The sequence below is a fragment of the Cajanus cajan genome, chromosome 3, assembly GCF_000230855.2.
Source record: "Cajanus cajan strain Asha chromosome 3, NIPB_CcT2T_4, whole genome shotgun sequence".
Taxonomy (NCBI): domain Eukaryota; kingdom Viridiplantae; phylum Streptophyta; class Magnoliopsida; order Fabales; family Fabaceae; genus Cajanus; species Cajanus cajan.
Window position 1 is genome coordinate 54299152 of NC_138519.1, and position 72089 is coordinate 54371240.

At 35.9% G+C, this 72089-nt stretch overlaps 2 protein-coding genes across 8 annotated transcripts in view; one reads left to right on the top strand and one right to left on the bottom strand.

Annotated features, from left to right (window-relative positions):
* The first annotated feature begins 8329 nt into the window (after positions 1-8329).
* Positions 8330-59774, top strand: SGT (UDP-Glycosyltransferase superfamily protein). Of its 7 annotated transcripts, none has more exons than XM_083070958.1 (14): positions 8331-8711; positions 10381-10562; positions 18017-18253; positions 19082-19193; positions 22927-23097; positions 23633-23696; positions 23803-23860; positions 23941-24118; positions 24516-24646; positions 41559-41661; positions 41748-41824; positions 47479-47524; positions 50688-50735; positions 50816-50957. In XM_083070958.1, the coding sequence occupies exons 1-13, from the start codon at positions 8585-8587 to the stop codon at positions 50726-50728; spliced, it is 1527 nt and encodes a 508-aa protein (XP_082927084.1). In that variant the 5' UTR covers positions 8331-8584; the 3' UTR covers positions 50729-50735; positions 50816-50957. The 7 variants fall into 7 exon arrangements, with proteins under 7 accessions (XP_082927082.1, XP_082927084.1, XP_082927083.1 ...); XM_020373940.3 differs by lacking the exon at positions 47479-47524 and adding an exon at positions 59378-59774 and having other exon boundaries at positions 8334-8711; positions 50816-50965; XM_020373941.3 differs by lacking the exons at positions 18017-18253; positions 47479-47524 and adding an exon at positions 59378-59774 and having other exon boundaries at positions 8333-8711; positions 50816-50965.
* Positions 59775-71187: 11413 nt separating this feature from the next.
* The window catches only part of LOC109810483 (uncharacterized), a 3988-nt gene continuing 3086 nt past the window's right edge, over positions 71188-72089 (bottom strand). Inside the window, exon 3 of the mRNA XM_020373958.3 lies at positions 71188-71527. Coding sequence (XP_020229547.1) covers positions 71288-71527 — 240 coding nt within the window. The 3' untranslated portion in view covers positions 71188-71287. The remainder of the gene's footprint in view (positions 71528-72089) is intronic.

Genomic DNA, 72089 nt, shown 5'->3' on the forward strand with positions numbered 1-72089 from the left:
CCTAACGTTGTTCTATACCTGACCTGGTTGAGATAGGTCAAATGCTGGATTTGGTAGGGTTTATGCCACCTAGACTTCTCAACCTCAGTTGTTAGAGAACTCCCAGTTGTATATGCGTGATGACGCATTAAATATTAAGTTGTATATTGTTGTTGTTGTGGTATTAAAGTTGCTTCTAAGTTGTATGAATGAGTTGAGTTTTTATGTTGAACTGTATGGTTGTTTGTGATGATGATTGAATGAATGAGTAGTATAATATTTTCCCTATACTTGTATGGTTGCTTATTAAACTCTAGCTTACCCTTCTGTTTCCATGTGGATGGACTGCTACGATTATACTATGTATGGGAGCAGATCAGGGCTAGGTGGGAGCTGTTGGCTGAGTCCGCTGCTAGAAGTGGAATTTTTTTGGTTCCTAGTGTCAGAGTTACCACCTTGGGTAACAGTTTTGTGCTTGACCGGCACTAGGAGATAGTAGTTTTGGATAACTGTATAAATACCTAATACTTAAAAACTTAATTATTCTTATATATTTTTTTTCATGTTTTTGTATTTATGAGTTATCCAATTTTATTATTTATCTTAGTTTACTATTTTTAGTGCGATTCCACTAAGTGTAGGGACCACGGTAGGTCGTTACACCCTTAGGGGCCATACATACTACTTTTTTCCAGATGTAGTGTGAGGCTTCTAGAGAACTAGTTAACCATTAGATCATGCTGGAATTTTGATAATATATTTTCAACACATTGATCTTTAATCTCAAAGGTTGGATTGTCAAAAGTCATTTTGTAATGAGAGATGTTATCATAACAAAACTGCTACCCAACGCGTTGGTCCCCTCGAGGGTTGTTTGTCTCGCTCTAGTAGACCTTTATCCTTGGTTTGGGTACCCCAAACGAAATTGGGTCTTTACAATAACTAGTGGTGCCTGACCTGTCGCCATAGTCCTAAATGTGGTGAAGGAAGAAGGCTCTGGGATTACAGCGAATCCCATGAGTCATGTAGTATAGAGGGAAAAGGTCCCTCTGTGTGACAGAACCTAGACTCTGATGGCATCCATGAATAGTCCTTATCATGAGCTTATGGACCACGCGGAGGAGGTCCTTAAGCCCCGAGGCCTTGGAAATCCTAGGCATGACCGCTTCGCTAGTGAGCTCCTACCACATGGCGTCTATCATGGTGTCGAATGTGGGGATCAACAGGCTGGTCTCATACTCTAATGTAATCAATTGCTCCTTTGTGACGAACCCAACTATCCGATTGAATTCTACTAATGTGATGGTGCGAAGGGCCCTACCCATCTAGAATAAGACCATCGGCACGTGTAGGTCCTCAAGTGTTGGGACTGTGTACTGTTTGGATGACGCCAAGAAGTCAATTGCCACCTCCCTGTAGGCTTGGCCTTAGGGCTGCAATAGGAACTCCTACCCTATAGCTATGAGGAGGTCCTGTTCTCTCGTCAATAATCCCACCTGCTCGAGGATGGAGAAATCCAAATACCGTGCAAACCTAAACTTGAAGTTACGTAGATGGCATCTCCACCTATGTACCTTGTCGCTCATGGCGGTCATCGGTCATTATGGGGGTGGCACTTGCTGGGCTGCTGATGATGGTTGTATAATTGGTGATGGTCATGGTAATGAGGATGGGACACGAAGCCTTTTGCCTCGGCCATGGGATGAGCTCCCTCCATGCATAGTGAGAAATGTGATTAAAGGATGCCTAAAAATGCTCTAGAATGAATGTGGGGGTTTTAGGAAATGGATAAGGATTATGAGGGGAACACCCCATTTTATAGCCAAAATATGCACGGAACGACCCATTTTAGGTCCAGAACGACCTACTCTGCATGTAGAACACCCCATTCTACAAGTGGAACAGGGCGTTCTAGCAGACTGTAATGGCCCATTTTGCTTCCAAAATGGGGGGTTCAAACTTTAAGGTAACCAGAACAGGGCGTTCCAATTTTGGAACTGCTCGCCCTAGACTTTTTTTTACCCTATTGATGCATGTCATGCAAAGATGTTGAATTGGTTACTTATGTAGAATGGTAGTTTTATTATACTCTAAATAATTCCCTTAGGATAAAGAAAAATACTATAAGTGTGTAAAATGTTTTCGACTGCATGCAATGCATATTTTGACTTGGTTTTCAATAGGTGGTTTCCCTTTGCTCTTTTTTTTTAGAGAGATGATTTGGTATGTTGATGTGCGACATTACTTATATCGGTCGTTAATGCATTAAGCAGTTTTATGGGTTCTCTTTTTTTGCTTTTCGTTTTGGAAACCCTGACTTTTGCCTAAGACGTATCTTAGCGAGAGCTTCTTGTTCTTTCTTTTTCCCTAAATTGTGCCTAGTATACCCATTACAGGTTTTCATCCCAGCGGGTCATTTTCTTCTTTTTTTTTCACCTTTCTTAGACTTTAAGTTTTGACAAACACCCACAAGACTCGTCATTTGCAATTGGTCAAGGGAGGAGAAAAGAAGGGCTATTTTATTGATTTCAAAACTTTATACATTAAAGGATATATGAGGTGTCTAGGAAGAACGGGTGGCTGAGGTAGGCCAGTGTTTAAGCTTTATGCAAACATTTCTTCGGATAACAAGCATAACCAGTTCCCTAATTATCCTGGATTAGGTATCTAAGTCTTTGGTGAACTTTCATAGAGTCTTGACCATTTGAGGAAGTATCCAAGCTGCTTTCGACTTTTGACTTTGATAGTAATCGTTTGTTGCTCATATACCTAATTTATGCCTAAGATGTATCCTAACGGGAACTCTCTCTTTTTATCCTAACTTTTGCCTAGGATGCCCTTTGCGAGTTTTCATCCTAGCGAGCTTTTGCAAGTGATGCTTTTAGGCATAATCCCCTTTCATTGAATTAGAATTTTTTAGCCATCCATGTTTGTAAGGATCAATACCTATCTAAAAAACCACCTGTTCGACTATATGTGGACCCTTATAATTGGGTGTCTTTTTATTTTTATTTTTTATTTTTTTATTGAGCAACCAAGAGCTTCTTAACCATGGGATATCTTCTAGAAAGCTTTAAGGACGAGTTTCATAACTTGTGATAAGTCCGATTTTGGCGTGTAACATCTAGTTCTTTTTGTTCAGTTGGTTAGACACTCTTTGAACTCATTTTGATTTAGAAAACTTGACTTTCATGAGTAGTTTGAGGGAAGGGATTTTTATTTTGATTGGTGACATTATCCTATCCCATATACCAAGGAGAAAGACGCTGCCCCCAATTAATGCATGAATAACATCATATCACCATGTGGAACATCTGTTGTGACAATCATTTTCCAGGATGATCTTCTCGATTTTCTCAGTTGTCTTATTCTTTTTGGATTTATAGGGAAGGGAGTTATTATCCCCTTTTTATAATGAGGCTATATCGTTTCGATTTCTTCTCCAAATAATTTTTGCGTGTCTAAAAATTTCTCTTTATTTAGACTTAGTTACACATCCTGGATGTTTGGAATTTGATTAATTTTGTTATCCTCGGTCATGTTTGTTTGTCCTTTATTTTGTGTTGTATTTAGAATTGAATGCATGGAAGAGGGAGAAAAAGAATAATCTGGGAGTTAAAGAAATGACGTGTATTATTGGCGATGTAAAACTTATACAAGCCCTTATTTTGTATGAACTTGTGATCGTGGGCACAGATCACAAGTTGAAACTAAGAAAAAGAAAAAAGTTTTTTTTTTTTGTTTTCCTAGAGGACCCCTTTGATAGCTTTCCAATGAACCGCCAAGATTGCTAACTATCTCGGTCATTCGGCGATGTTAGGTGCATTGACTCCAAACTTGAGCCATCTAGTGTCGATAAGCTCCTATACGTGACGCTTCAAGGCCTTGCAATTTTCAATGAGTGCCCTACTGTTCCAGAATGATTATCGTAAGTTTCTTCAGGTTTATACCATTATGGATAAGGAGGCTCTAACTTCTTCAATGGTACAATCTTCACCAACATTGAGGCCTCTAGCAACTAAGGGAACAACTCTGCATAGCTTGTAGGAATCATGTCAAAATTCCTTTCCCCCTTGGTGTTGTTCTTGTATTCTGAGGAATAACGGGAGAGGTTGTAGCGTTGGTTCCATCCCTTTTCTTCTTTTCATAGATCTTTTTCGGCTAGCGCATGTTCAACAATAGGGGTCTTATGGATTTGTGCGCGGACGGGATGTCTTGCATTAAACACCTCTTGGTAGCTTCCTTTTTATCAAGGAAGTGCTCCTTAACAACCCTGAGCCTCTCTTCTAGAGCCCTCAAATAACCTCTAGTGTGATCGTTATCGTGCTGCATCATAACCATGGACTCGAATATACAGGCCATTTGCTGTTTAAGCTGCGTGAGCTCCTTAGCAAGCACGTGATTTCTCTCTTCTAGAGCTTCCATAATCCCTCCTTTGTGGGTCCTCATATTCTCGGAGCGTCGGAAAGCCACCTTCTAGGGGAATTTTTTTTTATTAGGTGAGTGAATGAAGATGCATGAAGGAGGTCTCTAGCAAAGACTTGATGACCACTCCTTTGGTGTCCCTTTTCATAATGTTTTACGATATGACAAAGGTTACACTAACTAGAGATCTCTCAGTGATCCTAGATGATTCTCCTTCTTTTTTTTTAATTCTGTGATGCATGTTTCCTAAGATTTTATTTTCATACTGGGTTTTCCCTCATGATGATGCATTTTTTTAATCATTTTTTTAGTGTTTCCTTTGCACTAGGGGAACTTTCTAAACATAACAATAGTTTAACAAACAATGCAACAAACAAATCCTCAAACGATGCATATCCATGATCGGTTCGAATCCATGGTCCGTGGTCCTTGTCAAAGAAAGTGTTGGTCTAAGAAGGTTCTAGTAATCGTCACTAATCTTTAAAGGCTCCTAAGGTGCCTCCATTATAGGGACCCAGTACCTCTATCGTCGTCACTTGGCAAACTCTAAGGTTTGATGTAGTATTTCAGGCTAGAGTAACTGGTTATCACTTTGAGTGTGATTTTTGACAAGGCTCACAAGCTCTAAGGCCATACTTGGGTCGGTCATACGTCAACCACTCCCTATTGTAGACACCTAATTTCATCCGAACCCGCAAACAAAGAAATGTGCTTCTATTATGAAGAAAATGAGCACCCAAAAACCCAACAACGACTTTAGAGCCAAAGGGACATGACACTAGAGGGCCCAAGGCCCAATAAAAACAAGTTATAAGGTCCGGAATGAGTCGTTATCAATCTAGAATGGGTCGTTTCAACATGATTTGTTAGGAGCAAAATTCAAATTTGAAATGGGCCATTCCCATTATAGAAGGGGTTGTTCCATATTCAAATTTTGGCCTTAACAAACTGACCCACAACGGGCTGTTCCAAAACCGAAACGGGTCATTCTAGTCAGTCTTGACGTCCATAAGTAGCAGCATCAGGCACTACTCCGGGACTGTAAAGTTTCGTGGAGAAAGACCTAAATAACTCGACAATTCTCTCTCTCTCTCTCCTTATATTTCTTGAGATTTGTGAGGCATACTGTAGTGTGAAAGGTAGCCAAAAAGCACCTAAGAGATCTCCTCATTTGAAGGTCCAATAACTCTCGATTAAGAGGTATTTCAATCAATAATCTTCTCTCTCCTCTATTTCCTCATTTTAATAAATATCGTTCTAAATAAAAGGAATAACCATGTAGACGTCTTAGGGTAATTCGTGTAATTTAAGTTTCATGTATATAAATAAACATCAATAAAGGTGATCTGATAGTTAAACTATTAATTCTTATGCCATTAATTTCGTCATAGGGTACCGATTTAGGACACTGTAGGGGTGATTAATATCTTCCTTACACGTAACTGACCCACAAACCCAATACTGGCTATGAAGGCCTTTATTGGATTTTCAAAAATCTTTTCTTTTTCCAATGTTTTGAGTAAACCATTGGTGGCGACTCCATGAACCTACATTCAAAACCATTAATTAGGGCTTAGTCTGGTCTCCGGGAATTCCTTAATTAATTAGATTTTTCAAAAAGGTAGTCCAAACCACTGGTCGTAAGATCATAATTTTTCAGGTTACGACACCTATGTTTACGCACTCATGCCTCGGGTATAAAAGGGATTGTTGTGTGTAAGGGTTTGTGTATAATTGTTTATTTCAAACAAGCAGATATAAAGCCATTAAAGTAAATATATGAAAAACAAGCAAAGTAAAGGGAACCAGATATTGGAATTATTGTTTTTGTTTCACTAGCTACATCATATATTTGGGCTTAAACCTTTTTAAGCATCCCTAATGGAGTCGCCATATGTCGGAACCTAAAAAATTTCTATCTTACTCATAGATGGTTTGGACTTCCCTTTTTGAAAATCTCAATTAAGGAATGCCCGGATACCAAACTAATCCCTAACCGAAGGTCTTGAAATGAGTTCATGGAGTCACCATCGATATTTTATTCAAAACATCAAAAAAAGAAGGAAAGAGTTTTAAAATTCCAAAACAACCTTTATAACCAGAATTGGATTCGGGGGTCAATTACGTGTATGGAAGGTGTTAGGCACCCTACTATGTCCTAAATCAGTACCCTATGATGAAATTAACGCGATTGTGAACAATAATTTAAATATTAGGTTCCCTTTTATTTATAACTATTTACATATTTGCACGATTTGCCCTAAATGTCTACATGATTGTTTTTGTTGATAACAGAAAAATAGATAATAGAAAATGTACCTCTTAAAACGAGCTTTTATAGATTCTTCTTAATGTAGCAGATTTAAGGTGCTTTTTGGCTACCTTTTCACACTTCACAATGCCTTACCAAATCTTAAGAAATATAATAAGAGAGAGATGCTAGATTTTAAGGAGACTAATCAGATCTCAAAATTTTCGATCCCTAGCAGTATGCACAAGTCTACCATTTATAGACACGAAAATCCACTAGAACGGGCCATTCCAATTCCGAAATAGGCCATTCTAAACTTTTCTGTTATGTGTAAAATTTGAATTTGGAATAGCCTGTTCTCAAGGTGAAATGACCCATTTCGAATTTGAATTTTATCTATAACAGACTAGGTCATAATGGGGCATTCTAACCTAGGGTTACAAGCCATATTGTAAGTTTGGAACGACCCATTTCAGTTTTGGAACGGCCTGTTCTAGGCTACTAATCTTGGTACTTGCTTTTTTGGATCTCTGGATGTCTTGTTGGTCTTCTCTAGTGTTGTTTCAGGCCTTTGAGAGCTCCTTCGTCATGTTGGAAGTCCATTTCCTTATTTGCATGCCCCCGAAAAAAATTAGGTGTCTACAAGTAAGCTATTAATAGTTACCTAAAGTTTAATAAGAGTTTGGTCCTTCTTTCTTCAAACTTAAACCCACTCATCTTGAATCCTTTAGGACTTGTCCCTTGACATGATGTCATCAATTGCATTATTATATGAAAATCCAAAGCATCATATCATCTTTCTCTAGTTTCATCTTTAGTCACAACAATTACTTTCTCAAGCCATGTGAATTTTAAAGGTGATATAATATTGACCCGTCTATGATAGAAGTTGTTCTTAGCTGAGAAGTTATAACTTTTGCAAGTGGGATCAAAAGTTTTCTATTTAGTAGGATGATGTAAGAGGTTTATAAATGATTTTTCCAAGATAACCTTATCTTTGACCAAGTTGACTCATTACTTTCAAACTTTTTTACATTAAAATGTGAGACATGTATTCTCACCCATTTATCATTTTGTGTTGTTAGCTTTGTTTTTGGATTTACAAGTGATATTGACTAATGTTGGTGAATATGTGGGAGATGAAACTTATACTTCTTAATTTTATTTTATTTATAGATTTTGCTATCATAGTATAACATCAAGAATTGAGAATAAAGAGTAAACTCTAATTTAATTTTTTTTTAATCATTTGTTATTTGAACCTTTTAGTTTCGGACAATTTTTGTAAAGATCTCAAATCACCATTTTTATTTATTTATATTCATTAGTTATTTTTATTTTACCGATTTATTCTGTAAAATTTATTGTTAAACTTTGATTTTATTAAAAATTGTAGTCCTCTCAATTATTTCCGCGATTTAATTAACTAATAATTAAGTAAAACATTTTGAAAATAAAATATGCCACCCGAATAACTTCTGATGAGTCTCGTTAACAATAATAAACAAAAAAAATAACAGAATCTAAATTAAAAAATAATCAAATATACGAATATTAATAATTAATAATTAAAATAAATAATAATGAATTTTTTTTATTCAAAGTCAAAGTATTTCCAACGCTGCCGACTTGTTTCCCTTTTTCTCGTAATTTGTCCCAAAAAAATATCCAAAATGGAATCGATGCCGCAGCCTGTAAAGTCGGGAACTTAAAAAAATGAAAAATATTCGTTGCGTTGTACCCATCCATCTATCCCACACCGTGTCGTGCACACGTGTCCTCTCCTCTCCTCTCCCCCTATCGCAAGTTCGGTTCGAATTTTGCGACAGCTCAGGCAGCATTTGCAGTTAGCACCATTTGCTCTCTTATTTCTTTTCAATTCTTCAATTCCTCTGAAACCGTGCTTGCGGCGGATCTAGGTCACCGGCAATGGCGGATTTGCCGGAAGATCGCCGGAACTATTCTTCCAGTTCGAGGGATCCCGGAAACGGCAAGGACATGGAGGAGGATAGTGCTTGCACTGTTGCCAATGGTACAAGTAGCTCTTCGGCTTCAGGTTACTACATTTCTCTCTCTCTCTCTCTCTCACTCTCTCGATCCTTTTGTTCTTCCATTCAGCTTCTGTTTTGCTTGGATAAACAGTAGTTAATCGAATTGAGAAAGAGAAGTTGTAACGATCAGCAGAAAATTAAGTCATGGGGTTCAATTTTTTTTTTTTTTTTTGGTGAAGGTGGGAGCGAGTGATTCTGTTTTTTCTTTGAAAGTTGAGCTGTTTGCTGTTCTGAGTTATTTGTTTGGGAAATAGAGTGATCCGAAAATATGGGACCAGATTTCATCGGGCGCGGAGATAATAATATTGTATTTGAATTTTGAACCCACAATGTCGCGTAATTTGTCATGGCTACGGGGTGTGGTGATCTGATTCTAACATGATGTGGCTAATAATCGGAATTTAGTTTAGGGAAGTTGGAGGATAAGCAAAATTTGGCTGTTAGAGGTATCGATTAATGGAAGAATATGTAGTTCCGTTCTGGTTAGTGGTTAAGGCATGCATAAGGTGATCTCTGCAAGGCCTTCTGAATAACCTAAACAATGTTTTCCCTGAACTAGGGCTTGCAGAATGCCAGAATGTGGTCTCTATTTGACCATAAACAAAGTAAGAAAGTTGATTTTATGATGAGATAGTAATTATTTCAACTATGGGGTGAAATATGTGACTTGGGCCACAAAGTTCTCCAAAGTTTTGACTATTCCGTCAATCCCTCCATTCTGGGTGCCTACATGATGAACCCTCCTCGTTTCTTGCACAGCACAAAAATTTCCTCATAGCTCCAAGAATTGGAGCTCCTCAGCATGCATACTGGTGCTTGAACTGGTTCCAGATTTCATGATAAACATAACAGAGTATTATTGCTCAAGAACTCTATGGAAATATGGATGAATTTTGGAGATCTTTCTTTATTGCTTCCTTTGTAAAAAAAACATGGATTTCAACGAGCTTGTGTGGCTTCCAAATATCCAACATAAGGGTTCATTCCTAAGATGGGCAAGGAAAGGAGATAAACGAAATATTGCATGGCCATTAAAATGCTAAAGACACAACCATGATGCTGTATCAAAAACAAATTGTTGAAACTGATAGCAGCTCATTCCATTCTCATTATTTAATATTTGTACAATATCCTTTATATGTAAAGAGATATTTTAATGATTGCATTATATGCATACTTTTTCTTTTTGTGTGTGATGGTGTCATAGGATTTTGAACGTATTTGATAGAGATACCTTAATTGGCATAATTCTAAAATTTTCTCTCCTCTTATGTTGACATTTCTTCTGCAAGAAAACTTGATAATTGTTGCTACTCTCATTCATATTATTCTGTTCTCTCTCAGTATATCCTAGAGAGAAAACTTCTTTTGATAAGAAAAAGAAAGACATAAAGAAGAGGGAGGTTATCCTCCTAGAAAAACCTACGAGAAGCTGAAACGAGAGATATGAAGAAAACACATTAGTTGATCCAAGATTGTCAACATCTTTATATATTCAACAAAGAAATCCTCTTGACTTCTTAAAGTTTACTGTACCAAGGATTTATTAGCATTTTGATTTCGTGCACAATACATCTCCTTTCCTTGTATCTTTTATTTCATAACTATTTGTTAAATTTTATTGCTCAGCTTATAAGTATGTGCATAATGCTCCTATTTTTGGAACTTCTTTAGGCATTCCTAGCAAGGGGTTGTCTAAAGTGACCACATTGCCTACTGACATATTACATGGAGATAAATCGGAGCCAAGTTCAAGTAAGTTTAAGATGGAAAGGTCAAAAACAGAGAGGCAGAGACACCTAAGTCCTGAAGATGCAGCACAAATTTTTGATGACAAAATTCCTATCCAGGAGAAGGTATATTAATATGGTCTATTGTGATTTTTTGCCTTTCCTGTTTCCTCTTACTCTGGGGACATTTATTTTTGTGGCAGCATTGTTACCCAGTAATTGATAAATATTTTAATATATTTTGGTAAGAAAAGAAACTTTTGAGCCACCCAAAAGAAACAAGAAACTTATGCATTGTTTGAATGGGGGATTGGTGTGAAAGATGACGCAAACCGGGATTTGCTTCAATGTCCATTAGGGTAGCAGACGCAAATCACCCCGAAACTCACGATTGAGGCCACCCCAAGCTGCCGATTCACATTCACCCCAGTTGCAATGATGTCACTGTGCTCCATGCCGCTTTGACTGCTATTGACAACCTAGGTTAGGAGGCATTGATTTTGATGACTCGGAAGGAGAAGTTGAATGATATACCTCTCATTATTTTTGTTGCTTACCAGACAAGCATAGAAGCCAAAAGGAAAACTGTCGGAGAGTCGGCTAATAGGTGGAGATGCAAAAAATATGGAGGGGCATCAAAGAGCTTTACCCCCTTATCCATAGGCAAAGACATTCCCCACTTAGACATGAGAATGATGATTACATTGGGGTCTGGTGAAGGCAAGGAAGAAAATGAATAGATGTTCTTCTTGATGTTTCAAGCTTTTTTTAATTATATTCTGTATTGAACAATTTAACTTGAGTTAATATTATGTCAATGTTTGTCTAACTTTTATTTGCATATAACTTAACACACACACTCACACACACACTTACTAATTTTAGCCGCTCTTTGTGGCTTTTGCTTTTTGCCCACAATGCTATTTGTTATAGCTGATTTTCTGCTTCCCACGATCCAAGTTTGACAACATTGCTTCAACTTAATATATGATGATTTCATTTTTTATATCTTAGAATATTTTAGAGTATTAGGGTTTGACAAAATTAGAAAGAGAGAGAGATAACAAAAGATAGATTCTTGAAGAATGAATATTGTATTAATAACCTAATTACATTACAATTACAATCAGATTATAGAGATAAAAATAAAAGTCATAATATCTTCTCACGAAGCTTCAAAATAAAACTAAGTTGACATCTATCGATTACAAGAGTTTAAAAAACAGAAAACAAAGCCTGTACTGTTGTTGTACATATTAGAAAAGAAATAAACTTGAGTAAATATATACTCTGATATCCCCTGCAAGCTCAATTAGGGTGATGAAAATATTACTTTGATCTTGGATCTAAGAATACAAAACCTTGACGAATTAGTGAGGACATCTGCACATGGATGAATAGAAGAAACATGAATCACTTAAGGAAGTTTAGCAACCACTTTTCCCTGAACAAAAAATAAATCTAGCTCCATATGTTTAGTTCGAGCATGGAGAATAGGTTGTGCAAGAGCAATTGTACTCATGTTACCACAAAAGATGACAAGAGTAGAGTGAAGAACTTTGAGCACAGAAAGTAGAGTTTGAATCCAAGTGACTTCTGTAGTGACAAGAGCTAAGCTTTGATACTACGCTTCTGTGCTTGATCTTGCAACAATAGTTTGCTTTTTGACCACTATGAAACCAAATTCGGTCCAAGGAAAATAGAGGCCTTTGAAGTGGGTCTTCTATCATCTAAATTTGATGTCCAATCAGCATCGCAGTAGGCTTGAATGTTAAAGGAAGAGTTTGAAGGAGCAGGTTGGAGATGTAAATCCCATGTAATTGTACCCTTGAGATAGCGTTTTCTAAAGGTCAAGACATGAATTAGTAGACCTTGTTTCTTGAAAGACTTATTTTTTGTCTAGTCATAGCACATTATAATGCACAACCCACCACTAACCTATAGAGAGTAGCATCAAGAAATACCTCAGAACCTGTTTTTGACAATTTGCAACCACGGATCATAGGACAATTAATGGGTTTAGACCCTTCCATACCTATTCGATTCAAAAGATCCGGGATATATTTGCTTTTTAAGTCATAACAATGGAGCCATCATATTGAGGTTTGACTTCTATTCCCAGAAAATAGACAAGGTCTCCAAGATCTTTCAGAGAAAACATAGAGTTAACTTGTGATATTACGCTATGAAGAATAGTAGAATTGTTTCCAGTGATGATGATGCCATCTACATAGACCAAAATATAGATGACACTACTGTCATAAGAATACACAAACAAAGATGGGTCACACTTGTTGGGTTGAACTGAAATCATATCAAAGTAGCCTTTAGCTTGTCAAACCAAGCGTGTGGGGCATGTTTGCACCATAGATGACCTAAAGAAGTTTACACACAAGACGCCTATCTGAGGATTCAAAGCCTTGCGATTGAGTCATATAGACTTTTTCAAGATTGCCATCAAAAAGGGATTGTTTATCCAAACAATCATAGGTTTAATAATCGGAGATAAGGTTTCATTGCAATCATAAGCCATATCGTTGATGGAATCCTTTTTCAACAAGTCTGGCTTTATATTTTTGGGCAGTAATGTCAGGATTTTCTTTAATTCTAAACACCCATTTACACCCTATGGCAATGCGATTAGGTGGTAGAGTAACCAGAGACCAAGTTCCATTGTGTAAGAGAGCATTATATTCTTCTTTCATTGCAGTGAACCACGTGGAATTGGATAAGGCTTGTTTGGTAGCTTTTGGCTCGAGATGGGTTTGGAGAAGAGTTGGGTGAAGTCTAGGTTTAATGATGCTTGTATTTGCTCATGTCTGCATCGGATGAGTGTTGAGTAGGGATGGAAAATGTACTTGGACCCTATGGGTACCCGCAGAAAGTACCCTCAATGGTGAGGGTAAAAACCTGCATAAATGGGGATGGTGATGGGGTGGGGATTTACTCGCAAAATTCAGGATGGGGTAGGGATGGGGGTGAGTGGGACGAGTACTATAGTACCCACATTGCCACCTCGCACTTTTATTTATAAATCATAGATAATTAATTACATAAAAACATCTAATATTATAATGTAAATTCTTAACTTAAAATGTTAAATTGCAATAGTTTATGTATTCAATTAGAGTTGTTGTATCTTTTTATTTGTATTTTTAATTTTTAATTATTATTTTAGTTAGTTTAATCCTTAGTCTCATCATGTTTTTTAGTTTCTTTAGATATTATACCAAAGTACTATTTAAACTAGAGAGATAAATGTTTGCACAATATCTTATGATAATGAGATTAATATATAATGTGTAATATATGCATGTGTGTGTGATATTTATATTTAATATATATAATTACTAATAATAAGATTTTAAATAAAAGTTTAATTCTGAATTTTAAAAGTTTTACTATTATTATAAGACAATAAGGCTACTGCCGCAAATATTCTCTAACTTTTTACATTTATATATTTATTTTGTCTTGCACTATGTATTTTTCAGTTATAGGAAATCGATCATTTTAACTAGTGACTGTGAATTTCTAAAATTTCTCTATATTTGCAGCATCTACTCTGTCAGTAAATTTAAAATTTTGAATTTATAGAGAAGACCATTTTTTTTTTATAAATTTTTTTAATACAATAACTTGTGGGAGCATCTTTATTAGTCTTTATGAGAACCATTATGTTGTCTTAGTGGGAGTAGTTGGGGTAGTATATCAAAGGTCTTTTTTTTTGGTAAATTATATACCAGAGGTCCCAAGTTTGAACCTCAGTGCAAAAAAAAAAAAGATGAATAAGTTTGGTGATGAACAAGGTTTGTTGGTCTACTTGGGCCTATAAGTCTATATGTCTTGTATAAAACAAGTTATGTAAATAGGCATTTAGGCTAAGTAGAATGTTAAACAGGTCAAGTCAGACCTTAAGAAAAAAGGTTTATAATGTGTAAAAATGACAAATTAAAGTCTAGCCTAGTTGACTTATTTTGACTCTTATTATTGATAATTTTTAAATGATTAGAATTTATATTTGGATCTTTATGTTTCTAATGTTGTTTGATTATGAGTTATGACTTATGTTTGAATGATTTAATGTTGTGTTTGGATAATTTAAGAGAGAATTTTCAATTTAGTTGTAACAATTTTTTAATTAATATTTTTCATTGATTTATTAATTTTATACATAACCAAAGTAAAGGTACGGGTTTGTGTATATAACTATCCAATAGGTATAGGGATGGTGATTAAAGATTTACTCGCACGAGTATGGGGACAGGAAATATAGTACCCTATTCATTGCCATCCCTAGTTTTGAGGGGGAGGGGGAGGATAGTTTTGAACATTAGTTAGTGGGTCATTGATAGATTGGTCAGATGTAGAGACAACAATAGATGTGGTAATTTTGTTTGGTGTAGTTGTTGTCAATGAGTGACTGTGTGAGAAATTATATTTGGTGGTGTAGGGTTTATAGTTAGTGGTATGGTAATGGATTCTTGTGAGGCTATGGATTTAGATTGAGAAAACAGTTCACTGTAGGGAAAGTTTGATTCATTGAATATAACCTCCTTGGAAATGTAGATTCTTCCATCTGCTACAAGGCATTTGTAGCCTGCTACAAGGCATTTGTAGCCTGCTACAAGGCATTTGTAGCCTTTGTGACTTGTAGAGTATCCTAGAAAAACACATTCTTTGGACCGAAATGGAAGCTTGCTTCTATTATAAGGTCTCAATATAGGAAAGCAGGAGCAGACAAATATTCTGAGAAAATTATAATCTGGAGATTGTTGAAATAATTTCTGATAAGGTACTTCATTGGAAATTTAAGATGATGGAAGTTTATTAATGAAATAAACCCTGGTAATAAAGGCATGATCCCAAAACTTTGTTGGCCTATGTGCTTGAGCTATCAAAGTAAGCCCCAATTCAACTACATGTCAATGCTTGCGTTCTATGACATCATTCTGATAATGTGTGTGAGGACAAATAAGACAATGCTGGATTCCATTTAGATAGGCGGAGAAAGGTCTGTATTCTCCTCCCCAGTTTGCCTGAACAACTATTAAAGGTAATTGAAATTGATTTTGAACCATAGCATGAAATTGTATAAAGACATCAAGTGTATCTGCTTTGCTTTTTAGCAAGTATAACCAAGTGAAACAAGTATAAGCGTCAACAAATGTAACATAGTAATGGTAACCACAAGTAGATAGAATTGGTGCAGGGCCCCATAAATCGCTAAATATCAATTTAAAAGGTGCATAGATGTGAGTGATGAGCTTTTCCAAGACAACAATGAGAACAGAAAGTAGAATCACTTCTGTTGATACTTGATAGTGGGAAAATTACAATTTCAAAATATCAGTTTCATTACAGCAATATTAGGATGACCTAATCTAGAATGTCGTGGCAAAAGAAACTAAGTTGCGAGTGGCTGTATTGACAAGAGGATTATGAAGTGTTGAAGGCTGAAGATTCTGTTTAGTCATAGCTTTAGATGACGGCAAATCAGGAAATTGGTAGAGGCCATTTGAACCGACAAGTCCTTTGAGGTGCACCTTTTGGAAGCCTGGGATTTAACCAAGCCAAGAGAAGAATGAAATTCAAAGAAAACTAAATTATCCTTACAGAATTTACTCATACTTATTAAGTTCTTGGTGATGGAGGGAACATAAAGAAGATTATTAAGTGTGAAACAAAAAATTGAGAATTTATAGGTGAGGAAAAAACAAACACACTTGTTGAATTGATATTGAGGCCCCGACCATATCCAATAGTGATTTTTTCAACTCATTCAAATGGTGTAAGCTGTTGATTATTCTGTGAAGCATTAGTGACATGATTAAAAGCTCTTGAATCAAGATACCAAGCAATTGGTCTTGACGGGGTAAAAGAAGTGATCATAGCCTGAGGACAGAACTGTTATAATTAGAAAAATATGCCTGAGTAGCAGATTGAGGTTGATCCTAAGATTCTAGGTTGTTGAGGATGAAAAAATGGTTGAGAAGAGGATGGACTATATGATGTTGATGTAGGTGCAACAAGTGGAGAAGAAGAGACATAATTATCATCAAAACAAGTGGAAGCAATATGACCTTAGTGATGATAGATCTGACATTGGAAACCAGCATAACTTCCATGTCCTCTTCCACCTCTTTTATTGTAACAACCAACACAACCATTGTGTTAGTCACCATGATTTGGAGTATAGGTTTAGAGTTCTGTTTGGCAATATGTGATTGTGGTTGAGGAATAGAAGATGAAAAACTTGAAAAGACTTATGCGATATTGATTGAGGCAACATCTCTCTTGAATTTCTCAAGACAGGCTTCGTGAGCAAGTAAGACCGTTTCAACAACAATAGACAATTCATCAAACCGGCTACTAATAAGAGATACAATGGATTTATACTCCTCTAGCAAAGCTTCAAGAATAATATCAAGATGCTTCTTGGATGATGTAGAGTCTTCAATGACTGTAAGTGCATCCACAAGACTTTGAATGCAGAGAAGAAAGTCAGAAACAATGCAACTTTCTAGATCTGTATTACAAAGTTTGTTGCAGAGTTGTCTTGCCTTTGCATTAGTATACACATGAAAATAGGAATGGATTTTATCCCATAGATTCCAAGTTGTCTTGCAACCAATGACGCGAGTAAGCATGTCTCGTGACAAGGATGATTGCAACCAAGAAAGGAGAAGCTGATCTTGCTGTACCCATGCGAGATATGAAACGGAGATAGTGATGAATTTGTGGATTTACTAAATAGTGATGAAGCTTGTGTCCTTTGATGATAGGTTCAACCTATTGACATCAAAGAAGGTAATTTTGCTGTCATGTTTCTCTGAGATGGAATGAGAAATGGTAATTTGACAGTGTTGTCAAAGGTTTCGAAGAGGAAGATGAAGCTGTATTGAATGGATCAACATGTAATGGTGGAGGAGGATTGAAATCAGCCATGCGCGTTGAATAAGAGAAAGAAAAAAAAATGAAGGATCTAACTTGCTGTTAACAAAATCAGAAAGAGAGAGAGAACAGAAGATAGATTCTTGAAGAATGAAAATGATATTGATAACCTAATTACAAATGATTATACAAAGATAGAGTTATAATAGCTTATCCGGAAGCTTGAAAATAAAACTAACTAAACTGACAGCTGTCAGTTACAAGAGTTTAAAAACAGAAAATGAAACCTATACTACTGCTTTACATTTTAGAAAATAAATAAACCAGAGTAAAAATATACTCCTATATAGAATATCCTACAGGACCTCTTAGGATTTATTGTACATTTTTAGTTTATGATTTGTATCCTTATTTAAGAAGGATCTTTGTAATTATAGGCATATCTAATTTGAATCAAATTTTTAGGCATAGCATATCATGTATATAGAAAGAAATTCTTCTATAATTATTTGTACTTATTGCATTCCGCCTATGTAAAACAGACTCTATTGTGTAGTCAAGACACATGGTTTTCGCCTCACTTGCATCTGCTCTTCTCTCTTTCAACAATTATCATCAGTACAGTCTCTGTTTTTGTTTTTAATCATGTGTGGCTGGTACTTCAGTTGGTTTTTACAACTGTGCAGCTTAAATTGTTGAACAGAATAGCTACTGTAAAAGATGATGGCACTGTAGAATTTGAAGTTCCTGTGGATGTTGAACCTGAGGCTCTTGTTGCTCGATCCAAACAAGTAAACCATGTCATTGATGATTCACTTGATGCAACAGACTTTCATTACATCCCACCATTGAATATAGTTATGCTTATTGTTGGTACACGAGGAGATGTGCAACCATTTATTGCAATAGGAAAACGCTTGCAGGTAGAGGCATTTTCTTATGTCCTAATTTTATCTCCGCCTGCTTCAATAAACACAGACAGGCACGTGTGGAGCTTTGTGGCATTTCGTTAAGGGGGTGCATGATTGTATCTGAAGAGACACTTTATTATGTCTATATTTTCCATTTCTATGTGTTAGAATAATAGGATATATATTGTACTTATATAACTGAACCATGTGTATCTTTTCATATAAATACCTGACCCATTGTATTCAGAATCATAATGGAAATGAGTTTCTTTTCAAACTCTCTCTCTGAGGTAGAATTCTAATATTATGTATCTGTTAGAATTAGAACCATTCATGAACAATTGTCCATGCGTAAGATAAGGTGGTTCAGTGCATGTTTAGCAAGGTAGTGGGCCAATGCACGCATCAAGTGCAGAGTACTTGTTTGAGGGGACCTCTTAGATCTATAACTATTCATGATTATCTTCAACTAAGTAGTTTAAACTTTAGTGAAGGTTGATTCTTGACAGTATGCATACATGAGTTTTTTTTCTTCTTAAAAATGTTATAATAAGAACATTCATGCAAATGAAGAGAAAGGAAGGAAATATTACAAATACGTGATCCCATGTTTTTTTGCTGCTCTTTCACTTGGCTATGATATTTGTGGCTGCTATATATTTAGTAATTTTGTGGCTTCCTATTTCATTGTCATTTTCTAATGGAATTATTTTATTTATCCAATTAATACATTTTTTACTTTATTTTTTGTAGGAGGAAAAGATATGAACTGAATAATTTGTGTATAAGTTATTTTTGCATTTAAAATTGATTTTCTAAAAGAATTTTCTTTATGTGCAGGACTATGGCCATCGAGTTAGATTAGCAACCCATTCAAATTTTAAGGAGTTTGTTATGACAGCTGGGTTGGAGTTTTATCCATTAGGCGGTGATCCAAAAGTTCTTGCTGGTTGTATGTATACCAATGTACAAGTTTCTTTTTTCTCTCTGAGTGGCTTTGTGCTCGATAATCTTAATTTCTTCTGTCCCACATTCCCTTCCAATGTGTTTTTTGTTTGGGAAAGTGATGGAAGGATTTTTAGTAAAAATATGTTTTTGCTAAGATTTAATTAATACTCAAGTAGTTAACCAAGTCAATAACTTTTTCTCTTAAACCAGTCATTTATCATTCTGAATAATCATGTGATTGAAAACAGTTGGATATTCTTCATTGCCAAAAAGCTTGACTCTTTGAACTATTTTGACCTGTTAATGCATTCGGGTCCTAGAAACCTTGTGGTTTGCTATGTTGGTTTTGGTGTATTTTGATACACATGCTTGTCTGGACTTTTCAGCATTTTTTTTTGGAGCGTGGTGTTGCATTTGTGTGTGCTTGAGCACAGATTTATATGTATGACTTGAAGATTGATTCTTCTTGTTGAATAACATCTTTTACATAGTTTACACATGTTAATATTTGTGGATGTTAGTCATTTTGAATTAGGGATTTGATTGTTTCCCTTTGTATTTATGCTTGCACCTTAAATTACTCATTATAAATAACATACATGTATGTACCTCCAATCTAATATTCAATATTCAAATATCTTTTGTTTCTATTTGATATTAGTACTCCAGGTTCTGATTCCCTTTTGTTAGGACTGAGTCCAAACAACAACCTATAGGGGGAAAGGGTCTGTAGGTTTATTATAGGAAAAAGAAAGGGTCAAAGTTGTAACAAACTATTAGATAGATAATCAAGTCTTTTGGCTTAGTAGTTGTAAGACTTGTCTTGGAACACTGAGTCAACCTGGTGTTCTCAAGATTGATTTCTCTCAACGTTAAAATAATGTTTGGCAAGTAGAAGTCATGCCCTGCTAACACAAATTAGTCATTAGTTGTTAGCTTTGGGACATCATATGGACCATGTCCATGGACTAAGAAAAAAATCTATTAGATAGATAGGTGACTTAGTTGGTTTTATTATTGTAACTCCTATAAGCAAGCTTTTTGTGAGTGAAAGTGGTAGGATATATGTTAGTTTTTAAATTGAGCATTAGCTCTTTGTGAAAGTGAAAACCCTTTATGAAAGGGAAACCTTTGGAGGACAGTTAGCTCTCCTATTCTTTGTTCTTTTCGCAATGGAGAATCAGGTTGGATCATTGGAGAAAACTATCGGTAGCTAGGTCTACAACAGGTGGAATTAAAGACTGATATGAACTACATCAAAGAATTGTTGTTATAGATGAAAAAAAAGAAGCCATCACAATTGAGGGGTACAATTAAAATTAGTAGAGTAGGAAAAGAAAACATAAAAGGGAAGTTAGGTTGAAATAAAGAAACTGTATAGTAATGGAGTATTTTGTGCATTCCTTAATCTCCCTATTTAAAGAGTGAATGACTATGCTTAAAAAAGGAAATAACAATAATAAAGAGGTAAACAAAATACTAAAGAAATGGGGAAACAAATATCTAAAGATATTTAGAGATATTTTAGATCTTCTAAGTATATGTGATATTGACATAACTCCCCCTCAAGTTGGTAAATAAATATCAATCATTCCCAACTTGCCAATAAGATCTTGGAATCTATCAATCTATTATGTGTTTCGTTCTATCATGCTGAACTAGGTTATGAGCAATGTTGATAGCCAAATTGTTATCTTAAAGCAACTTCATAGAATAGTAGTCAATCCCGGATAGTGGAACGGAGCAGTCGACCCTAAAAGTGGGATAGCGGAATGACGCGGAGCAGGATAACCGCTATTTTAATATTAATTTATATATATATATATATTAAATAATTAATATATTATATAAAAATAGAAACATAATTTATACATTAAATATTTTTAATAATAAAAATTTATAATAGTTAAAAAAAATAAAAAAAATTAAGAAAACAAAATATTAAAGGTCTTATATTAAATTTTTTATTACTTAAAATATTATCTGAATTATAATAATAATTAATAATAAAGAAAAGTTACTTTCTAAAAAAAAATAGTGAAGTAAAAGGCCCATTTGGCCCAACTTTTCCAACCCTAATTATTTTTCCACCTTTCTAATCCTGAGAGTCAAGCTGTCACCGTTAAGACAGAGCCACCATCGGAGAAGACAAAGTCGCTGTTAGAGAAGATAGATCGACGGAGATTCGTCGGAGAAGAAGACAGATCGGCAGAGATCCGCCGGAAAAAGAAGAGAAGATCCGTCGCCCGCCCGCGATCATGCCGCCACGCTCTGCCGCTTTCGCGGCCGCTCCGACCGCTCCTTCAAAGCGCTTTGCAACAAACTTTTCCGCGACAACTGCTATTGACTACTATGCTTCATAGGACCCTTGTATTTAACTTTAAGGTCATTAATAATAATTTTCATTCATAATCCTTCACATATAACATGTGCCATAGCTCGAAACTCAACTTCTGCACTAGATCTAGTAACTAAATTCCACTTCTTGCTTCTCCATGTTACTAGATTCCCACCAAGAAACATGCACTAATTGTAAGTGGATCTTCTATATGTGACGCACCCTGCATAGTCAACATCAGTGTATATCTCTTGTGAAAAGTTAGTTATTCAAGATAAGGCTCCTTGTCTATGGAGATTTATAATGATGTAGACTATATAGGATTACAAATGGAAAATCTACTTTTGGGTACTGTATGAATCTATGGAGGGAATTTGGTGACTTGGAGGATCAAAAAGCAAAATGTAGTAACCCAGTCTAGTGTAGAAGATGGGTTTAGAGCTATGACACGAGGAATATGTGAAGGACTATGACAGGACCAAACATATTAAGATTGATAGACATTTTATCAATGAGAAACTAGACAATGGTTTTATTGTTCCAGCTCATGTTCATACAAGACTCCAAGTGGTTGATGTGTTTATTAAGATGCTTACTATTAGTGGATTCCAATTTCCAGGCACTTATAGGCAATTTGGGAATGACTGATATTCATTTACCAACTTGAGGGGCATGTTGAAAATAACAAAAATATCTTTAGGTGTTTATCTAAATGAAAATATTTTTAGGGGTTAATGAGTGTCTTATCTTTTATTTTTGTTTTATCTTCTTCCTCTTTTATGTTTAAGTCATAGTTTCCTCATTTTTTGAGATAGTAGTTCCCTCTATAAAAAGTATGATTAGAGAATGTAATTTGTGTGACAAAAATTATCAATGAAAGTTTCTTTTTTCAAGTTATTTCTTGTTATGATTCTGTAAATGTGAGTGTTACATGATGAATATAGAAATCAATGCTGAGCACTTATGAGTACCAATGTCATATACTTGTTCCCCCAATTCATTGTTTTGCTTGCTGGTTATTGTTCAATGAAATTTGAAACTTTCATATACTTGGTCTTCTACATGATCCTAAAAACATTAGCATGTTACTTTGATGTCTGTCACGAACAAGGTATTAACTATTGATGTTTTTGGAAGAAAGGAAAGAAAATAGGGAAGAAAGAACACATGGATAAAGATGCATTTCCTTTTTCTCGTTTAAAGAGAAAATGGAAGGAAAAACTTCACTTTTAGAAACAAAATTTCAACATTTTCTCGTCAATTCAAATTTTAAAATTTGTTGGCGTCTCACTTTCCCTTTTCCAATTAAATAGAGCCTAAATTTAGATCTTGAAAGTTTATATTCATCATCTTTACAACTTCGTTCTATTCTTTTACTTTTGAATTCTTTCTGATGCAGATATGGTTAAAAATAAGGGCTTTCTGCCGTCGGGACCTTCTGAGATACCAGTTCAGCGAAATCAAATGAAAGAAATTATTAACTCTCTGCTTCCAGCTTGTAAAGAACCTGATATCGATTCCGGTGTCCCTTTCAAAGCAGATGCAATCATAGCCAATCCCCCTGCATATGGTATGCTTTCTTGTTAAATAAAATGGTTGGCTGGATTTGCGCATGTGTATTTGCTTTTGAAGTGAATATGACAAGTTTCTAAATTATGAAGCAATATTGGATTAGTGTTTTCACTAGCATACATGTGCAAGCTTGAAAAAGTTGTGACTTCCGTATTCAAGCTGTGTACAATAAGTGAGATTGGGAAAGGAGCTGATAATTCATGCATGATCCAATGTTCTAGATTAGTGTTATCAATGGTGGATGGTGGAATATGGCCGAAGCCTAAAATTCCACCATGTTAATGTGCCTTTGCTGGAATATGGCAGAAGGCCAAAATTCCACCTTATAAATGTGCCTTTGTGGCCTATGTTGTCATAATATATTTTCGGCTTCACTTTCTAAATTTTGGGTTACACTTTTTGATAACATTCTCTTTCTTCCACCTTTCTTTTTACTTGATCTTTTCTTTCTGCTTGCCTAATTTGATTAGCAAATATTACTGTTTGATGAATATCTTCGTTGTACTTTGCCATTGACATTGATTCATGTTTAGGGCATACCCATGTGGCAGAGGCTCTCAAAATTCCAATTCATATTTTTTTCACAATGCCATGGACGTAAGTTTCATATTGTTTTCGTAATCTAACTGTTTAATATTTTCTTAAGTTAGTTTTACTTGCTGATTCAATTTTGCATTTTATGTACTTCATCATTTTTTCCCAGGCCAACTACCGAGTTTCCGCATCCTCTGTCACGTGTAAAGCAACAGGCTGGTTATAGGGTGAATTCTTTATTCATCTTATCATCCCTCCTAGTTTTTTGCTTTGTTGAACTAAATATTGATCATTTAAATCTCTTCAGCTTTCATATCAAATAGTTGACTCTATGATTTGGCTTGGAATACGAGACATGATTAATGATCTTAGGAAGAAAAAGTTGAAGCTAAGACCAGTCACTTATTTAAGTGGGTCCCAAGGCTCTGAATCTGATGTTCCACATGCATATATATGGAGTCCTCATCTTGTTCCTAAACCAAAAGGTGGTTGCTCCAGATCCCACTCTTCATATTTTGTTTTTCTAGTCATTGTTATATTTGTCCCTTAATTTTTATAGTCTGTGCTCTGAGCTTATGTGTGTGAAATTATTATTTTGATGTTTCTGACTAATGAAAATAATCCCAATAAATTATTTCTTTCAATTAAGAAAAAAAAGAGTTAATGGGGGGAATCCTATCAGTTATGGAACAAGCCTTCTTCATTCACTTTTGCAGAATAAAGCTTCACAAATCCCTTGAGCAACTGATAGTAGTTTAAATAATGGGTAATTGTTAGTAGTATTGTAACTTTAATTTTTAATTAACCATTATGGATAAAAGTGTGCCTATTGCCTTAATTTTTGACAAATCCCTTGAGCAATTGATCTGTTCTGCTTTGCAGATTGGGGACCAAAAATTGATGTAGTGGGGTTTTGCTTTCTTGATCTTGCGTCAAACTATGATCCTCCGGAGCCCCTTGTAAAATGGATTGAAGATGGTGACAAGCCTATTTACATTGGATTTGGTAGCCTGGTGAGTCTTTTATTTTTTATTTTTTCTTTCATTATATATATATATATATAATTTTTTTTTCAATATGATTTGTGTATTCTAAACCTAACTATAGGAATTTTGCTTTGAGCCTTTAGCTTGCCAATTTTAAAGTGTATAACTGAATGTTTGTTGATGAGACCGTAATTGCATTAAACATATTTTGTGTTTTTTTAATTTCCATCTATCACAACTCATGTCAAGGTTCTACAAGGTTTATCATAGTGAGTGATGATATCTAAATTACCTCTCAATGGAATAGAGAGGTCTAGTTAGTTTGTCTTTATGTTCCTTTGTTGTCAGAGATAAGGAAATATTGAGACCAATCCCAAGGAATATGATAATAATTAATCTGAACAGATATTCTTAAATATTATAAAATGGGATAAGATATTTTTGTTGTGAATAATATTGTGATATTTAGTAATTATTCATAATATCTTGTTTAGGGGAAACAAAATATTCCCTAATCATGTGTCTTGAGCAAGGTTATCAAAAAACCGTTATAACGCCGCTATAACGGTATGGCGTGGCGGTTTTGGTCCTCGCCGCCATTCGCCATCCGCAAAATGGCGTTTTGTGGCGCCGTCCGCCATTTTCGCCGTGGCGGCCGCCATTTCCGTTTTGACCCATAACGCTATAAAGGTGATAGCGGACATAACGGGTCTGGGCCAGTTTTGGGCTTCAAACTAGGCCCAACAAGTATGCCCTAATGGTTTTTGGGTTGAAGAATGAGAAGCCACGACAGCCACCCACCCAAACACAACTCATCTACCTTCAACCAGTCTCCGATGATGTTCCTCCGCCGTCGCCCACCACTCGCCGGTCATCTCTCTGACCGGCGACCTGAACCGTGGTGATCCACGACTCCGACGACCTGAACCAACGCGGGCATGAATAGGATCTATGAAATTCAAACCACCTTTGATCACTGTCGTTCACCGTCGCCCACCACCCCTTGGTCACGTTTTTGGCCGGCGACCTGAATCGTGGTGGTCTTGCACTCCGGTGAACAACTCCGGCGAGCAACTCCGGCGAGTTAAAACCTAACAATTTTTTTTTCTCCAGTTTTAATCCTCCTTCTTCCTTTATTTTTTACCTACTCCTTTGAGTCCTTTCTTCATTTTTAATGAGTTGGTTGCTGCATCTGCAACAAGAATTTTTTTAATCTTAATTCTTCTACTAATTGGGTCAATTTAAATTTCTATTTTTTTTTTTATAAATTCTAAACTAATATTGAGTTCCTATTTTATTATTGTTCCTATTTTATGAAGAGAATGATTACATTGAGGAAGAGGAGGAGAATGATGATGATGAGGAGGATGATTAGATTAGCAAAATGCTTCTTGTACTCTTGTTTTTCTATGTTTTTTGTTGTGTTTTAATCAATTATGTTATGAGACTTAATGAATTATGGTATTGTTGTTATGATATTTAAGTATTTAAGTTGATATTATGTTGCTTTTAATTTAGTTTTGTTACTTGTTATTTATTGTTTTGCTATTTTCTTTGTATATAATATATATAAATATTTTATTATTAATTTTTTTTTGTCCGCCATGACGTCCGCCATAGGCCGCCATGGCATCCGCCATAGAGTTATAAAGGATTTTTTGCCTCACCGCCATAGACCGTTATCCGCCATCGATAACCTTGGTCTTGAGTGAATTGAGCACATATATAAACCTTTCATGTGGTGAAGTAAAACAGACGGTTTCAACTCATCTTTTATGTCTCTGTCCTTTACTTTCAACAATTTTCATATCTTCTAACACTTCCTCAAGCTAAAACTTACTAAGCTTTATTGGAGACAAGATAAATATTAGAAGGGGGGTTGAATATTGTATATCAAAAACTCGCACGTTTGGAAGTCAGTGAATTAGTATTTGCGATAGACGAAGTGTTAGCAAGAGTAATTAATGACCACAAAAGGTTTTTATATTGGTTCATTTCAACCATTCAGGCTATGTCCAATTCTCAATTCAACCAGATTGATTTCAAATAACTTTCAACAAAGTTACAATTATTCTTTCACCAAGCCACTTCTGGTTCAACACAAGTGTTCTTTGACTGGCCTCTTCAAACCACTACCCAAGTATTTTTTTTACAAATAAACCTCTCCAAGCTCAACTCCAAGTATTTTTTTACAGACAAACTTCTCTATGCTCTACCCTATTATAATGATTATAAAGGTATTACAAGGTTGTTGTCGTCATTACACAAAAAGTTTAAGTGCAAGAGATATTTTGAAGAAGATTTTCTATGTGCGTGGTTCTCTACTGTGTTATGTGTTCTGTTGAGTTCCAGAGCTTCTTATATAGTAGCTTCAAAAGAGATGACCATTGTAGTTTCTTAAGTCTGATTGACAGAACTGCTTCATTTTACTCCTTCATCTGATCTAGAGAGAGAAGAAGTATTCATTGCTATATTAAATGCTCCAATTAATGTCTTTCACCAAAACATATTCCTTATCTTTGATAGATTAAACTACTTATTAGAGTAGAGTAGCGAAGTGGGAACAATAGGAAGCAAAGTGTGCAGCGAGGATGCAATGCTTTTCTTGTGCCTTTTTCATGAGATTTGAGATTTGTCTTTTGTTTTAATGCTCTACATGTCTTTATACACCTTTAGCAGAATGTGAGTTTGAAAACAACGACTTTTGATCTATTAGGTATAAAACATTTATTTGAAAATTCAAACATGTTCGTCACAATAAATAATAGATGTTAAGAACATGATAGACAATTGTATGTTTCGTCTGATTTCCATCGTCTTACAGATACAGGTGCTACTTCGTCTTACATAGTTTGAAAAATCGACTTTTCAAAAACATTTTTTTGTCGAAAGACGTAGTGTTTGTTATCATTAAAACTTATGAAAAATGAGAGATTTAAGATCGTCTTTTGACTTGATAATTTTAAACTGAAAAAGGGGATTACATAGTATATTAGCAAGACCACATGATTTTCTAGGGTTGTTGTAGGTATGCTTATTCCTTGAATTGTTGTAGGGCTAGCTAATACATTAAGGAAAGTTGTTAGGCCTAGATAATATGTGGAAATAGGAAAACATCCAATCTTAGAGGATAACCTTAAATATTCTAAAATAAGATAAGATATTTTCATAGTAGTCAATCCTGGATAGCGGAACGGTCGATCCCAAAAGTGGGATAGTGGGATTGTGGATAGCGGGATGATTTCTATTTAAATATTATATTTATATTTATTAAATAATTAATAATATATATAAAAAACTAAAAAATAGAAAAATAACTCTAAATTCATGCATTAATAATAAAAGTTCATAATTCTCAAACAAAACATAAAAAAAAAAATGTCTAGAAAACAAAATGTCAAAGTTCTAAGTAATTAAAAAAGTAAACATTGAAGTTCAATCTTCTTCCTCGTCAAGATTAAAGTCTTTCTCTCTTTCAAATTCATCACTCTCACTATTAGAATTATATTCTTCTATTTCATCACCATCATCTAAATCTTCTTTTATTATTTCCATCACTTTTTTTTTTCCTTTTCTTTCCTGGATGTAAGTAAAAATTGAAGTTCAATCTTCTTCCTTGTCAAGATTAAAGTCTTTTTCTCTTTCAAATTCATCACTCCCACTATTAGAATTATATTCTTCTTCTACTTCATCATCATCATCTAAATCTTGTTCTATTATTTCCATCACTTGTTTTTTTTCCTTTTTCTTTCTTGGATGTAGATGCAATTGTTGTTGCCTTGTTCACTTGTGTTTGTCTCTTAGTATATTGCAAAAGTTCACCAATCCCAATTGCCTTGACAACATTTGTTTAAGTCAAAACATCATATCAAAAACCAACTCTTCTTAAATATCACCATCTTCATCCAAATCTCCTCCCAACATCCATTCATTATTATCATCAACATCATTTAAAACAATGGGATCAATTACATCCTGACACTAAGTGTTCTTGAAGTGCTTGATTATGTTTAATAAAAACCAAGTCTTGAAGTTTTTGGTGCTCAAGCTTACTTCTTTTCTTTGAGTGAATCTATAATATTTTAAAAACATGAAGGTTAGTTATGTTTCCATTTTCAATGATAAACTCAAATTTAAATTGTTCATTTCAATTGCACATAAATACATTAAGTCATTAACTTACATGCTCAAAGGTGTTCCAATTACGCTTGCAATTAGATGAGCTACAAGTAAAGCTTAGTACCTTAATGACAAGAATTTGCAATTGTGGTGTATGTCCCTCGTACATCTTTCACCACTCAGCTCTAATGCATTATGCATATCATATACAATGCATTAATAATTTAATAATATTAAAATAAATTTGAAAGTGAAGTTGAAACTTAAGAACTTTCTTACTTACTGGGAGCCATTCTAACCCTTGCCCTTACTGCGGTAGGAATACCAAATTGGCCTTCCGCCCTTTTATATATTAGCAATTGAGTGTGAATATTGTTTACAATGTCATCATTTTCTTTATGCCTATCAATATATTTGAAGAGGCCATCCACCACTTCATCGTCACCATCAATTCTTGAATTTCTATAAAAAAAAAACTCAAGATTTAGATAATATCTCGTTGCATGCAAAGGATGATGAAGTTGGCAATTCCATCTTCTATCAATAATTGCAAATATATCCTTATTTTTTTCTTCATTGTGATCAAAAGAGAGTTGAATTGCCTCTTTGGCCCTTTCCATAGCTTCATAAATGTAACCCATTGTCGGTTTTTTTTAATTATCCACCAACCTCAACACATGTACAATAGGTCCCATAGCTTTTAAAGCATAGACAACATCACTCCAAAAGCAAGGCATAAGAACCACATTCGTTGCTTTCTTTCCCATAGCTTCTTTGGCTCCCTTTGATTGCAACCACTCATCGGAAGCAAACATTCTTCTAAGATTGACCTTTTGCTTATGCAGTCGTTGCAAACTGAGGAAAGTGGTATCAAATCTTGTAACTCCATGCCTCACCAATTCACCCTTGTTTGTATATTTCCTCATGATGTTTAACTTTAGGGATCTTTTCAATATCTTCTAGCATCAAGTCAAGACAATGAGCAACACATGGAGTTCAAAATAAATGCGGCTTTCCAGTTTGTAAAATTTTACCTAAAAAGACCAATAACAAAATAATTAAAATAATGTTATAACTCATAATCTTATGAGTTTAAAATTAAAAACTTCATTGAGGAACAACAATGATTGATGCTTACCTACCATAACACAATTGCTTCCATTATCTATTGCCACTTCAATAACATTTTTTCCTCCAATCTCCTCAACAAAATTATTCAAAAGTTCAAACACCTTCTCACCATCCTTGGTATATTCAAAAGCATCCACATTCTTCACAAACATTGTTCCCAATGAAAAATTCACCAAAAAGTTAATCAAAGTTCTATTTTTAATATCAGACGAACCTTCAGACATAATTGAGCATCCATATTTTACTCTCTCCTTTTCATGGCCCTTGAATAAGCCATAGGTGTATTCGAACTCCTTTTTAAGGAGTGGAACTCTCAATTCATGGTAGCTTGGTGGTTTTAAATGAGGACCATTGTTGCTAATAGCTTCAACCATCAATTCAAAACTTTTTGATCTAGCAACATTAAATGCAATTTCATTCCTATAAAAGGAGCGGGCTATGTATTGAACTACCCTTGCTCTTACTTTATTACAAGAATCATTTAAACTTGTTTGTCTCATAACTTTACCCAATTTGATACTTCTTCCGGTTTTTTAGCAAAGTGCAAATCAAGAGGACCTTTGACATTTATACCCCTTCTCTTGATAGTAAAAGTGGCTTCACTTGATGTAGATGAAGGTATCTTAAATCTAGCAATAGCTTGGATGTCATCTTCCTCTTCATATTCTTCCATAGGCTCCATATATACTTCATTGTCAATTTTTTTGCAATCATACCTGGCCTTCATTTCTAATTTAAGATCCTCTTGTATCTTTCTACAAGCACCTACATCTCCTCTTATTCCAAGTTGTTGTTTTTTTGTTCTAGTAATTCCTCTCATAGAAGATTTTAAGCAAAAATCACATGTCACACTCTTGTTTTTGTCTTTTAAGCTGTTCCACTTCCAAAATATATCAATGTTGTCACTGGTGGGCTTAAACATTCCAATTGAAGAACCCATTGATGGTGTGGGACTATGATTGGGACCAGTTCTAGTAATGTTTTTTTGAGCCATGATTTTGTTGATCACTAATGCCTAAATAAAAAAAATGAATAGAAAAAAAGAAAGAAATGGAATAGAAAAAAGAGAAAGAAATTGGGGAATAAAAAGGGAACAGCAAAAAAAGAAAGAAAAAGGAAGAAAAAATCACGAGGAGAAAAAAAAGAAGAGAAGAGAGAAAAGAAAAGTAAGAATACCACGGACGAGAGAGAATGTGACCTTGACACGGGAACAAAAGAAGAGAAGAAGACGACCCATAGCAGAGAGTGGATGCAAGATGACAGAACGTCAGACGACCCTAACACATGAACGGAAGAAGACGACCCACAAAGAGAGTGCAGAAGAAGTGGAGAAGATGCACGAAGAGGTGTTGCATTTTTGGGGCTAGGGCTTGTCTTTACATAGGAGGAGAAAGATTGGAAGAGGTGTTGTTCACACTAGTCTTCGCATAGGAGGAAGAGGTGCTATTCACACTTGGAAAAGACCAAAATACCCTTAATGAGGTATTTTTGAAAAAATTGCAAACTTTTGATTTGCTCCGGACCGCATATTTCGCATCGCCACGTCACCATGTTGCGTCACTCTGACCGTGATCCAAAAGCGCTCCGCTCTAAGGTCTTCATAGCAGCATGAGGCTGCTTCGCTCCAGTGCGTCGCGAAGTGGTTGCTATGGATAAGTAAGGATATTTTCATATCTTTTAACCAAAGTTGTCAAAATCGAAAATTTATGTAAACTCATAGAGACTCTGTAAACTCAAAAGAGTTTGCTTGATATACTAAACCAAATTATGCATAAAAAACTTAAAAATGACTAATGTCTTCAAATTGCCATGTCTAATCCTCTAATATTTTCATCTACAAGTCCAAGGTCACCATCACGTTTCCATCATCATCCTCATCACCATCAAGATCTTGCTGGGGGGAAAAACTTTCATCTACAACATTGTCATCAAAAACCAAATTTTCAAGATCAAATGAATCCAAGGTTGGATTACTTGCACATCATCCAATCAATTGCACATTACAAGCACCATCACCTTCACCTTGAGGTTGCTCAACCTCGACATTCTATTCACCAACATTTTTTCTCTTTATAGTTATCGATTCGTCTAAAGTTGAATATCATCAAATGGAAAAACAACAATTTTCTTTATTATCTACTTTTCAACTTTAAGTTGTACATCACATAAACCAAGTTATTTGTCGTCTTTTGATGCAAGTGGTTTCTCCTCTTTTTATGAACCTAGAAATAACAATATAAAAATATTATTATGATCATCTAAGTCTAAAACTAAACAAAGAAAATTAAAAGCCATTAATAAATTCATAAACACAAATTACCATTTCAAATGAACTCCAATTATGCTCACATACATAAGAGCTATAAGTCAAGCTTAGTACATGAATAACAAACCTCTTTAATTTTGGACAATTATCCCCCAAACATATGCCACATTCTACATGAAGCTTAGTATTCTTGCTGTCCTTTGCATTATCACATGAAAAAAGGCCCTCTAGCATAATGAAACTCAATAAGCTACACACTAATTTTATTCCTTGTTACAAGATCCTTAACCAATCTTTTCATACAACCCTGGCTTCACCCTAGAATCATCATTTCTAAAATTAGCTTTATAGTGTAACTGGGGATTAAGATAATGTACAGCATGCAAGGCTTGTGAAGCTATTTATGCTATATTAGAAATAGTTACACTTACACAAATATGATAATTAAATTTAAAATGAGACAAAAGTTTGGAAATTTAAGAGTTTATTTGATCAATCACGTATCCAACAAAATATAGGTAGATCTCTAGGAAATCCACGAGTAGTTTCCTCGTCGATCCACAACTAGGATATAAGACGATAGTGCTAGCTTGGTCAAAAAATGACTGTTAGGGTTTTTTGCACATAGCAAGTATACTATGTGGTTTCTAAAAATGTGAATAGTGATATGCCTTAGGCACTTTTATTTATAAGAAAAACAAAAACACTTTACCCTAGCAGCTTTTGAGAGCCTTATGTTAAGAGCTTGGCTTGTGAGATATCTTATCTCTATTCTTATGATTTTGACCTTCCTTTTAGTTGGGCATCTTACATTATGAACTCAACCCAAAAAGAAACATTACAATCATATTTAAAGTTCCATTTTTTTAATCAGCTCTATGTGTGTGACCTAATAAGTTCTCAATTCTCATTACCTTGACAATAATATTAAATCTTATTTAATATTATAAATAGTGAGATGTATCTAACAACACATCGTTATTACCCAAGTAATAAGAAAATCTTGCGATTTAGTATAATTTTCCTTGATAATATTCTATGTAACTTAATTCCTTGTTGTGGATATCATAATTGAATATTGAACAAAAGACAGATTGTGCCATCCTTGTATAGTTCTCTTCTATCTTATTTCTTGATGGTCAAGAGGACATGACAAATTAATATTTTGACTTACTCAACATGGTTATGCATAATTTGTTTTACTCTATCAAAGAGGGCACATATAGATAATATTATTATTATGAAAGAGGGATAAATCCCATCTAGATCACTCTTAGAATCTGATAGATATAGGAGGGTGTACAGTAGGAGAAATAGGTAGAGTAGAGGATTAAATTGTAACAGAATAACATAATGTATTGGTAGAAAATGGGCAAGTATAAAGTGGTGAATAAGGGTCTGTAAAGGGGGCTTTTTAGGAAATTCATTTTTTTCTGGAGAGTCAGGTCTCTCGAATACCTGAAAATCATTACAACAATAAAATTCATAATTCATCGTTTTCCTTTCTCTTCCATTTATACTTGAAACAGTTCTATCAACTGGTATTAGAGCTCCGATCTCAGAGCAGTGGGTATCACGTTTTAGCGCTCTTATGGCCTCGACACAAATGAAAACCAGAATCGACAGTTTGGTGAAAGCAATGGCGAGTTTGAGTCAGAATCAAGAAAGTATGGAAGAACGCTTTGCACAACAAGAACGTCATGAAGAGCAACGATATGAAAGGCTGAAAAAGATGGAAGGCGTGATCGAAAGGTTGCTTTCAAGATTGAGTGCAAATCCAATTGGGGAAAATAAAAAAAAATCAAGATTCTGGAATGGTAGAAATCAATTAAATGGGGGAAAATACAAGTGAAACAGTAGCGGGAGACAAATGGAGGAAATTAGAAATTCCAATCTTTGAGGGTGATGACACATATGGATGGATAAGCAAGGTGGAATGATATTTTCGATTAAGAGAAGTGATAGAAACCGAGAAGATGCAAGCGGTGATGGTGGCTTTGGAGGAGATGCTCCTGGGTGGTTTCATTGGTGGAGACGTGCAATGAGAATCCGTCATGGGAAGGGTTCAAGACAACCGTAATTTAGAGATTCCAACAAACAATGATGCGAAGTCCTTTTGAATTGTTGCTTTCCTTGAAACAAACTCAATCAGTCAATGAGTTTACCAAGCAATTCGAGAAATATGCTGGGGCAATGAAAGGATTAGAAGAGACGTATTTGATGGATTTGTTTTTGAATGGTTTGAAGGAGGAAATTAGTGCAGGGATGAAATTGTATGAGCCAAGAAACCTACCAGAAATGATGAGTAAAGCCAGGAAAATTAAGGAGAAAAATGCTGCCATGACAAGGTTATGTGGTTATTCAGGGGGGTGTTCAGCGGAGCATTACAAGGGGTTCTCTCATAGTAGGCCTAGTAGAGAATGGAGTTCGACTGTTACTAAACCTCCCAGTAGGGAATGGAGTTTGAATGTTACTAAACCATATGAGATAGGCAATACAGGATCCCAAGCATCCTCCAACTTGAGTAACCACATGGGTACCAGGTCAACAAGGGAGAAGCCAAGATTTAAAAGATTGACTGATGCGGAGATGAAAGAAAAAGTGAGAAAAGGGGAATGTTTCATATGTGAGGAGATATTTGGCCCTAATCACATGCAAAAATAAATAGTTCAATGTAATGGTGTTAGGAGAATTCGAGGAAAATGATGAGGAAGAGGAGGAAGAATTAGAGATTATTGAATAACAAAATGAATTATGATAATAGAATTGAGAGAACAGAGAGAGAGAATTGGTGAAAGCTATTTAGTAGAGAAAGAGATAATATTTGCACTAACTAATTAACATTACAACTTGTCTATTTATATGTATCTATAGCTTCAAAAGGAAGCTAATGATACAATGACCTGTTGAGCAGGTAACCTAACCAGAAAACAGAAAAAATAACTAACAGATAGATAACCAACTAATACAATGCGAAGGAGTAAAGATATACTCCAATAGCCCCCCGCAAGATCAAGTAGGGTGAGGCGAAGAATCAGCCAACTTGAGCTTGGACCGAAGCTCACAAAACCGTGAAGGAGATAAGGACTTAGTTAGAATATCAGCATATTGATCAGCGGCCGGAACATGAACCACGCGAAGAAGATTGGCGGCTACCTTCTCCCGGACGAAGAAGAGATCCAGCTCCATATGTTTGGTTCGAGCATGAAGGACAGGATTATGTGCAAGAGCAACTGTGCTCATATTGTCGTAGTAAATCACTGGAGGATGATGAGAGACATGTAATTTGGAGAGTAAGGTTTGAATCCACAGAACTTCAGCAGTGGCAAGGGCAAGACTGCGATATTCAGCTTCAGTGGTGGAGCGGGCAACTACAGTTTGTTTCTTTGACCACCAAGAGATGAGATTGGGTCCAACAAAGATGGCAGCACCAGAGGTAGAGCGGCGGTCATCAGGATCAGAGGCCCAATCAGCATCACAGTAGGCATGAATAGATAAGGGAGAGTTGGGAGGGGCAGGTTGAAGATGAAGACCCAGGGACATGGTTCCTCTTAAGTAGCGAAGGATACGCTTGACAGCAGACCAATGGTGCTCCAAGGGATTGGACATGAATTGGCACACTTTGTTAACCGAAAAACTAATTTCAGGTCAAGTGATTGTGGCATACTGTAGGGCGCCAACCACAGACCTGTATAGGGACACATCCAGAAATTTGTCAGAACCAGACTTAGAGAGTTTACACCCAGAGACCATAGGTGAAGTGATGGAATTAGAGTTTTCCATGTTGGTGCGATTTAGGAGATCACGAATATATTTGCTTTGAGTCAGAGTGAGCGAGCCATCAGAATTGGAATTGACTTCAATGCCAAGGAAGTAATCCAATTTACTAAGGTCCTTAAGGGAGAAGGCGGAATTGAGTTGGGAAACAATATTTCTTAAGAAGGTAGTATTATTGCCAGTGATGATAATGTCATCCACATAAACAAGGATGTAGATGACATTATTGGCATGAGAATAAACAAAGAGAGAGGGGTCACACTTGCTGATCTGAAAGTTGAGATGAAACAGGGTGGCTTTTAGTTTGTCAAACCAGGCTCGTGGGGCTTGTTTAAGACCATAGATGGCTTTGTGAAGTTTGTAGACCAGGGACTTGTCCGAGGACTCAAAACCGGGAGGCTGGGACATGTAAACTTCTTCTTCAAGATTGCCATTGAGAAAGGCATTGTTGACATCCAACTGCTGAATGGACCAGTGATGGGTGAGAGCAAGAGTGAGAATTAGACGAATGGTAACTGGTTTCACAACCGGAGAGAAGGTCTCGGTATAATCAAACCCAAACTGCTGATGGAAACCCTTGGCAACCAGCCGAGCTTTGTGTTTGTGAACAGTTCCATCAGGGTTCTCTTTGATGCGAAATACCCACTTGCAACCAATGGCGGTTCTGTGGGAGGGAAGCGGTACAAGAGTCCAGGTGCCATTGGCCATTAATGCATTATATTCCTGCTTCATGGCAGCAAGCCAGGTGTCGCTAGCCAAAGCTTGTTTGGTATTCTTGGGTTCAAAGTGTGTGAGTAAAAGAGTGGGTTGCAGTTGAGGTTTGACAATACCTGCTTTAGCACGAGTAGTCATGGGATGAAGATTGACAGGGGGAGCCTCAACATGAGTGGGTAAGGAGGTGGAGGCAGAGGGATTGGGTGTGGGAGAGGTGTGACTAGGCTGAGAAGGTGAAGAATCAGTGAAAATTGGTGACGAGGGTGAAGTGTGAGAGGTAGAGGTAATAGGAGCCTGTGGATTGGTGACAACAAGAGGAACAGTGATGGATGAGGAGGATGGACTAGGAGTGGATGGTGAGAACAAGGTTGGGTAGGGAAAACGATTTTCACAAAATATGACATCTTTGGAAATGAAAACCCTACCAGATGGAGCAAGACATTTGTAACCCTTATGCGAAGTGGAGTAGCCCAAGAACACACATTCTTGAGAGCGAAATTGAAGTTTGGTTTTATTGTAGGGCCTAAGGTGAGGAAAGCACGAGCAGCCAAAGACACGGAGAAAGTTGTAGTCAGGGAGATGATGAAATAGTTTTCGGAAAGGAACATCCTGTTGGATTGAAGAAGAAGGTAGTCTATTGATAAGATAGACACTTGTTAGGAAAGCATAGTCCCAAAAATGCATAGGAAGGTGAGCTTGAGCAAGCAAGGTGAGGCCTAACTCAACAATGTGACGATGTTTGCGTTCCACAACACCATTTTGATGGTGAGTGTGGGGACAAATGATGCGATGATGAATACCATGTTGGGCCAGGTAAGAGGTGAAAGAGCGGAATTCGCCACCCCAGTCAGTTTGGATTGCTTTAATAGGCAACTGAAATTGATTTCGAACCATGGCGTGAAATTGTTTGAAAACATCAAGCGTATGAGCTTTGCTTTTGAGCATAAAAATCCAAGTAAACCGAGTGTGAGCATCAACAAATGTAACGTAATATTGGTAACCATTATCAGACAAAACAGGCGCAGGACCCCATAAATCACTGTAGATTAATTCAAAAGGAGTATGATAAACAGTTTTAGATAATTGAGAGGGTAATTTGTGAGATTTGCCAAGACAACATGAAGTGCAAAAATCAGAAACGCTTTTATTAATGTTGGGAAAGTTACACAGTTTGAATACAGATTTGAGTACATCATTATGGGGATGTCCCAGTCTAGAGTGCCAAGTGGCATAGGAAACAGATTGAGAGGAGACTGTGTGAGCAGAAGGTTGTCTTGGCGGAAGCAGAGATGGAAACTGATATAAGCCATCAGGACCAAGAACTCCATGGAGGAGAGTTTCGCTATTGGCCTGTGATTTAACCAAGCAAAAGGTGGAGTGAAATTCAAAGAAAACAGAGTTATCCTTACAAAATTGACTCACACTAATCAGATTTTTGGTGATAGTGGGAACATAAAGGAGATTATGAAGAGTGAGAGAAATGTGAGGGTTGAGAGGAGAAGAGAAATGAGTAACACCTGAGGAGTTTATGGGGATACCTTGGCCATTGCCAATTACAATCTGATCCGGCCCTTCAAAAGGGGTGTATTGTTGTATATTGTGAGATACGTTCGTAACATGATTGGAAGCGCCAGAGTCAGGATACCATATATTTGCACCCGATGATGGAGAAGGCATTGCCAAAGCTGAAGGTGGGGCGTGAAGATTCCCAGGAGAGACAAGATAGGCTTGGGATGTGTTAGGGTTGGGTGGTCGAGGCCCCAAAATTCCATGGGAGAAGCTAGCAGGGTGAGGTGCAGATTGAGGTTGAGACGGGGAGGTAGTGTAGCCAAAAACAGGGTGAGTGATGGAGGTGTTGGCGGGGAAGAAGTTGTCAAGGGGTAGGGTGGGAACAAAGTTACTATCAAATCGATAATAACAAGTAGAGGCAATGTGACCATAGCGATGGCAAAACTGACATTGAGTACCAGAAAACCTGCCACGGCCACGGCCATAGCGGTGGTTGGATCGGCCACCGCGCCCACCGCGTGCACCAGGTCGACCACCACGGAAGGAGGGGAATTGAGAATCTTGATGGGCAAGATTGGCTTGGGGTTGCGAGGCAGGGGTGTTAGAGCTAGAAGAGGATTCAAGAAGATTGACAGAGATAAGATTCTTCTTCTTGAATTTCTCAAGGCGGGATTCATGGGCAAGAAGGAGGGTTTCAACCTCTTCGATGGACAAAGCATCAAAGCGGCTGCTGATTAGGGAGACCGTGGACTCATATTCTTCTGGTAGTCCTTCAAGAACAATGTCCAAATGTTCTTTGGAGGAGACAGAGTCACCAATGGCTGAGAGAGAGTCAACTAGGGTTTGAATGCAGAGAAGATAATCGGAGATGGTGTGGTTCTCAAGGGTGATGCTGCGAAGGTCACTGCGGAGTTGGCGGGCTTTGGCGTTTGTGTGGGCATGGAAGTACGCATGGATCTTGTCCCAAATCTGGAATGATGACTTGCAACCGATGATGCGGGTAAGCATATCCTTGGACATGGAGGATTGCAACCAGGAGAGAAGTAACTGGTCTTGCTGTTCCCAAGCCAGGTACTCTTCGGAGACGCGATCAGCATCTCTGTCGGAAACAGTGAGAAATTTTGGGGGGATTTGAGGATTGACCAGAAAATGATGAAGACGATGACCTTTGATGACGGGTTCAACTTGTTGACACTAAAGAAGATAATTCTTGGTGTCAAGTTTCTCAGAAATTGTATGGGCAAAGGTGAGGGAGGGAGACGGAGATGGTTTTACTGGGGCAGCTTGAAAGTGTGGTGGTTCTGTTTCGTCGGCCATGAGGAAAGAGCGGCAGCGAGAGGAAGGGGACAGAGAAAGAGGGGAGGAGGGATGAAAAGGAGAAGACGAAGGAGGATCGATGAGCTCTATGATACCATATTGAATAACAGAATGAATTATGATAATAGAATTGAGAGAACAGAGAGAGAGAATTGGTGAAAGCTATTTAGTAGAGAAAGAGATAATATTTGCACTAACTAATTAACATTACAACTTGTCTATTTATATGTATCTATAGCTTCAAAAGGAAGCTAATGATACAATGACCTGTTGAGCAGGTAACCTAACCAGAAAACAGAAAAAATAACTAACAGATAGATAACCAACTAATACAATGCGAAGGAGTAAAGATATACTCCAATAGAGATTGAAGTAATTCCCAAAGCCCAACTATCTATGCACAATATAGTGGGGTTCACATCTAGGAGATCTCTCAAGGTGTGGGGGCAGATTGGAGAGGCCAAAGTAGTGGTTCTGGTGGATTATGGGGCTACTCATAACTTCATCTCCATGGAGCTGGTGGAAAGGTTGGGGCTGTCGGTCAAAGATACTTCTTCTTATATGGTGGAGGTGGGAGATGTATGCAAAATTAAGAGTAACGAAGTATGTGAAGGAATCAAACTTCAAGTACAAGATTTTACAATTATAAAAGTCTTTTTTCATGTTTGGATTGGGAGGAGCAGATGTAGTTTTGGGACTAGAATGATTGGCTGGACTAGGAGATTTCAGGGCAAACTTCGATAAATTGATATTCACAGTAAAGGTAGGGGGGAAGACATGAACATTGAAAGGAGAGAATCCGAATTAACTAAGTCTATTGCTTTAGTGAAAATCATTGAAGGGGCACTACGAGATGAGGGTCTAGGATTTGTGGTGGGCTGTCATATAATAGAAGAAGTTCAATGTCAGAGTACCATGATCCTAGATAAGGTGCATGCTGTAATGGATGAATTTAAAGGCATTTTTCAAGAATCAGAAGGTTTGCCTCCTAATAGAAGACAAGATCATACCATTGTGTTGAAACCAGGAGATACTACCCCAAATATTAGGCCCTACAGGTATCCCTACTACTAGAAATCAGAAAATTGAGAAATTGGTTAGAGAGATGTTATCAGCTGGAATCATTAGACCTAGTATCATCAGTCCATATTCTAGCCCGGTAATATTGGTGAAAAAAAAAGACAGAAGTTGGAGATTTTGTGTGGATTATAGAGCCTTAAATAAAATTACCATCCCCAATAAATTTCCCATTCCTATTATAGATGAATTATGAATTTTATTGCTGTAACGATTTTCTGGTATTCGAGAGACCTGACTCTCCACAAATAATGACTTTCCTAAAATGCCCCCTTATTCACCACTTTATACTTGCCCATTTACTACCAATACATTATGTTATTCTGTTACAATTTAATCCTCTACACGCTGCCTATTTCTCCTACTGTACACCCTCCTATATCTATCAGAATCACTTGTGAGTAAGATACAATGGGAGCCTAATGAGTTCCTATATTCTCCAATGTTTGATGGGATACTAGATAATATCTTAGGTTGTATGTCATCCAACTTATGTTTGAGGAGGATAGAATAATGTCCAAATATGATATAAAATATTTGTAAATTACAGTTTTACCCTCTCATTAGAATAAAATGCTTTTTTTTATATTATATAAAATTATCTTTAGTATTTTTTTTATAAAATTTTCATACATTATTTAATTGTAAACATTATATAAAAGATGAATGAAACAATACCTAAAATTTTACAATAATTATGTAGTATGAGGAGCTAATCATATCCAATGGGTGCACCAAACAACTAATTAAAGCAAGATATGATTGTTTGTCCTATCTTCTTGCCACCAAATGGGCTCTAAGTTTTCAATAAAATTCTTTCATTTTTTATTTTTGCACCTGATTTCTTTCAGTTTTTATTTTTTATTTTTTATTTTTTATTTTATAATAATTTTCTCTTGTAGTAGTTTTCTTTTGGAGTATTATTTATCCTCCTTTCTATGCTTCTCCTTTATTATTAAATATCTTTTCCTATAAAAGAAATGTTTTTATCTTTAGTTTTTAATCTTTTTATGCATTTTCCTATTACAGCCTGTTCAAGAACCAAAAAAGATGACACAAATAATTGTAGATGCATTAGAGATCACTGGACAGAGGGGCATCATAAATAAAGGATGGGGAGGTCTTGGGAATTGTAAGAATTTTTTTTTTTTTTTTTTTTTCTTGTGGGAATAATTTATTAGTTGTGTTTTATTTTCAACATTATATGTTTCTTCCCAGTGGCAGAACCAAAGGACTCTATATACTTATTGGATAATTGCCCTCATGATTGGCTTTTCTTACGTTGCAAGGCAGTGGTAAGATTATCTAGTTACTCTTAGTCCTTCCAATCTAGTAGTAAAAATCTCATTGAAATATCACAATTAAACATCATAATTCTGCCGAATTTTTAAATTCTTTAAGTTTGTTGATGTTTTAACTTTGTTTGACTATCATGGCCTACTTGCTAAAGCCTGCTGGTTTGAATATGGAAAAGTCCGTTGGGCATAGGCCTTACATAACCTTGCTTTTTACTGGAAATTATTATAGGCTAATATGCTTCAGTGTTGCTGGAGAGCATCATTTTTTTCAGTTGGCTTAAACAACTCTTTCTGTTTATTGAAATTCTTTTACTTGGTAACAAGCATGGTTTGAAATGCATAAAATAACATAGGTTGAGGGGAGAGCGGGGGAGGTTGAATTGTGTTTTCAAAAACTTAAGCTTCTTTTGGTTAGAACTGAATAAGCTCAGAGCTGTTCAAAAGGTGTTTGGTCAGAATAAGTTTTTGTTGAGTTCAGAACGATTCTTACCAGTTTCTTTTTAAACAATTGTTTGCTCAGAACAAATTTTCAACTTCGTTGAAACAATTAAAAGATTTTCTGAAACAGGATTTAAAACATATGTAGGTTGTTGCTGTTGTGTGTAATCTTTCCTTGGTGCAGACTCTTGAAAGTCTCCTTTACTTCATTCTGATGTTCCACATCAGATATTCTCAAGGACATGTGTCAGCTTTCAAGAAATTGCATCTTCAAATACTGTCAGCTTCAATTGATGAAACCTTGGTCATTGTGATTTATGTGGAAAATGTGATGTTGCTTCCTGCACTGAACTGATGTTGCTTACTCTGGTCTCCTGATGAAACCTTAGTATGTGTGAATCATACAGAAAACATGTTTCATCATTCTGATGTTTCATTATGATGTATATATCTCAAAATCTTTAATTGTCTAGATTCTAGTTTAGCTTAATAAAATCATTTTTTTTTATGTTTTCATTCTTAGAATCCGTCAACACTTCATTTTGATGTTGACTCTAGTACAACTTCATTCTAATCCTTTGATTAATCTTGAGTGAGACCTTCTTGATGTCCTTGCAACTTGCTAAGATCCAGGTCTCCAGAGGAAGCACTAACTTCATCATTCAAATGGGGACTTCATTAGATATTTCTGAGACTTCTCTCCTAATGCTTCGTTGAGACATCCATACTGAGTTTGTTTCGAACTCGACAAAAAACTTGCTCTGATCTGCTCTTTATATATATTTCTCTGAAACACTTAACAGATTTATTAGTCATCATAACATAAGCTCCATCATCCTAACAATTTGCATTGTTAATGGTTTGTTATAATTAAAACAGCCTGGGATCTGGATTCATCATTGTTTTCATTAACTCCCCCTATGATATGGGACAACCATTCCGTAGCAAATCATTGTGATGGAAGAACCCAAATTCAAATGATCCCCATATTTTTTGGATACAATATGAGTATTCTTATATTGTTGGACACAAGTCTCATAATTTGCAAATGGATCCTAACATTCCTTTGTACTATGCATGCTTGGTATTTGTTGTTGAGTATAATTATTGTAGTTAATAGAGTTATTTTTATTTTTAATTAACTTGTACGCATTCTTAGACTCTTGAGAATTGTACAATTTTTAGGTTCTTGAGATTCAAGAATTAAATGTAATGGGACTAATGATTATCCTATAGAGTAATCATTAGATTAGAAATAAAATTCAGTTTCTTATTCCAATGTGGATGATCTGCCTCCCTGCTGAACGGACGCCCTGTAGGAAATGGAAATTTGGTTTTTAAATTGGGTGAGACAACTTCTGATTCTGACCATACAAATACCAGTTCAACCCCATTCCTTAGTTGTTGTCCCGCTGTCTTCCCTATGGGCAGTTCTACTTTGCATGCCGATTGGATATTTTGCTACCGTATCTTTGGGTTGTGAATTCTCACCCAAGTTAGGATGTCCTCTTTCAATCTCTCTAAACATATTACCAACATATTGTTGCTCAGGTTGATTGGGAACCAAGGACGGAAATTATGTGAACTCTTCAACATACTCATGAACCATACTCTTCTATTGCAAGGAAGCTAGCTCTCATATGGGTTATGAATTTCTACCCCACTGAAATTCTCCATTAGCTCCAAGGTGAAGGTGAACCATGGCAATTCTGGCTAAATTTCAATGAGATTAGTGAACCAATAGTGGCTGTTCCTTTCATGATATCCTAAACCAATCAAACTTTCACAGCCTCCTAGGTCTCATTTACCAGAAAATTCATCACTACTCTAGTAAGCCATCCGTGTGGATCATTTTCGTTTAACACCAGCAAGTATGCTCTTTTTGTTGTTGTTGAGAAATCATCAACATTCCTAGCAGTGGATTGATGTTCAGGGCTTCCTTTTTCATCAATTTGGAATTCCCCTCGACTTTGTTCTCATTCATTGGCATATGTTCTAAGCATCACACCAAAGAGGTGATGTATTTGCAAATTTCAGAATTGATCCCTAAAGTTAAAAGGGTAATGCAAAAAGGGGCATCAAGCTTGTGGGATACTTTTACAACCATTAGTTGACTTTGAACACCATGAGGAAGTGTACAAATGAAACCAGATTGGTGAGACATGTAGTTACAAGATTAGCTACCACCTATCTCACTTTGCAGAGATTGCATAAGAAAAGACCAATCCTAGAAGGATATTCACTTCAAAAGAATGGTTGAAGTCAAAGGCAACCAAAGAACATAAGTGAAGGAAAGAGCAATGAATGTTGTTCTTATGTCTACATTTTGGATGTTGTTGCCTACACTTTAAAGGCTATGGAGCCTATTGTACGTGTGTTGAAGTTGATGGATATTGAAAAATAACCCTCAATAGGCTAGGCTATATTTATGAAGCTATGGATGAGGACAACAAGGAAATTCTAATTTCATTCAACTATGATGAATAGAAGCATAAAGGTATAGTTATTCATAAAAGATGGGATTTCCAACTTCACCACCCGTTGCATGTAGCAATATATTAAATAAAACCTGAGTTCTTTTATAGCAATCCAAAAATTGACAAAGATGTTGAAGTGGTGGATGACCTCTACAAATGTATTTGATAGGCTTAGTGAAAAAAAAAATTGTTGACAACATTCAAACTCAGTTGCTAATGGAAATGTAAACTTAACTAACATTCTTGACTTTAAAATTATTATAGATTTAATCGAAGAAGAGAAGGCTTGAGCACCAAAAACTTCAAGACTTTAAACAAGCTCTTAAAGAATGTTGAGTGTTGGGATGTAATTGATCCTACTATGTTAAATGGCATTAATGATAGTAATGAGTGAATATTGTGAGATTTGGATGAAGATGAGTTGGTTTTTGATGTTGCTAGGGAAATTGAGGCTAGCAAACCTTTTAAACACACTAGGAGACAACCACAACTAAAGGAAGCAACAACAATTGCATTTACATTGAGGAAAGAAAAAGGAATAAGAGTGGTGGAAGCGGTGGAAGAAGAGGGTTTCGATGAATCAAGTGAAGATGAAGAAAAGGAAAAGTATAATTGTAATGCTGGTGGTAGTGAGGAAGTTAAAGGAGAGGATGACTTGAATCTTGATGAGGTTGTAGTGGAGGAAAAGTATAATTCTAATGTTGCCTTTGTCTATTTTGAATTTTAATGTTTATTGTCAAAATATATTTTAGAAAGTTTTAGATATTATTCATACTATATTTTAATTCTTTATATTTGTTATTGTTAAGATAATTCTATAAGATATAGTTTAGATTTAGTTTATCTTTTTTTTATTTCTAGTTTAGTTTCCTTAGTCAGATTTATCTTAACCCTAAACTTTAGGGATTAATTATGTTTCATGCCTATTTATTTTATTGTACCCATCAATTCAGATGAAAAATGAATATTATTCAGTTTCAAGTTGGTAACAGAGCAGTCTGGTCTAGGAACCCTGAACCCTAATCATGCCGCCACCAAGGCATCTAGGGTTTTTAGACTTTTGTCAGCAGTTGTCGGAGTTGACGTCACCTGAGTGTTCAGAGGTTGCTGATTGGCCTTTCCGTCGCCAACCGCCTCTAGACCGGTGTCTCATGCACTTTCACGCGCGATTTTCGTCGGAGAAGCTCACCGGCGCGTGGGGTTCATGCGCCGCCCTCTAGGCCTCCGTTTGTGACGTCGTTTGCTCCATTGGACTCGTCGGCCCTCCCTCTTCTCGTTTCAACCCTTTTCAGGTTGTGGGTCACACTCTAGGTGGTCGTTTGGTTGCTGCCACGGTATTTCGAGATTATTTGGTTGTTGTCTCGGAGGTCTTTCAGCATTGTTTGGAGGTGTTTTTGTTGTTATTCTCCTTTTTCTCTTCATGGCAAAGATTCCTAAGAATGGCACACCTTCTAAGGAGAATCCAAAAACTGAATCTTCCAAAAGGGAGCTAGTCTCCTTTGCCTTTTCTAGATCACCTACTATCACATCTGAAAAATTGAACAATAAAAATTATGTGGATTGGTCCACTGCTGTTGAGGTGTGGTTTTTAGGCCAGGGTCTATGATCATCTTACTAAGAAAGCGTCTGAGGTTGATAAAGAGGTGAGAGATGAATGGCAGCGAGCAGATTATGAACTTGTATCTTTATTGTGGCAGTCCATTGAGCCTAAATTAATGGTGCACTTTCGTCCATTCAAAATATGCTGATATTTGGAAGAAGGCCCAAAAAGTCTATGCTAATGATATTCAGATATTGTATGAGTCTGTTCGTGGTCTGGCAACCCTTCGTATGGTTGATAATGATTTTCCATCGTATTTGAATCGTGCTCAATCCATTATTGATGTGCCCAAGCTAATGTTGGTTAGTGATGATCTTCAGCAAATGTTAAGCAAGCTTGATAATATGTTTATGGTGTTTGTCCTTCCTGGCCTTCACAAAGATTATGGATCTGTTCGAGATCAAATTTTGACAAATCCTGTCATTCCTACAATGGAAGAGGTCATAGATCGATTGATTCGAGTCCCTTCACCGAAGGCAGAACCTCACACAAAATTTGAGTCCTTTGCTTTTATCTCTAGTACAACTGACCGTGGAAGTCGAGGGTATGGTCGAGGTCGTGGTCGTGGTAAAGGGGGTAGAGGAAACTTCTATTGTACCTACTGCCAAAAAGATGGACATACATGAGACATGTGTTATTCCTTGCATGGCTTTCCAAGTAAGACAATTAATGTGGTTCAATCTCTGACTTCGGCTCTAGAAGTCAAGATTGAACCTGAGGGCAATCATCCAATCACATTATCTGCCGATGATTATAAAGAGTATCTTCAACTGAAGGCAACTAAAGATGCCCCTTCCGCTATCATTGTTGCTCACACCGATAATTCTATAGTCTGTCTCTCTCATTCTACGTCTATTGGACCTTGGGTTTTGGACTCCGGTGCTTCTGATCACCTAACTGGTAATGTCTCCCTTTTCCCTAACCTATCATCACCTAAAACTCCACATCATATCACTCTTGCAGATGGGTCAAAAGTCCAAGTCACTGGTATTGGCCAAATATCACCTCTCCCATCACTACCATTAAAATCTGTTTTACTAGTTCTTGGATGTCCCTTTAATTTAATTTCTATAAGTAAGTTGACTCGGTCACTAAATTGTGTCATAACCTTCACTTCTGATTCTTTCTTGATACAGGACCGGAGTACGGGACAGATGATTGGAGCCGGATCTGAATCACATGGTCTCTACTACCTTTAGCCTTCTATCTCTACCATATGTGCATCTATTGAGTCTCCTGGTTTAATCCATCGTCACCTGGGTCATCCAAGCTTGAATAAATTAAAGAAAATGGTACCTCATCTCTAATGGTTGGAGTCCTTAGAGTGTGAGTCGTGTCAATTAGGGAAGCATGTTAGAGCTTCTTTTGCTAATAGTATTAATAGTCGGGCTATGTTTCCTTTTGATGTTATTCATTCTGATGTTTGGGGTCCTAGTCGTGTACCTTCTCTTTTAGGGCATAGGTATTACGTCACTTTTATTGATGATTTTTCTAGATGTACTTGGATATTTTTAATGAAAAATTGTTCTGAGTTATTCAATATTTTCCTAAGTTTCTATTCGGAGATCAAAACTCAATTTGGCAAAGTAATTCGGATTTTACGAAGTGATAATGCTAAAGAATATTTTTCATATTGCTTCAAATCATTTATGGATTCTCATGGCATTCTACATCAATCTAGTTGCCCTCATACACCTCAACAAAATGGTGTAGCTGAGCGAAAACATAGACATATTGTGGACACTGCTCGTACTCTTTTATTGAATGCCAATGCACCCCCAAAGTTGTGGGGCGATGTTGTCCTCATTACAGGATATTTAATAAATCGAATGTCATCGTCTGTCTTGAATGATCAAGAGATTCCCTATTATACCCATTGGATCCCCTTTACTCTGTTCATCCTCGTGTCTTTGGTTGTACTTGTTATGACCATGATCTTTTCTCAGGACGTGCTAAGTTGTCTGCTCGGGTCATCAAATGTGTGTTCTTAGGATACTCCTGGGGGTACCGTTGTTACTCTCCTGCTACGCATCGATTTTACACCAGTGCAGATGTCACTTTCTTTGTAGATACACCATATTTTATTGTTACAGATGTCTTTCCGGTTGACTCAGATCTCCTCTCTCAGGTATTGTATATTCCTCATTTTAATCATAGTGTGCCTTCTACCACACCTGTTACTTTAGAGACACCAAATCCTCTCACACTACCAGGGTCTGACCGTCTTCTACACCGATTTGGGATAATCTATGAGCGTTGATCACATACTGTTGTTCCTCCTAGTGATTCTACAATTGAGGCATGTGATTCTACTCTTGTTCCAGTCTCCTCACCTACTCTGGCCCCACCTACCTCAGTTGACTTGCCCATTGCTCTTCGTAAAGGTAGTCGTTCTACTTGTAATCTTCATCCTATTTATAACTTTCTTTCATATCATCGTTTGTCCGCTACCTATTATGTTTTTGTCTCTACTATTTCCTCTATTATCATTCCCAAGACAGTACAGCAGGCCTTAACCTATCCAGGATGGCGACAAGCAATGATTGATGAGATGACAGCTTTAGACTCCAACCACACTTGGGTACTTGTCCTACCTCCGCCTGAAAAATCTGTTGTTGGTTGTCGGTGGGTATTTAATGTTAAAAGTGGGCCCTGATGGACAGGTGGATAGATTGAAAGCTCGTCTTGTGCCTAAGGGATACACACAACTATATGGTTTGGATTACAACGACACTTTCTCTCCAGTTGCGAAGATGGCCTCAATTTGTCTCTTCTTAGCCATGGCTGCTATGAGGCATTGGCCTTTGTTTCAATTAGACATCAAAAATTCCTTCTTACATGATGATTTGGAGGAGATTTATATGGATCAACCTCCCGGGTTTGTTGCTCAAGGGGGGTTTGGTCTTGTATGTAAATTGCAAAAGTCATTGTATGGCCTCAAACAATCACCTCGTGTTTGGTTTGGTCGGTTTAGCAAAGTTATACAGGAATTTGGAATGATCCACTACGAGGCAGACCACTCTGTCTTCTTTAGACACTCATTGACACAGATTTGTCTATCTTGTTGTTTATGTAGATGATATTGTGATTACAGGTAATGATCAGGAGGGCATCAAGGCTCTGAAGCAACACTTATTTAAACACTTTCAAACTAAGGATTTAGGTCCCCTACGTTATTTCCTTGGGATTGAGGTCGCTCGGTCAAAGTCCAGTATTGCTATTTCTCAGAGAAAATATGCCCTTGATATTCTAGAGGAGACCGCACTTACAGATTATAAGCTAGTTGACACTCCCATGGATCCTAATGTGAAGCTTATGCCTAATCAGGGGGAGCCTTATCCTGGCCCAGAGAGATATTGGAGATTAGTGGGAAAATTGAATTATCTCACCATGACCAGACCTGTTATATCCTTTCCTGTCAGTGTTGTAAGTCAGTTTCTTAACTCTCCCTGTGAGAGTCATCGGCATGCAGTTTTTCGAATCTTTAGATACATTAAAAGATCACCAGGAAAAGGATATGTTTACAATGATAGAGGACATACAGACATTGTTGGATATTCAGATGCAGATGCAGATTGGGCAGGTGATGCAAGTGATAGACAGTCAACATCAGGCTATTGTGTCTTCATGGGTGGTAATCTTGTCTCATGGAAGAGTAAAAAGCAAAGTGTTGTTGCACGATCAAGTATAGAAGCAGAATACCGTGCTATGGCTCACACCTCAAATGTAAAGTTTATAAGAATGAACATCTGTTGATGGTCCGATAGCGGCCTGATAATTATAGCCTAATGAGCCCAACCACAATTTTTAGGATAGGCTATGATATCATCTTAAGAAAATAGTTTCAGTTTAATTCAACCTTACAAAATTGACTTTTAAGGTGAGAATTGTTTCTCACTTATGTACACTAATTAGGCTATACCACTAATCGATGGTTTATTTCCAGGACTATTTATATTGAAATTAATTATCAATTTGTTTGGAAAAAAGTTATTTTTTAAAGAACCCATCACAGCTCTATGACTGTGTGAGTACTGTACTGAGATCAGTCAAAATAACTGATCACTTGGGTTAGTTGTCTGTTTCTTAATTAGGTGATTTAGATCTCTGTTGTGTTGTAATCAGTTGAGTTAACATCCAATTAGGTTAGTTTGTTGTTATAATAATATCCTAATATATACATAGGGTGTAACAGAAATATTGCACACAATAACAGAACATCATTTTCCCAAATCTGTTTAAGCAGATAAATCTAGGTTTCGCAAGTATAGTCATCAAAGGAAAATACAGTGTGAATAATCTATTTGCAGGTTTTTATTGTTATACCGTTACCCATTTTTTGCAGGTTCATCATGGAGGTGCTGGAACAACAGCTGCGGGGCTTAAAGCTGCTGTAAGAAATTTATAGCTTTACAAATCCTTTAAAATTATCATATCTTCTGTTTCTGCTTTTAACGTTGGTATTTTTCTTAGTGCCCAACAACCATAGTTCCTTTTTTTGGCGATCAACCATTTTGGGGTGACAGAGTACATGCTAGAGAAGTTGGTCCTCCACCTATCCCAGTTGATGAGTTTTCGCTTCCCAAGTTGGTTGATGCAATAAAATTCATGCTAGATCCTAAGGTAAATATCAGTTTCCTGAAAAGAAAAAAAAAATATGCAAAAGACAATAGAGAGGAGCTTGCATTTTATAAAAGTAATAATGAAGCTCGAGTCTTTAAATGATATGAATATAGACTACAAACTATAAATATGTGAAATATTCTCGTAAAATCAAGCTTGAGAAATAGTGAAATAGACGCAGTTGTGTTGTTACTCGAGTATCTTTTGCACCTTAAAAACATGTTTAAAAGGGAAAATGAACTGTTGAACTGTGCTTATAGTGAATAATAAATAATATACTACTGTTGAGATTGTGGATGATTAATGTATATTATCTTATGTTTTAATTTTCTATTATTTGTGTATATATTATAGTAACGATTGCTGTATTTAGGAAGGTCTGTTGTATCATAGAATATCTGATTCACGTCTACTAGATTTAGGATAAATCTTTCCTATTTTTCATTTTCCTTGTATTTTTTATGGTACTGCCTTCACCCACTCTTGTGCTTGTGGGAGATATTAGAGTATTAAACTTAAATAAATGTATTTTCATTTTTTTTGTTACCATAGTTTCGACCTCTTTGGGGGCTTTCTTAATAGCAACCTAAAGGATGGTGTTTAGTTCCATATTGACTAGAGATATGACTTAAGTAGAGTTTATAAAGATTGGATAGTCCTCACCTTACAAAGCAGTTCCAGAAATTGAGTTAGGCTCTAAGCCCAAATTCTAATATGATCTGAGAATCTATTCTAGATCTATTGTTGGGTCACCTGCATTTACCATCTGATAGGCGCTTAATTCAAGGAGACAGCCCAAATGTATTTTTGTCCAATAATCATCCTAAGCCTCTAATTTGTAAAGTATACAAGAGAAAGAAAAGAGAGGAGCAATCAGTAGTAGCCAGCTGGCATAGAAGGTTTGGTGTGTGAGCATAATTTTGTTCTATAGGAATTGTTGAGGAGCGAGAGGAGGGAATCTTTTGGGTGGTTTTGTGATAGAGGCATTTGTGCACTTTGAGAGGAGCTTTGTTGTGGGCAGAGATTTATTCAATTCTCTGAATAATGGTTTTTGATTCAGCAAATAATACATATTTCAACATCTCTCTTTATCATTTTCAATCCTCTCTTCTAATTCCTTTACATTCATCGATTTGTTTCTGGCTTCCTAACAAATTGGTCCAACCTGCCAGATCTCGTCGTATGCCATTGTTCTAATTCATTCCGTAACCAGTGTAATGACTATATTTTGAATGCCACCAAAGAAGATGGAAAACAAAGTCTCAGCCATAGAAGAAGCCATGTCAGATTTTCATAATATTCTCGCAGAACTACGAACATTGACGGTTGAAAACAAGGAAAAACTTGATTCCATCCTTACCAAGGAATCAGAGGATGGCGGAAGCTCTATGCCCAAGAAGAAACTAGTGAAGGATCAACGCGAGACCAATTGGTCCAAGCTCGACGGAGATTCATTGGAGGAATTTCGAAGAAAGTTGAGTTGCCGATGTTTGATGGAGAAGATCCCGCTGGTTGGATTGTTAGGGCGGAGGTGTATTTCGAGGTGCAAGGTACTCGACCTGAGGTGAAAGTAAATTTGGCCCAGTTGTGAATGGACGGGCCAACTATTCATTTTTTTGGATCCGTAGTAGAGGTCAGAGAAGAGTTAACATGGGAGAAGTTCAAAGTTGAGCTACTGGAAAGATATGGAGGAATCGGTGACGGAAACATTTTCGAGCAGCTTACGGCACTTCGACAAGATGGAGACATTGAAGATTACATCCAACAATTTGAGAGATTGATCGTCCAGGTTGGTCGTCTTCCTGGGGAACAATATATTGGGTATTTTGTCCATGAGCTACATGATGGAGTAAGGGGGAAGGTACAGAGCTTGCGTGCTCTTGGGTCGTTGCCTCGCACTCATTTTCTTAATGTTACCAGAGTTATGGATTTAGAAACAAATGAGATGAAAGGGAACTGGGCTGGGTCGCGACAGTTTGGCCCTAATACCTTACTTGGGTCTGGGTCACGACATAGAGTCGGGTTGCATGAATCAGGTAAAGGCGGAATGGGTGATTGGGTCTATGTAAAAGGAGGGAAAGAGAGCCATGACAAAAATGTAAACGGCCAATTATCCAAATATGAGCCCAAGTTTGAGAATGAAGGGAGTATGGGCAGAGATAGAGGGATATGCCATTTGTCGTATCAACAAATGGTCGAGAGGAGACAAAAGGGATTATGCTTTAAGTGTGGAGGCCTCTTCCACCCAAAACACCTCTGTCCAGATAAACAGCTACGTATAATGTTGACCAAGGATGACAAGGGGTCAAGTGAAGCTCACGAAACGGAAACAAGTGAGAAAGAAGGAGGTGTTATGCACCTTCAAAGTTTGGAAGAGATGAAATCCACCCAACCTCACACGCTAAAGCTTCAAGGAACGGTGAAAGGAGTACCCATTCTCCTTTTGGTTGATAGTGGAGCAATTCACAATTTTATGTCCAGGAGGCTTGCTGAGAAGATGGGATGGTCAATCGTCGAAAGCTAACCTTTGAAGATCAAATTGGGGGATGGTCACAGGGCAAAGACCCAAGTAAAATGTGTGGGCATGGAGCTTGAGTTGGGAAGGTATAAGGTGAATTTAGATGCTATTCCATTTGATTTGGAAGGAATAGATGTGGTGTTAGGTATGTCTTGGCTGGCTTCCCTTGGAGGAATGTGGGTAGATTGGGAGAAACAACTCATGTTAGTGCATCTTCACGAAGAATGGGTTGAGTTGAAAGGAATTGGCAATGAAGAACAATAACATGTGGCATTACAGAGTTTTTTGAACAAATCGTTGCAATTTATCGAGGGGATACTTTTCTATGTAGAGCTAAGTTTGTCTCCTTCAGGAGGGAATATGAGGAAATATGGGGAATTATAGGAGTTGTTGACTTTGTATGATGAGGTATTTCGAGAACCTAGAAGGTTGCCTTTGAAAAGAAAGGAGGAACATGCTATTGTGTTATTGCATGGAGCAGGTTCGGTTAACGTGAGACTGTATTGCTATCCTCACCACCACAAGAACGAAATCGAGAGACAGGTGAAGGAATTGTTGCAAGCTGGAATGGTCAGGCCAAGTCAAAGCACATTTTCTAGTCCAGTTATATTGGTAAAGAAAAAAGATGCTTCGTGGAGGATGTGTGTTGATTATCGTGCCTTGAATAAGGTCACCATTCCTAACAAATTCCCCATTCCAGTCATTGATGAATTATTGGATGAACTACATGGTGCGAAGTATTTCCCCAAATTGGATCTAAAATCTGGCTTTAACCAAGTCAGGGTAAGGGAGAAAGATGTGCATAAACAACCTTTAGGACTCATGAGGGCCATTATGAATATTTAGTGATGCCATTTGGTTTGATGAATGCTCCCTCAACATTCCAAGCCCTCATGAATTCAATTTTCAAGGATATGATGCATAAGTTTGTATTAGTGTTCTTTGATAACATTCTGATTTATAGTCCGAATTGGGATTCTCATATGAGGCATGTGACTGAGGTGCTGCAGCGGTTTCAAGAAGAACATATAGTTGCGAATAAGAAATGTTCTTTTGCTCAAACTTCAATTGATTATTTGGGTCATTTAATCACTTAGGAAGGGGTAGCAATGGATCCTTGGAAGCTTCAAAGTGTTTTAGAATGGCCAGTTCCTACTAATGTGAAGGGAGTTCGTGGTTTCCTTGGATTAACCGGCTATTATCGAAAATTCATACGAGATTATGGGAAGATTTCTAAGCCATTGACAGTTCTTACCAAGAAGAATGGTTTCTTTTGGTCAAGTGAAGCACAAAAGGCATTTGAGTTACTCAAAGATAAGATGACAACAGGACCAGTCTTGGCTTTACCCGACTTTTCTAAAGAATTTATCATTGAAAGTGATGCCTCTGGGTTGGGTGTGGGAGCGATTTTGATGCAGGCAGGCTTCCCTATAACATATTTCAGCAAGGCTCTTGGGGAGCGGAGTCTAACTAAATCTACCTATGAAAAGGAGCTTATGGCTGTGGCTTTGGCTATACAACATTGGCATCCATATCTTCTTGGTTGTAGGTTTATTGTAAGAATAGACCAGAAAAGTCTCAAGCAATTAATGCAACAGCGTATCATAACTGGCAGTCAACAAAATTGGGTTGCCAAGCTCCTTGGTTATCAATTTGACATCGAGTACAAGCCCGGTCAAGAGAACAAGGGTGCTGATGCTTTATCTTGTATGTTTGGGGATTCTGAACTAAATTCTATGATTCATACACCTAGTTGGTTAGGGAGCAAAGAGTTGATTGATGAGGTGCATAAACATGTCCATTTGATAAAAATTATTTCTGCGTTGCAAAACCAGCAACATGCCAAGCCAGCATTCACTTACACAAAAGGGGTTTTATTCTAATCTGCTTGGATTCCCACCTTGCTAAATGAATTTCATGCTACTCCACAGGGTGGTCACTCTGGTTTTTATCGAACTTATAGGAGGGTGGCAGCCAACCTATTTTGGTTCGGTATGAAACGTTCGATTCAGAATTTTGTGCAGGAATGTGATACGTGCCAATGCCAGAAATATTTAGCTATATCTCCGACTGGCTTGCTACAATCATTGCCAATTCCCGAACAGATTTGGGACGGAATATCTTTGGATTTGATCACGGGGCTGCCCACATCTAAGGGGTTTCATGCCATTTTAGTGGTGGTGGATCGATTGTCAAAATATAGTCATTTCATCCCTTTGAAACATCCTTATTCTGCTAAAATTGTGGCTGAAGTTTTCACTAAAGAGGTCGTGAAGCTACACGGGATTCCTGCTTATATTCTAAGTGACAGATCCTGTTTTTGTTTGTAACTTTTGGAAAAAGTTGTTTAAGATGCAAGGGACACAACTCAAAATGAGTGCCGCTTATCATCCTCAAACCCACAGACAAACTAAGGTTGTAAACAGATGCCTTGAGACATACCTATGATGTTTTATTGCTGACCAACCTAAATCCTAGGCTATTTGTTACCTTGGGTAGAATTTTGGTACAATACTACATTTCATGCCTCTACGGGAAGCACTCCTTTTGAGGTGGTATATGGGCAGTCTCCTCCAGTGGTAACTAGGTTCTTACCAGGTAAAATTAAAGTGGAATCAGTCGGGCAAGAGCTTAAGGATAGAGATGAGGCACTCAAGCAACTCAAGATACATTTGAGCCAGGCCCAAATTTCTATGAAGTCGCAGGCCGATAAGAAGAAAGCAGATCGGAAGTATGACATAGGTGACAAGGTGTTTTTGAAACTCAGGCATGGTCAGCAATCTGTGGGTGCAAAAATCTGCCTAAAGTTATCCCCCGTTATTATGGTCCTTTTATCATCTTGGAAGGAATTGGGAAGGTTGCTTATCGACTTCAATTACCTGAAGGGTCTCGCATTCATCCAGTTTTTCATGTTTCCCTCCTCAAGAAGGTCGTGGGAAATTACTCAGTAGATGATAATTTGCCAACTGATTTGGAAGGCGATCTCAATTCCTCTTTGGAGCCTACTGCTGTATTAGCATCTCAAGTTGTCACTAAGAAAGGAGTATCAGCCCCTCAATTACTAATCCAATGGAAGGGAAAACCAACTGAAAAGGCTACTTGGGAGGAGGCGTACAACATCCGTAGCCAATTCCCTAACTTCAAGCTTGAGGACAAGCTTGGTTTTTAGGGAGAAGAGTATGATAGGCCCTTAATTTAGGGACAAGGCCCAAATGTATTTTTGTGCAATAATCATCCTAAGCCTCTAATTTGGAAAGTATACAAGAGAAAGAAAAAGAGAGGAGCAATCAATAGTAGCCAGCTGGCATAGGAGGTTTGGTGTGTGAGCATAATTCTGTTATATAGGAATTGTTGAGGAGAGAGGGGGGAATCTTTTGGGTGGTTTTGTGATAGAGGCATTTGTGCACTCTGAGAGGAGCTTTGCTCTAGGGAGAGATTTATTCAATTCTGAGTAACGGTTTTCGATTCAGCAAATAATACATATTTCATCATCTCTCTCTTTATCATTTTCAATCCTCTCTTCTAATACTTTTACATTCATTGATTTGTTTCTGGCTTCCTAACACCATCGAAGGTTTCAAACAATTGATCTAGGGTGGTTGCGTTAGTTTCTCTAGATTTAAGTGGTTTAGTCAAAAGTAGAAGTTGTGATAGAAACGTGATATCATATTAAATATCGGATAACTCTACCTTGTACCACTACAGGGTTTGTGTTTTGGTTGTTTGAAGCAAGATGACCTAGCCAAACCCCACCATTACAACAGCCCAAATATAATATGAACCCCTCCTGTGACAAACACAAGCAACTGAATAGCTCTATTCTTCTCCATTACTATGTTTTCTTCAATATTTTTAGCTACGAAACAGTATCAATGCTTCTACAACAGATCCGATAACTCACTATGAAATGCATTGAGAAATAGTTGCAAATAATGACTACTTCTGTCTTTCATTTCCTTCTGAGCCTATGATGGAAACAACCACCAAATAGTAATAACAACAATCTGCAATCTTCAGAATGAAATGAAATACAGTGTATTAACCTCACTATAGGATGAAATGAGATACCCAAGCATCGAAAACATAAAAGGAATTAACAGGAAATAGTCAAGGAATCCACTGTTCCTTGCCCAAGCCTAAAGCTGAATTCTAAATCACTGATTTCCCTTTCCTTGACTCCTCTCCCTCTGTATTACAGAAACCTCTCTCTTGTAACCATCCTGTCCCCCCACACCTAGCCCACTAATCATAACTAACTATCCCTGGATCCTTTGCCACACGTTCTACCTTTCCCCTCCTAGTGTTCACTTTTAATCCCTTAGTTTCATGATTCACCTGCTGAGCCAGTAATATTTCCTTATGCTTGGAATTATTGGATTCAAGGGTCTCATCAGCCTGACTCATTAAATTAGGAAAAAGAATTTGCCCATTCCATTTGCTATATGCTTTCTTTAAAATCCATTGACCAGTTACAATCTTGCCTTTACTTTCCTTCGTTTCTCATATCCATTTTTCCTTTTCTAAACCAAAACTAACATGCAGATCCCTCCTCCTTGATGGAGCCTTGGCCAACATGCATGAAACTCAACTTTTGCTGCTATTGTTACGGTGTTATCCACCGTCTACCAACATTCTACCCATTCTTCTCAAAACCTCCAAATTCTTAGTAGTCTCTTTCTCAAGTGATTCATAACCCTTTCTCCTTTTGAGATTTACGTGTCTGACTCATTGATGAAGTTTGAATTTCTCCCTACTGGACTCCACCTTCCTCTACCCATATAACTTCATCACTCTACTCTGTCAAATCAAAATACGTAAAATTAACCATGTATTATCTTATATTCACACTTAAATTAATAAGATATTAAATATTATATAAATAGTAAATATCTACTGTAACAATTTATCTATATTTTTGAATTTTTAAATAAAATTTAATTAATTTAGTGATTTATTTATTATATTATAATTTTAATAAAATTTAATTAACTTATTAAAATAATATTTGTCCACTATAACAATACTGTTTTATATTTTAAATAAAATAATAATTATAATTATAATTTTTTACTATTTATATTTTAAAATAATTTAATTATTATATTAAAAATATTATTATTTTTACTGTATGACAATACTGTAACAACTTCAAATAATATTAAATCAACTCCTATACATTTAACACAAATTTCTATCTTATGTAAGAGCATTTATAGGACCTTTTCTTATTTGAGAGGGTTTCTAAGGGCTTTTTTTAACTTATTTAATTCAATTTTTATTTATCATAATTATTTATAAATTAAATTTTAATATATTTAAATAAATTATCAATAAATAAAAATAATATTATACTATAATATAAATTATTATAATAAATCTAAAGTATAATTTATATGTTTTAAATATTTGCTTATAAAAATTTTAAATATAATTTATATATTCAAACATAATATTTATTTGTATAAGGCTTATTATAAATTTAATTATATATAATAAATATTTAGCTTATACATTATACAGACTAAAATACTAGTTCTTACTATATTATGGGACTGTAGCACTGATCCACCGTGAACCACACATAACAGCGCCTGAAATCGATGCTAATAGATCCAATGGGGTTGTGTTTCTCATCAATGATGAGTTTGTCAAACTCAGTTTCATGCATAACTTATTTTTTAGAGATATTAACTTTGAATTGTTTTATATTTGTCGGAAGGGATGATGGAGAGGTACATATATCAACTCTTCATGTTGTTAAAAGATAGTCCCCGGACAAGGGAAACTCATCAATTTTTTGGGTGTTATGCGACGAAAGCAATTTGGTGGAATTCTTAGCTTTTGTTGGGTGCATTATTTGCAAATATATTTACATTTTCTTAATATAATTCCAGGTAAAGGAACGTGCAGTTGAACTTGCTAAGGCAATGGAAAATGAGGATGGAGTGACAGGAGCTGTAAAAGCATTTTTTAAGCAGCTTCCTCAAAAAAAATCAGAGCCTGATGCAGAGCCTCAGCCATCTAGTTTTTTCTCTGTAAGTAGATGTTTTGGTTGTTCCTGATTCAAATGTTGTGGGTCAAACCCCACCTTTTGTTAATTAATAGTGTAAGATCACAAATAGTTACTGCATCTATGCGATGTGCTCGACTTGTCTCCCCGTCACGTGATTGTATAATTCCGTTGATGCTTCTATTCGTTATATTTTAAGTTGAGATTCGATGTATGTAAATTTCCTCTCGCTTTTAATTGATATCAATTGCTTGGAATGAATGGATTTTGGTTTTGTATCAGAGTTTTGTACTTGATAATATACCTATGACCATGACCAGATGTTTGGCATAAATCTTCTATTGAATAAGATTAATTGTACGCTATATTTTGTGTCGCAGGTATAATTTGTTGTTGTGAGTTAGATGCTCGCAAATTTTTAATATTCCACAATGGAAAAGCTGTTCATTTATTCTTGAAGTACACCTTTTCTATTGTGGAATATAATCAGATAATGCCAATAAAATATTATGCTGGCTTTGTGCTATGATCATTGACTTGTATTTTGCAAATAAATATTGCAGAAAAAATATAGGTATAATTTGGACCACTAAAAATGATAAAAATGAGATAACGCTAATCAGTTAAGAATTATGGATTGCCATTGAAATCCGGGTTTATGTACTACCGTGATGTCTATAGACTGGTATATTCGTGAACAATGGAACAAAAAATTCGATTTAAGATTCCGTTATAATCTTTTAAATTTAATATTCGCCTATCGTCTACAGTATGTTGAGTCTCTTGAAAGTAGGCTTTGTATAATGTTTAAAATGGAAAACCTGATGGATGAAGTATATGAATATTGAAAAATCTCTGTTAAGAAGCTCAACCTTTTCGAAAAGATTATTGAAGTTGCATGTTATGAATATGGAAGATAAATTCACCAAGTCAAGTGTGACTATTGTTTAGAAGTTTCTCTTGAAGCATGGTTCTAAAGACTTAATATTGAAGGCAAAATTAACATGTTAAGGTCTCTCATCTTTATCATCTTTTTCTTCCTCCACCTCTTTCGAGGTCTCAGCAATTGGATTTGTAAAGAAAATACAAAAATATTAATGAAGCTATTTAAGGAAAGAAGGATGAAACTTTGATGGAAAAGAAAAAATTACTTAGAGGTTTTCTATTTTCCATTCGACGATTTGGCTGTCGGTTTGGCTGCCTTCGAAACAGCAACATACTTTGAAGCAGTCTGGTATAATTTCAAAATAAATATTAAGACACTTCAAAATGAAAATCATAAGTTAAAATAAAAATTATCGAGATCATTTCCTTCTTGGTGGTGCTCGATGAAATGACTGGTCCTTAGAAGGGATTTTCCTTTTCCTTGTAACTTTTTTCAATTAGGAGTCATCATCATCCCATTTTTCTTCATAAACAGGCACTGGCTTGCTTATAGATACTAAAAGTTACAAGTAAAATATATTCAGTTATATAAGAATAAAAACTCTATTCGAAAACAACTTTGGATTCGAAAATTCATACCATGACGAATTCTCATCAAGATCCTAACATGTTTTATTTTGTAGTACAACTGAAAGGGAGGTGTGTCATCAAGAAAATCTGGAAGGTGAACCTCTGTTGCAATAAATATAAGGATAATGACATTTTAGTTTTCGATTCCGTTGGAAGTCATTTAATTCTCTTTTCCTGTTGGCTTTTTCCCATTGGTGTTTTAATTGTTGGCACCGTTGGCAGAAGCATACCTTGCACAGGTACAAGGCTTCAAGTTCCATTAAAATACTTGATTTTATTTTAATATTGAAAGTAATTTTTAATAGATTTTCAACAGTTTTATCAATTTTTGCACTATATAAAGGTTACAAGCTACATATGAATAATTCTTTTCTATACTTATGGTTTCTCTTCATTTCTTAGTAACTTTTTTGTTGGCATTGTTTGTAGTTCTTTAATGTGTTTGAACTCGAGTGCACAAGTTTAAACATGTCATTATGTAGACTTCGGAGAGCAAAAGAAAAATCGATTATTGAATTGTATAGAAAGTCCATCGAAAATTACTTTCGAAGCAGTGGTTCTTGCCTTGTTAACTTTTATTCTCCTATCTTTCTTACAATCTAAAAGCATTTTTTTTACAATGACTTTGCTGCTCAATAAACTTTTGCCTAATATGTCAAAGTTTGAATCATTTGATGGAACAAACTACAAACAATGGTCACAAAGGTTGTTCATCTTCTTCGAGAAAATTGAAGTTTACTACATTCTATTCAAAGATGCAACGACCATTCCACATGAATGAAGTGATTAACATATGAAAGCCACAATTAAGATATTTGAGAATCATAAAAAGTATAAGAAATTAGTATGTAGTCATCTCCTTAATCATATGCCTAACAATCTTTTTAATCTCTATGTCAAACAAATCTGTAAAATTTATTTAGAATACACGAAAAGAAATATCATAAGTACGTTACTAGAAAATGGTTACAATTCCAAATGGTTGATGATAAACCAATAATGGAGCAAGTGCACGAATATGAGAACTAGGTTGTTGATGTTTTAAATGAAGGTATGAAAATGTGATATGCTAGAAGTAAACGTCTATCTCAAAAAAATTTCCCTTCTTAGAATGAGTTCAAAAATCATCTAAAACACAAGAAAAAGACTTCACACTAAAAGAACTCATTAGTAGCTACATGAGGACAGAAGAAGCAAATTGTATTAAGGATATGTTTGTCTACCTCTCTTAATTTTTCTAATGCTAGTCTTGTTGAATCTATTGGTACTTTAGTTAGGAAAATTTTCAAAAAAAAAATACAATAACAAAAAGTACACAAAATAAAGACAAGAAACAATTCAACTAGTACAATGGTAAGGTCCCAAAAAAATAATACAACTTCTTTTGTGTATGGGAAAAATGAACACATATCATATCAATGTCATTTTCACAAAAAAGAGTAAATAATAATAACAAAGGACAAATTGTTGTTCATTAATAGAAGCCAAAACCTCAAGCAAACTTGATTGAAGATGAAGAAGTCATTGTTGCAATGGTAGAAGCAAATCTGGTCAATAATGCAACTCATTGGATATTGAACATAAGAGCTGCAAGACACATTTTTGCAAGCAAGAGGTTTTTCAAGAGTTTAAGGAAAATGCTAAAGAAATAACTATCTACGAGGGAAACTTTGCTATTGCTAGAGTGCGTGGGTATAGGAAAAATTCTTTGCAAACTCACTTCTACTATAACCTTGGCCTTGAACAATGGCTTATATGTTCCTAAAATGCATAGGAATTTAGTGTCTAGGGCTTTACACAATAAAACAAGTTTAAAAATAGTGTTTGAATCTGATAAAATTGTTATAACTAGGAATGAAGATTTTCCAGGAAAAAGGATATTTTTTTGGAGGTTTGTTTGTTTTGTTGAAATAAGCAACAATCGTTCTAGTTTTGCTTACGACAATGCATAGGGAAGTCTAAAGAGGGCCTAAGGAAGCAAATGTAAATACTTTCAAAGCAATACTTTTTGAAAATGGTTTTACCTTTAGGATTTATCACTTTTTGAGTCACTTGATGGTTCTCAATCTTGTACCTTAAAAGGATTAGTCGTAACCTAACTAATGATCAAATGTTTGATGGGGTGCAACATTCTTGGTGAAAATTTTGTATCGCATTATTTTGTAAGGTTGTGAAACTTTACCTTTCTTTTTGCCTCTTTTTTCATGCAAGAATTCATTTGTCAACTTTTCGTAGAAAATATTGAGAGAAATGGGATTTTGGTAAATGTAATTCTCCAACCAGATATCAAACCCTTCAGCATTGTGAAAACTATTCTCCAAAGGAGTAAATTCTAGCTTCAAAATTCTCTTGGTTTTAAGCTTTTTAAGAGTGAAAGAATTTCCTAAGAACTTTAAGCCACACTTGTAACATCCTTTATTTAGAAAAATTAATAATAAAGTTGTTTAATTGATATTTATTTTATAGGCTTAATCAATTTATTAAGTAGACTTATAATATAAATAAAGTAGTTTTTAGAAAATAAAGTAAACATAAATGAGTTGAGTGTGTTGGTTTGGTGGATTAAATGAAGGGTTTGGGTTTTAGAGGTCCAAATGAGAGCCTAACTTATTAGAACCAAGAGTGAAAAAAGGGGTTGGCTCATAAGTTGGTTTTCGAGTTTGGGTGTTTTTGACACTTTAGAGAACTATAGAGGAGCACTTAGTAGAAGAGCAAGGAGGATGAGAACCAAATCTACGAATCACTCTTTGAAGACTAGAGGCCTTATGAACACCCAAAAAGAGTGTTGGTAATATCTATTGTGTGGGATTATTTTTTTTGTCAAGGTTGAATGAGTCAGGCTTCATATATGCTTGAATTGGGGCTTTTAATGATTTTTTTTTATAATTATGTGTAATTGATGGTTGGTTTTGTGCTATGATGTTGTTGGAATCTTAATAAAGGAGTAGAGTGGCATTTTGAGGCAAGGACAAAGAATTGAGTTTAGATTTTGCGCCTGTAAGATAAGTCCCAAAGTTGTTCGAGACTTTATTTTGATAGCACGATCATACTTATTCATGAGCATGCCCATGATAGGTGAGCCAAACCTATTCTTAGGTGAACCAAACCTATTGTTGTTGGAGTGAGAGTGACCTCCCAATCTTCATCATATCTCTCTGGTTCCTTTGTTAGCTTGGTGATAAACGCAATGACCAGGGGATAGATCCTGACCATAGTTTCTTGAATGAGCCTAATAATTGCGTTTGTCTCATGTATAGTGGATGCCCAAAAGTGAGCATAGGTTGCATGGAACCAGTCCACCTTTAGTAATGTGTAGTCTTTCCAATTGATAAGATATAGGAAGTGTTGGACGGGATAGCCATCGACCTGTAAATCAGCTATAGCTACGATCTTCTTAGAGAGGAAGACGTCAAGTGGGTACTCTTCCATTAGTACCTTTCGTCTAGAGGGTGCTACTTTGGATGCCATTTTTGTGTCCTTGAGGTGTTTAAGAAGGGTTTACAAAGAAAAGTTGGAGGTAGAAGAAGATGAACAAAAGAAATTTTTCAAAACGGAGGGAAAATAGTTTCGAAAGACTATTTATAGGTCAGGGGAATGAGAGATTAAATGGTTTCGTTTTGGTAGGTAAGGTCAGACACATTGCCTCAACTCCTTTCCCCACGTTCTCTATTTTCAATGTTTGTGTGCTAATAATGTCTTGGCATTTATGAACATTAACTACACTTAACACACTTAGACGAAACGTTAGTGCACATCTGTTTTATTAATATTGTTACATCAGAATACACAAATGATGCATGGTTAGACGAAAAAATGAAATGTACAATCGATGTATGAAAGACAAAATATAGATATATGAATTTTAATTTAACAAAGGTTTTAAGCCTAGGTGATTTCTAATGAAGATAAAACATTCCTCAATTAGAGCATTTGTAAAGATATAAGCCTATTGATGATCAATATCAATAAATTTTATGTCACAAACTCCTTTTTGGACATATTTACGAATAAAATGATATCTTGTTTCAATATGCTTAGCTTTGGAATGTTGTATGGGATTTTTGGATAAGTTGATAGCACTAGTGTTGTCACATAATATTGGAATAATGATTCAAAACTTGAATAGTTTTCAAGTTGATATTTGACCTATAGTAATTGTGAGTAACATCTGACTATACAAGTATATTAACTTCAGTTGTAGATAGCACAATGAAGTTTTGCTTCTTGCTTACCCAGAAGATAATATAATTCAAAGATACAAGTATTCTTTCACAAGTCAGTTTTGAATCAACCTAAGTGTTCTTTGACTTACCTTTTCAAGCAATTACCCAAGTATTCTTAACACAGGTTCTCCGAGCTTTAGCAACTAAGTATTCTTTTAGAGTCAAGTCACTCCAGGCTCTAACAACCAAGTGGTCTTTTACAATCAAGTCTCTCTAGACTCAAATAATCAAGTATTTTTTTACAGTTGAGCCTTTCTAAACTCAAAGTAATAACACAAAGTTAAAGTTAGGTAAGCTAACAATATTGTCTTGTCTTACTATCAAGACGTGATACAACTGATTAAGTATAAGACTTAGAAATAAAAGTACCATGATGTTCGTGTCAAATTCATGTCTCCTTTTTCTTTTGAATCTTCAAGCTTCTTTGTATAGGTGCTTTATAAAGATGGTCATTGCAAATCTTTGAGCGTTTCTCATAGGCTTTCTTTGTTTGTCTTAATCTTTGTTTGATGTAGAGAGAAATGTTCGTTAGTGCGTTAAATGCATTCCACTTAATTTTCACTTCTTATTTGATAAAAAAAATTTACTTATCACCTTTGAAGTACCAAAATAAAGAAACCATGCAACAACTTTTCTTGTTGTTTTTCATGCTTTACGAGATATGCTAGTCTTTTTTTTATGCAAAATATGTCTTTAGAGTTCTTTTAGTGAATTGTTAATACCGAAGATGTTTTTTTTATTCGGTTTATTAAGGAATCATGTAAACAAAGATGATTTTTATTATCAAACATCATAAATGATATAAATACAAAGCATTTATCTTGTAAAAGAAATGCTTTGTCTATGATATTTAATGTCCTAATAATTGATCCTCATAATAGATCATTGTATCTCTATTCCTCTTAAGGCTTGATTTGAAAAAAATTTCTCTTATAAAATGTTTGTGTTTTTTATCATTAAAACTTAAAGTCTGAGGGTCTAAGATCATCTTTTGACATGACATATATGTGTGTGTCTCTCTCTTGCGCTCTCTCTCTCTCTCTCCTATATATATATATATATATATATATATATATATATATATATATATTTAGAGAGAGAGAGAGATAGTTTAATTAATAACAACATAATACAATTAAATCAACCACAAATTCATAACATCACTCATCACATAATACATGTTCACACATGTAATGCAATGGACACAAACTTTAATGTGCATATGTATGTGACATCAGTCAAATATATATATATATATATATAGGAAGCATATCAAGTGAGAGAGAATTTATTATGAGAGATGAGAGGGTTAAAATATAACCCTTAGATTAATCAAGTGAGAGAAAATTTGGAGTTTAATCAAGTGAGAGGAAATTAATCTAATGGTTATATTTTAACCCTCTCATCTCTCATAATAAATTCCCTCTCACTTGATATGTTCCCTATATATATATATATATATATATATATATATACTTGATGATGATATTTTGTTATTATGTGATTAGTTATCTAACATTATTTTACGTTGTGAGCTAGAGTGAGATGTTCTCACTCCTCATTTTTCATGTTACCTTTGGTATGTATATTATTATAGGTGAGATTTATCTTGATGTTTATGGTGCTGGTGATGAGGCCTAGACCTTGTACGGGTGTGCTCTGATAGGATGTAACACTAGGACATAATTAGGAATTATTGATGTTGTTCAGTTATGTTCAGGACAAGATGTTAGCTTATTTTGTAATGTTTTCATTAGATGTTCTTATTGGACCAATGATAGGTTTAGTTGTTAGTGTGATATCCTTTTCCATATTTGATACTATTTAGTTGACTATTTATGTAAGAACTTGATTTTTGTTGAAACATTCTCTTGTTATGCTTATTGTTATTATTGGACCAGTGATAAGTTTAGTTGTTAGTGTGATATCCTTTTCCATATTTGATACTATTTAGTTGATTATTTATGTAAGAACTTGATTTTTGTTAAAACATCCTATTGTTATGCTTATTGTCATTGTTAAACATGCTTTTATGGGACCTGAAAATGATACCACATGCATATTTAAACTAGAGCACAAAAGTCCATGTGTCTAATGTATTAAATTGTTTGTATGTTTTTGTTTGACATGTAACTTGTGAAGTGTTTTAACTTCCTAACTTTCTTGTATGTGCCTTAACATGTGTGAGATTTATTTTTACTCCTCTTTTCCTGTTGCTTGTTTGTTGTTTGGGTTGATTGCTATGAAGGTGAGCGTGATCATGTTGAGTATAATGAGATTGTGGGAGACAAAGCTTGACTTCTATAGCTATTCTTATTGAATCGCTATGATAAATTGTGACATTAAGGTTGAGATTAATTAGAATGTGTTATGGTGATAGATATGCTTTTATTATAATTTTCTTATGGGTTTTATTTGACAACATGTTTTACTGCAACTTTTATCATTATTTTATTTAATTTATAAATGTTTTTATAAAGGTCACTGTAATGCTAGTTATTTATTTATTTATTTATTATTTTTACTTATATTTCTTTTATTTAAGTCTTTTATTTAGTAAAATAAAATAAGTGATGTGAATCATTTTTACCACAAGTTAGAGTTAAACTTTATTTAATTGTTGTATTTTAATATTATTGAGTTAAAACATTTTGGAAAAGGATATTACATTTAGTGATATGACCCAACCAATGTGTTATGCATATTTGTCATGTTTTTGTGTGTACTTTGACTTGTATGCTTAGAGTTTTGATATTTTCTTGTTAAGTTGTTGATTTGTTTACTTTTCTACGAATCAGAAGAGTAATAGCTGACTGGAACAATTGCACTATAGTTGATGCGCCTATAGGCTTTAGCATCTACGTTAGGAAATCAAAATGATTGAGGATTAGTTGAGACTCATTGTTTGGACAGGTTCCAAAAGATTAAAATGTAATATGACTTTGGGAAATAGATATCCATTCTGGAATTTTAATCTATTTTGATAAGACTAATTCTCAGTTCCTAATTCTGTAACGTAGCAAATTATTTCAGAAGGCCCAAAAGCCCAGTATGGGTGATTCAGTAGCCCAGAACGGGCCGTTCCGAAACTGGAACGGGCCGTTCCAAGCTACTGAATTGACCTATAAAACGTAGCTGAGAACGGTCCGTTCTGGATGAGCTCCAGAACGGGCCGTTCTGATTTCAGAACGGGCCGCATGAGATTTTTTTACGTGTTGAGGGAGTGTAGAACGGGCCATTACGGATTCAGAACAGGCCGTTCTGGCCACTCCTGAACTTCTATAAATAGGGGTTGGTGGTTGAGGAGAAAGTGAAGTTTTTAGAGAGAAGTTTTAGAGAGAAGGACTCTAGGTCTGTGAGCTCCTTTCTCTCCCAAATTTTTTTGTATGATTCCTTTTCTCCTCTAGATCACTAATGCCTTCTGTCTTTTCTTGAAATTCAGATTAGGATGCTTGCTTTGGGAGGATTGAAGTTCCGGGTTGAGCTTCGGAAGAGAATTCTTCTTATTCTCAGTTATTGGCTATTTTGAGCTAATCTTCAGATGAGGGAAGCTAGAATGTTTGTTGTTTAGGTTGCATGTGAGTTTAGAAACTCAATTGATGCTAGAATGTTGAAGAAAATTCATAGATGGATTGAAGAAAATCTCATTTTTGGGGTTTTGAGAAAAAAGGAGGATTTTGATGATTTTGATGCATAGGTTGGATGCATGTGAGATTTAAGTTTATTTTGAGTCGTATGGAGCCTATGCATTGTGTTTTGTGTTTGCATGTGGTTGAATTTGTTAGTTTGGATGAGAGTTTTGAACTCTTTGACAGGGATTTAGGCCGGGCGCAGGTTGAGCGCGCCGGGCGTGGAAGAGCTTAGAGCTCTCGGGTTGGTGTTAGGCTAGGCGCGAGATGACTGCACCGAGCGTGAATATGTTTATAAATATCTTATTTAAATTGATGCTTATGCATGTTTAAAGTTGAAGTTTTAGATCATGTATGTATGATATATGATGTATGGTGCGGTGTGATTCATATGTATGCTTTGTGATGATACGAATGAATGTTTGAATATGATATGACATGTGTATATGTTCATATGAGTATGTTTATTGATCATAATGGTGGGTAGACCATGTATGATGTATGATGCATTATTGCATGTGATGTCTTATGACATGTGTATGATTGTTGATTCATGATGGTAGATAGACCATGTATGATGTGTGATGCATAATTGCATGTGATGCCTTATGGCATGAGTCTAGCCTAGGACTTGAGGAGAGGAAAAATATTTTTGAACTGGAAGAGCTCACATAGAGTCTCTTGAGAGTGGTGCTTGGATAGGCCACTGATATATGAGAGTGGTGCTCAGGTAGGCCACTGGATTTGGGAGTGGTGCTCAGATAGGCCACTGGGTTGGGTTAGTCTCCTCTAAGTCCTTAGCTAGTGTTGGAGCGGGGTATGAGGTCGAGGGTTATTCCCTTAACCAAGTACTCGGGAAGGTTGCGTGGATCCTTGCGGATAGTCGGTGGGCGAACTCCACAATTGACTTGGTTATGCATGCCAAGGTCGTGGTAAGCCCGTACCCAGTTGTGCTATACTTGATGGTGGATCTGGACTTCCAATTGTGTAAGTGACATCATCCAAGTAAACCCGAGTGAGGATTATATCCTGTTTAGCTGTGACCGAGCAGGCGCATTGGGCGTGAAAACGGTTGGGGTGGTTTGGGTAGGATGGAGTGTCACTTATACAACTCTGTTGTTAAGGAGATCTCCTAGGTGTATGTGTGACGACGCATTAGATGATTGATATGCATTGATATCTGTCATGAGATGCATTTATTGCATGATTATTAATATGATGAAGTGTGGTGTTTGACTTCATGACTAGTGAATTGTATTTTATGCATGAGTAGTGTTGGATAGAGTGTATGGTGTGACTCTATGAACATGATTGATAGTTAGATGATGTGTAATATAGATTTTATTCTGTACTTGTATGATTGGTTTTGAATTCTAGCTTACCCTTCTATTTCCATGTGGTAGAACTGCGATGATCATACTTGGTATGGGAGCAGGTCAGGGCTAGCTTGGAGGTGAGGTGTCCGTTGCGAGACGGGAAATTTTGATCCTCGTGTTAGAGTTACCATTTTGGGTAACGGTTTTGTTTGTGCTTGACCGACACTAGAGAATATTATTTTTGGGATGACTGTACATATATGGAATTTTATTTTATATCCAGAAACTTAGTTATTTTTATTTTTATTTGTACATGTATGTATGAGTTATCCAACTTAATATTTCTCTTAGTTTCACTAGTAGTAGTGCGATTCTACTAAGTGTAGAGACCATGAAGGGTCGTTACAAATTCACTTTATTTTATTTTATTTTATTTTATTTTATTTTATTTTATATATGATGTAACTCTTTAAGTGCATGATAAAATTGCTCATAAAATTGATACCGTTCGTTTCCAGGCTTTAGATATTTACTTGGTATATATATATAGCTCTGGTTTGTGGCGCAAAATATTCAAGCTTTGATGTAGTAGGTTTTATCAAGCAGGTCACGTTAAAGATATAGGGTAAAAGAGGAACGTTGATAAATTTTGCAAATTTCATAAAAATACCTTAGTCATCTAAGAAACAAAAAGCTCTATTACTCTATCAATAGTTATGGCTGACATCTTAACAAGCAGTTAATCACACTTTTGGTTAAAATATTACTACTATACTAGCTAGAAGAATATTCTTTAAGACGTGCTCATTTTCCAATTTTATGAAGCTTGCTTGGTCTTTAATATAGTCATGGTCAGTGTTCATGATATCTCAAAAACATCCAAAGTCAATTGAATTGTGTTGCGTGAAAGGATGAAACAAGGACAATCCAATTGAGAATTTAAATTTATTTATCAGTTGAAAAAAAATAAATCCACAAGAAAGGATGGAATTATGAAAAAGTTATGACATGTAAATTGAACATGATGATATATTTAGATTGGAGAAACACAAGGCATGAAGCAAATTCAGTATTAAGCAGTCAAAAGTTGAAGCAAATACACATGGATGGATCAGTCATCATTTGATGAACTTATAGTAGGGTCCTCGTCATTGGCAGGTTTGGTTTCTGTTTCAGATGCATCAGTAGACTGAACAGAAGTGACTGGATCTGTTGCAAAATTTGAAGTTTTGGAATTAGCTGAATCTTCAACTTTTGTCTCAACTGCAGACTTTGAAATGAGTCCTTGTGCCTCTATAGCTTCACGCGCTGCTTTTTCCTTTGCTTTTTTGGCTCTTTCCAACACTTCTTCCTGCATGAGAATTTTCCAACAGGTAAAAGACAGGAATCTACATGTACAGTGAAAATGGTAGAAACTAGAAAGTGAGGTGCAAAAGCATTGATCAACTACAAATTATAAAATTTATCAATGTGCCTAACTTTAGGTTATTTTTTTAAGAGTAATCAATAATTTAAATGGATTAATAGAAATACACAATGTTTAATTTTTCATAATTTACAGACACGCAACCAGCAATTTGTTCTTGATCAGCAGTAAAAATTTATAAGAATATGTTTGAAGCATTTGGCATTGGTTCCTCGCAAAAATCTACTCCAGTCTATATCTTTAAATTCCTTTAACCTAATATGATTTTTTTTTTTGTGACAAAAAAAGCTAATATGATTAAACCACCTAAACTCTAGAATTTCAATTTAACAAATCCAACCACCATTTTCATTGTTTGAAAACTTGCATAGTAATACATGGTTATTTTATACCAGAATAGACAATTAGACACCAGACATGAAAAAATACCGACAGAGTGTTCACTTCAAGTCATCTTCTATTCCTGGAAATACGAGAGTGGGAATAT

What these genes read in the sequence shown, in the direction of transcription:
- SGT (XM_020373940.3), top strand. Translation starts at nt 8,585, where the DNA reads ATGGCGGATTTGCCGGAAGATCGCCGGAACTATTCTTCCAGTTCGAGG. An exon ending in TCCAAAAGTTCTTGCTGGTT is followed by an intron (nt 19,194 to 22,926) that starts GTATGTATACCA and finishes TTTCTGATGCAG; the next exon opens with ATATGGTTAAAAATAAGGGC. An exon ending in TCTTACGTTGCAAGGCAGTG is followed by an intron (nt 41,825 to 50,687) that starts GTAAGATTATCT and finishes CATTTTTTGCAG; the next exon opens with GTTCATCATGGAGGTGCTGG.